This window comes from Lissotriton helveticus, chromosome 3_1, assembly GCF_964261635.1.
Source record: "Lissotriton helveticus chromosome 3_1, aLisHel1.1, whole genome shotgun sequence".
Classification (NCBI taxonomy): Eukaryota; Metazoa; Chordata; class Amphibia; order Caudata; family Salamandridae; genus Lissotriton; species Lissotriton helveticus.
In genome coordinates, this window is record NC_136061.1 from 1,608,653,570 (window position 1) to 1,608,725,658 (window position 72,089).

The following is a 72,089-nucleotide window of genomic DNA, read 5'->3' on the forward strand; positions in this document are numbered from 1 at the left end:
TATATCTTACAAACATAAGATAAAATATATACTTTAAAATATTTGCCCCAAATTGTAAACATACTACCAAAAAATAGAATTATTATTAATCATACATTAAAAAAATTAATAAGATTCATTAAAATTACAACCACAAGATATTAAAAATTAAGAACATATACAATACAGCAATAAAACAAACATGAATTAGTAAAATTCTTACTACCAATGTAAATAAAAAATAATCTACATTAAATTAAATTTGAAATCAAAACAACATATTTGACCATGTTATGATGTTGGACATTCCGCCACCGACGGCATATCGGTGGAAGTCCGTCCGACACCTGGTGCCTTGGTCCAACCACCACATTATGATGTGTGGTGGTCGAAGGCAGCGGGGAGAGGGAACAACCGAAGTTTCTGACGGTCTCAAGTAGCGTGTCTGGCCATCGGTTGGAACGTAATACCCTACAATGAGGCGGTGTCCGCTCCAAGCACCTCAGTAGGGATTACGATGGCCTATTCCAACTGCTTTCTTATGGCGATCTGACCGCCATGAAAAGGCAGCCAGAATGCGACTTAGGAGGCCCCTAGCAGATGCCTATGTCCCCCTAACATCCATGCCCTGTGTCCTGGCACTACAAAGTGTTTGGCACACAAGCATGGATGTCTGTAAACATCCGTTTTTCCATTGTGGCTTAAAACTGGTGAACTAATTATTAAAAAAATTATAAAAATAAAATATTTAATTAACAACTTAAAAAAAATTCACTTAACAAATCCAAAAATAGAAAAAAATTATAATCCAATAAAAAACTATTTAAAAACGTTCCAACCTATTTCCCTACAACCCAAACAACCTGCCCCTCAAAAATTGAAACAGTAAAATATATAACCAAATAAAAAAAGCTAAATTACACACAAAAAATTACATATACCTAACTTAAAAATAATAACAATGTATAACACAATCTAATACAATTAAAGTAGATCATTGAAAAACAATATTATGTGCAACTATTTTTTTAAAAAAATATAAAAGACTATAAACATGATATTCATACTTTCTATATTATGTCCCATGATATTGTTGATATCATATTCATTTTTTACACGATATTTGTGTCTCACGAAATTTTTGAAACAATATTTTATCAGAATATCCAGGGATCATCACAGGTTGCATGGTTGAGCAGGGATCTACTTCACCTGACCACCAGGTATCTAACACTGGGGAAGGAGGCGGCTGGCATGACCTCTTGTTTCCCCTGACACATGCGACCCACAAAGTCTTTCAGCACCCCTTAAGATGGCATATATGGTAGTTTACTTCACTTTGCTCACCACAGGGGAGCATAAGTCACACTGGATATCAGACACAATTTTTGTAAAAAATAATAGTGTTGGCCCAATGTGTCAATGGTCTGCACCCTCTAACCCCCAGGCCATTACAGTCTTTCTACCCTCCTAGGGACAGATTGGGGGTTACTCCAACATCTGCTCACATAAGGGGACAGAAATCCTTTTAGACTCTAGGGATTATGTAGGTAAACAGCAGTGGTGTTGGGAGGCATGGGTCAGACCACAAACCCCACCTCCAGCGATTAGACATTCCTTTTGGCCCCCCTAGGGGCTATTTTGGGGATTTTGCACAATCTGCCTTTCACAGGGGGCCGAAAGCCTGCTTGACACTATGGATTATATAGGTAACAATAATGGACAGTGATCCTCCCTCATGGCCTAAGGACATACTCACCCATGGGCCTAGCAATATCGTTCTGCTTATAGAAAGAATCCCCTGCCCCAAGACTATCTTCCTTCCTTATCCAGAAGGGATAATTTCACATCCCTTGATAAATATACAATAAGCAAAATTCAGTAGTTATACACCTCTTTATTGCAAAATATATTTGTGGAATTACAAAAGGTGAATGCATGTCTACCTGCTCTCATAAGGCTGGTAAGTGAATCTCCGGAGGCTAAAAAAGTGGAAGAGATGATATTCACGAGTGAAGATAAAATATTACAAGCCAACACAGCCCAAGAGGCAATCCATGATACCATTGGAGAAAAGAAAGTCTCTGTATATATCTTTTTAGAGCCTATGCTGATTAGACGAAGATAGCAAAATCTTTTGACTTATATTAGAAGGCTACTGTGGAAAAACGCATAGATTTATAGCAAAGGAAGAGAAGAAGTCTAAAGGAAAAATTGCTATTCAGACAGCCAATTTTATTTCTCTTGTGACAGCTACTACAGTGTGCAAAATGTGAACTTTTTGTGGCTATTAGTGTAACTAGGCTCAGTAATAAATTCACAAAGTGGTCAGCCAGTAGGTACACTGAGGCATCATTGAGGGCTGATAAGTAGCCAAGTATGTTTTAACCAAGTGGAGATCCCTTCTTATAGTTATTTAGGAAATGTGAGCTTTTTTGGGTCAAGTTATGATAATATGACTAGGGAGACCATAAGGGTAGTGGTCACCAATTGACATAAACCCCAGGGTTGGTCAAGCTCCAAAATGTAAGCAATTATTTCTCTCCCCATAGCAAATGTGTTGACACTATTCCCTGAATCAGCAATGTAGTTTCCTCCCCAGCTGGGGTATATGCAAAGGATTACATTACACATGGAGCTCGGTATTAGATGTCTTTACTCCTCAGCATGTATCCGTTAACTGAACATTCTACATAATGAATTCTGTGACCCACACCAACCACTTACGGCACTGTTCTACAGAGTCTGTCAAGAATCAAAAGGGTCCGTCATCTCTAACACACAAGACACTACATCCCCCGTTGTTAAATAAAAAGTACAAATAATACATACAAATGTCAGAACTCTTCAATAAGTAGTTTAGGTCCACAAATCAATCATCCAGATCTGATTATGTGATGTTGCAGAGATACCGGAAAAGTGTTCATGACTGGCACTGGTGACAGTGACATTGGTACAGTCGTTGGGCTCCTTGGATTCCCAGGGGGATCAGCCTCACTTCTGACATCTGGAGGCAGGTGCTTGAAATGCAAAGAATCTTGCATATTGGACTCTCCAAATGGTGAGCAGTCACCATGTGTCCTTTACTAGTCACAACCCTGAATGTGTCAGCATCAAAAGCAGCATCCGACTTGTGTTTTCATTTCTGTCTGCCAAAAACTTCATCTCATCTTTTGAACACACTGTCCTGAGCACAGCAGCGTCTGTCGGCACAGGCTTCATTTTGCATTCGTGATGTCACTCAGTCGTGCAAAGTTTACAACTGGCAGGAGATCACTCAGTGGTCTATCATGTGAATTTGGTTCCTATAACTCTTCCAAACATTAAGGAGGCGGGCTTTTACCCATGGTAGAATGGAGAGTTGGCATCTATGCACGAAGCATAGACTGAAGAACTGATTTGCATTCCACATTTTCTAGTGCAGCGTGCTGAGCGACCTTCTTGAGAGTGGTCATAAATCTTTTGAAAACACCATTCGCCTGTAGCCAGAGAGGTGTACTATTCTGATGCTTGATTATTTATGATGGGTATTGGTGCCCACCTAATCGCGCACTGTTCAACTGGTGCTCCGCACCTTTAGTATTTAAAATATATATCAACCCTTTAAATGAACTCTTAAACTTCGTTATCACATTTGCATTTAATCATATTATATCTTCAAATCATTTCATCTTGTTATTCAAAATGTTCATAACAATATACATTTATGTGCTTTATATCACAAAAAGAATTATTTGCTTTTAGTACATTTTAGTACATTTCAACATTATACAATTTTCATGTGAAGCCCAATGCATTTCGGCACCGTTTAGTGCCTTCATCAGGGGCAATTCTGCAAAAATAAGAAAAGAAACATCATGTAAGTGTTGTGCTTTGTCCTGCATGGGGGTTCTAGAGAAAATAATTATCAGTGTGCCTACCTGTTGACACCTATTGTATGATGGTGTGTCGTTGTAAATATCCTCCCTGCTCACGAGTTTACTGTTTAAATGAAAATGAATGCTCTATTATAACGGGCTGTTTAAACATGTATGATCCATATTATTGGATCATAATCAAATGACGTACCTCGTGATCTGTGTGACGATAATCTGAAACAACAAACGTGCGCTTTTTTGATTACGTGTGTCTTTCACAACAATCACAACTGAAGTGCTCTGAAGTATGTGCACGCCATACCTTAGCTTCACTGTAATTCTTGCTCTGAAAAATAAGTATGCCGCGAGGTTACTATCAAGTGTATAAATCTTTACACTTGCCAAAGATAGTTTAAGTTACGCCCATACCTGCTCTTTCTTTGTTTGCTCCTTCGACCAGATAACCGCAGCCCTGTGCTCGCTACTGTGTTTGCTACGTTAGAAGTTCGAGAATTACATATGCTCCGCATCCTCCCAGTGTTTCCGTGGTTGTGGGAATAAAAAACGGACTGGTCTTAAACTGAAACACTAAGACTGAAGTTAACTCGGCGCCATCTTAGTGTGGTGAAGATTGCTTATACATTATTGCTTTAGGTTGTGATGCCTGCTGCTCGGGTAGCGAATGTACTTGAGTTTTCTAGAAATCTAAGCGAACCTTGTCAAAAACTACCATCATAATGTTCCACGTGCTATGCAAAATAACTACACTAATATAAACCGTATCTCTGTGATACCTGAAAATCTGTCGCATGAAGCAATAGTTCAATTTCCGGACTGACATTTTTCGCAATGCTGAATTTGCGTGCATTATAATAAGTGGACATGTTGTATATGTGTTTAATGATGTGTAAGTGTATTCAAGTGAGACTTATTAATTTTGACCTCCTGGAAATACATACTACAAAACAACTACAACTTTTAGTGCATCCAAATATCGATTGCATTTCAAAATTAAATGAGCATTATTAAATTAGTTGCCCACATTACAATACAATGTCATGATCTTAAGCATTCACTACATATGCACTTCAAAGTATCAATAGCATTAATAGCAGAATACATTGTCTAAACAACTACTACTTTTTGTACATCCAAATGTCGATTGCATTTCAAAATTAAATGAACATTATTAGTTCGGTTGCCCACATTGTTATACAATGTCATGATGTTAAGCATTTACTACATATGAACTGCAAAGTGTCAATAGCATCAATAGCATCAATAGCATATCTGGTATGTTAAATTATCTCATTAGTGTTTTGCTAATAAATTGTGCTTCCAAAAACTGATTTCAACAATTACCCAAATTATATTATCCATTCTTATAGGTAGCAAGCTAAATCGTATTTATCATTGAGACCTGTGGGTACCATTGTATTGAGATATTTGATCCAAAACAGTTCTCGCTGCATCAATTTCCGATGATTGTCTATTCCCAGTTTGATTTGTACCTGTCACTAGTGTGTCTTAGCTGTATTGGTTTGCCTGTGCTCGGTTGAGGGCATGTGTTTCCTGCATGTAAGGGAAGTTCTTTGAATAATCCATTAAAATCTCGTTCCGTAGATAGTAATTCCCATCTTTTGTTGATAATGTTTTTAATTTTGTACGATTGAACATTATCAACAAAAGATGGGAATTACTATCTACGGAACGAGATTTTAATGGATTATTCAAAGAACTTCCCTTACATGCATATACTAGAGGGTCAAATCTCAGAGAGAGACTGAAACATAGATCACAACAAGTACAAACATCAACGAATAAGGGAACAATCCGATGTCTCAATTGCATAAATTGCAATAATGTAATAACAGGAAACACATGCCCTCATCCGAGCACAGGCAAACCAATACAGCTAAGACACACTAGTGATTGCAACACGCAGAATGTTGTATATGGGATTAAATGCCCTTGTGGCAAAATGTATATCGGTAAAACCGAACGAATAATAAAAATACGAATTACTGAACATAAAAGCCGGATCCGTAATGAGAATTTGACATCACCATTGGTGCAACATTGGAAACAAGAAAGACACAGCATTTCCCAACTGGGATTTTTAGTCATTGAACAGGTACAAATCAAACTGGGAATAGACAATCATCGGCAATTGATGCAGCGAGAACTGTTTTGGATCAAATATCTCAATACAATGGTACCCACAGGTCTCAATGATAAATACGATTTAGCTTGCTACCTATAAGAATGGATAATATAATTTGGGTAATTGTTGAAATCAGTTTTTGGAAGCACAATTTATTAGCAAAGCACTAATGAGATAATTTAACATACCAGATATGCTATTGATGCTATTGATGCTATTGACACTTTGCAGTTCATATGTAGTAAATGCTTAACATCATGACATTGTATAGCAATGTGGGCAACCGAACTAATAATGTTCATTTAATTTTGAAATGCAATCGACATTTGGATGTACAAAAAGTAGTAGTTGTTTAGACAATGTATTCTGCTATTAATGCTATTGATACTTTGAAGTGCATATGTAGTGAATGCTTAAGATCATGACATTGTATTGTAATGTGGGCAACTAATTTAATAATGCTCATTTAATTTTGAAATGCAATCGATATTTGGATGCACTAAAAGTTGTAGTTGTTTTGTAGTATGTATTTCCAGGAGGTCAAAATTAATAAGTCTCACTTGAATACACTTACACATCATTAAACACATATACAACATGTCCACTTATTATAATGCACGCAAATTCAGCATTGCGAAAAATGTCAGTCCGGAAATTGAACTATTGCTTCATGCGACAGATTTTCAGGTATCACAGAGATACGGTTTATATTAGTGTAGTTATTTTGCATAGCACGTGGAACATTATGATGGTAGTTTTTGACAAGGTTCGCTTAGATTTCTAGAAAACTCAAGTACATTCGCTACCCGAGCAGCAGGCATCACAACCTAAAGCAATAATGTATAAGCAATCTTCACCACACTAAGATGGCGCCGAGTTAACTTCAGTCTTAGTGTTTCAGTTTAAGACCAGTCCGTTTTTTATTCCCACAACCACGGAAACACTGGAAGGATGCGGAGCATATGTAATTCTCGAACTTCTAACGTAGCAAACACAGTAGCGAGCACAGGGCTGCGGTTATCTGGTCGAAGGAGCAAACAAAGAAAGAGCAGGTACGGGCGTAACTTAAACTATCTTTGGCAAGTGTAAAGATTTATACACTTGATAGTAACCTCGCGGCATACTTATTTTTCAGAGCAAGAATTACAGTGAAGCTAAGGTATGGCGTGCACATACTTCAGAGCACTTCAGTTGTGATTGTTGTGAAAGACACACGTAATCAAAAAAGTGCACTTTTGTTGTTTCAGATTATCGTCACACAGATCACGAGGTACGTCATTTGATTATGATCCAATAATATGGATCATACATGTTTAAACAGCCCGTTATAATAGAGCATTCATTTTCATTTAAACAGTAAACTCGTGAGCAGGGAGGATATTTACAACGACACACCATCATACAATAGGTGTCAACAGGTAGGCACACTGATAATTATTTTCTCTAGAACCCCCATGCAGGACAAAGCACAACACACTTACATGATGTTTCTTTTCTTATTTTTGCAGAATTGCCCCTGATGAAGGCACTAAACGGTGCCGAAATGCATTGGGCTTCACATGAAAATTGTATAATGTTGAAAGGTACTAAAATGTACTAAAAGCAAATAATTCTTTTTGTGATATAAAGCACATAAATGTATATTGTTATGAACATTTTGAATAACAAGATGAAATGATTTGAAGATATAATATGATTAAATGCAAATGTGATAACGAAGTTTAAGAGTTCATTTAAAGGGTTGATATATATTTTAAATACTAAAGGTGCGGAACACCAGGTGAACAGTGCGCGATTAGGTGGGCACCAATACCCATCATAAATAATCATTGATCTAAGGACTGACAACCCTTCACAATCGCGGCACCAATAGATTATTGAACAAACATTTGATTACAGTGGAGTGCTTCTTACGAACCCAATTTATTCAAGCTATTCTGATGCTTGACATTTAAATGAGTGAGAAAATCTTTAAATTCCCAACTATTAAAAGGCGGTCCATTGTCATATTTCAAACTCCCCATGTTGCAAATATACTATGTATTCTCTCATTGACTCTGTCATGAGTAGCTGATGAAAGATTCCACAAGGGGAAAATATGATAATTCTTCAACATTTACTAGTAGGTGATGTAAATTGTCAAGGTGTCCAAAGAACTTAATTGCAGCCTTCTCTCATGCCTGCTTTGGAAGATCATACATGTTTAATGGAAGCGAGATTGTTTTGGATGACATGCAGTTGCACAAATGACATGCCCTTAAATCTTTTTTAACTCTTTCCTCAAGTGGAGAGAACCATATTCTGCCCTGTAGAGATCGTTTAGTAGCAACAACTCCATGATGCTCATCATAGGCTAGTTCAATAATTTGTTGTCTAGGACTCTTTGGTATGACCCTCATAAGATGATACCTTCTAGGGTAACTGAAAGTTCTTCCTGTTCATTTTTGAATTTCTGGTATTCAAGGTCTGCATGAAGAGGTTGAGTATGTTTTCGCCATAACTGATATGAAATAATATCTTTGAGTATTAGCAAATCTTGGATCAATGCTCAAGGCTGCAAAGATTTTCTCAATGGATATGGCAGCAGGGGTCCTGGATTTCACGAAGAAGTTAACCTAAGCATCAGCCACTTTAGGAGCAGTGCCATGACACTCTATTAATAAACCTGAGAAGTAGTCAGCAGGGTTTTGAAATGATCCTGGACGATACACAATTGCATAATCATACTACTGCAATCGCAACTACCACCTCTCAATGTGAGGGGGCATCTTGTCAAAAATGGTGAGCAATGTTTGGTGGTCAGCACCAACTGTGAAATTCTTCCCATAAAGGAACGCACGAAAATGCATGCAAGCCCACACAACAGCAAGGCTCTCTTTTTCAGGTTGTGAATAGGCACATTCCGTCAATGACAAACTTTGGCAAACATAAACCACAATGTGTCTTGGGGCATTAGGATGTCCAGTGTACTGGGCAAAGGGTGAACCTAAGAGGAGCTGCTGAAAGGAAGGACCTGGTAGCCTTTTGGAGCATAATTAATAACCCCTGTTTCAAAGAGACCAATAGTCCCGAAATTGGTTCTAACATCTTACCAGAGCAATGGGCAGAACACTTCTCTGGCCTCTACAATAGGAACTATAAGGGGTACCAAAATAGGGGTGAAGGTGAGGGCCTTTGGAATGTAGTGTTGGAGTTTTCACTGGAGGAGGTCAATGCGGGTATCCGGGGTCTCACAAAAAACAAGGCACCAGGCCCAGACGGGATACCGCCGGATTTATTTTTAAGTAAAGTAGAGTTGTGGGTCCCAATTTTAACTAGAATATTGAATGCCGCAATAGCCACAGGGCTACCCCGGTCATGGTCGTCGGCCGCAATTGTGCCAATTTTTAAAAAGGACAATAAAGATAATCCCCAATGCTATCGTCCGATTTCCCTTAAAGATGTTGCGGCAAAAATTCTGGGTCGAGTAGTCCTTAACCGCCTGATGATCTGGGCAGAAGACCACCACATCATCTCTGACGTACAGTATGGATTCAGAGCTAATAGATCCACTTCAGACCAGTGCCTGAATCTCTTTTTATTGGTGTCTAAGTACACAATTGCAGGCACAGAAACGGTCTACCTGGCTTTCATGGACCTCACGGCAGCGTTCGACTGCGTGAACAGAGATAAGTTGTAGGACCTTCTAGACAGTTTAGGTGCAGGCAAGAATCTTGTAACCATCTTAAAAGCCCTGCACTGGAGATCTGTTGCCAATGTAAGGTATATTATGGAGGGGGGATGCACGGAGTCCTTTGCTTGCAGAAGTGGTGTGCGGCAAGGATGTATATTGGCACCTTTTCTCTTCTCGGTATATATACATGGATTGGAGAAAGCGCTGTTAGAACTACAGGTGGATTCCCCAAGAATAGGTAAAAGAGCAATCCCGGTGTTACTTTACGCGGATGACGCGGTTCTGTTGGCCCGTACTCCGCGGGGCCTTCAAACCCTGATCGATGGCTTTGTGACTTTCATGGGTAACCTAGACTTGTTAGCTAACTTATCCAAGTCTTATGTCATGGAAGTGGGGAAAAAACATAGGGCAAGTTTTATTTACAGCATAGGAGAATCAAGAATTAAGAAGGTGCAATCCTTTTCTTACTTGGGAATATTGCTTGATGGGCGTTTAAATTGTAAAGTCTTAGTAGAGGAGCGTTGCACTAAGTTGTTGTCAAGTACAGGGGCAATAATGAACTTTGGCCGCAGACTGGGTCGGTGGTCACCAGAACAAATGATGACGTTTTACAACTCGATCTGCATCTCTAAAGTGGCATATGGAGCGGAGCTCTGGGGGTTCTCCGACATGGAAAAGTTGCAGGTTGAGGAGAATAAGTTTATGAGAATGCTCCTGCGGGTCCCCAAGGGCGTTCCTGCTAAGTATGGGTGAAATTTGCGAATTTGTGTTCCGCGAATTCACGCAAAATCAAATTCGCAATCCGCAAAATCCGCGAATTCGTGCGAATTTGCGAATTTTTGGTTTTTTGCATGTTCGCGGCGTTTTTTGCATGTTCACGGGTTTTTTTGCGTGTTTGCGGGGCTTTTTGCGTGTTCGCGGGCCCCTTGCATGGCGAAGTTACCCATGCGGTCGTGTATGGGCACAGCACCCTCTGGTTCACCACTGCCACCCTCTGGTTCATCACTGCCACCCTCTGGTTCACCACTGCCACCCTCTGGTTCACCCCTGCCACCCTCTGGTTCACCCCTGCCACCCTCTGGTTCACCACTGCCACCCTCTGGTTCAGCACTTCCACTCTCTGGTTCACCTCTGCCACCCTCTTGTTTAGCACTGTCAACCTCTGGTTCACCACTGCCACCCTCTAGTTCACGATTGCCACCCTCTGGTTCATCACAGCATCTCTGGTTCACCACTGCCACCCTCTGGTTGACTACTGTCACCCTCTGGTTCAGCACTGCCACCCTCTGGTTCACCACTGCCATCCTCTGGTTCACCCCTGCCACCCTCTGGTTCACCACTGCCACCCTCTGGTTCATCACAGCACCCTCTGGTTCACCCCTGCCACCCTCTGGTTCAGCACTGTCACCCTTTGGTTCACCACTGCCACCCTCTGGTTCACGACTGCCACCCTCTGGTTCATCACAGCACCTCTGGTTCACCACTGCCACCCTCTGGTTAACCACTGTCACCTTCTGGTTCAGCACTGCCACCCTCTGGTTCATCACTGCCACTCTCTGGTTCACCACTGCCACCCTCTGGTTCACCCATGCCACCCTCTGGTTTACCACTGCCACCCTCTGGTTCTCCCCTGCCACCATCAGGTTTATCACTGCCACCCTCTGGTTCACCCCTGCCACCCTCTGGTTCACACCTGCCACCATCTGGTTCAGCACTGCCACCCTCTGGTTCAGCACTGTCACCCTCTGGTTCACCCCTGCCACCCTCTGGTTCATCACTGTCACCCTCTGGTTCATCACTGCCACCCTCTGGTTCACCACTACCACCCTCTACCGAGACCTTTTGTGATGCAGCGGCAGCACAAAAGATGCGCCATGGTGCTGGGTATTAACAACGTGACGCATCTGAGAGATGCGTCACGTTGTAAAGCCCTGCGCCATGAGGAGGCGTTCCGGTGCAGGGGAGGGCGTTCCTGCGCAGGAACGCCTCCTAAAAGTGGCTTTTCACTCAGTCACTTTTAGGCCAAAGCTGCGTCAAAACCCTGCGCCTTCTTGAAGAAGGCGCAAGGCTTGATGCAGCATTGGGGAGATAGGGCCCCCAGAGCATTGCTGGAGCTGCGTCGCAAGCGCGACGCAGCTCCAGCAATGCGCTGCTTTTACGGCACAGATGCGTGACGCATCTGTGCCGTTTTTGCCACATGGTGCGCCGCATTGTAAATATGGCTCACTATGGGTGGCGGAGCTGCGTCACACAATAACTGGCGCATCCCTGGGGATGCGCCAGCTATTGTAAATCTGCCCCTATACATTTAGCCAACGAGGGAGCACTTACTGATTAGACAGTAGAAAGTACTCCAGTTGAGTAGAGGTATTGCACAAAAAGGTGGCATCTTCGTGGACAAACACGCAGGGCGGGATTCTTTCTGCCCCCTGTTAGACTCATTTTTTGTGCCCTTCTGCCCTCTGTTAGACTCGTTTTTCCATTGTTTTTCTGACCTTCTGTCCTCTGTTAGACTCGTTTTTCCCTTGTTTTTCTGCCCTTCTGCCCCCTGTTAGGCTCGTTTTTTGTGCCCTTGTGCCCTCTGTTAGACTCATTTTTCCCTTGTTTTTCTGCCCTTCTGCCCTCTGTTAGACTCGTTTTTTGTGCCCTTCTGCCCTCTGTTAGACTCATTTTTGTGCCTTTCTGCCCTGTTAGACTCGTTTTTTGTGCCCTTCTGCCCTCTGTTAGACTCGATTTTCCCTTGTTTTTCTGCCCTTCTGCCCTTTGTTAGACAGCTTTTTGTGCCTTTCTGCCCTCTGCATCACCACATCATCACTCAGCGCTACCCCAGCATCACTCAGTACCACCACATTATCACTCAGCACCACCACAGCACCACTCAGCACCACCACAGCATCACTCAGCACCACCACAGCATCACTCAGCACGACCACAGCACCACTTAGCACCACCACAGCACCACTCAGTGCCACCACAGCATCACTCAGCACCACCACAGCATCACTCAGCACCACCACATTATTACTCAGCACCACCACAGCACCACCATAGCATCACTCAGCACCACCACAGCATCACTCAGCACCATCACAGCACCACTCAGCACCACCCCAGCATCACTCAGCACCACCACAGCACCACTCAGCACCACCACAGCACCACTCAGCGCCACCACTGCATCACTCAGTGTCACCACAGCATCACTCAGCGCCACCACATTATCACTCAGCACCACCACAGCACCACTCAGCACCACCACAGCACCACTCAGCACCACCACAGCATCACTCAGCACCACCACAGCTTCACTCAGCACCACCACAGCACCAATCAGCACCACCACAGCACCACTCAGCACCACCACAGCATCACTCAGCACCACCACAGCACCACTCAGCACCACCACAGCACCACTCAGCGCCACCACAGCATCACTCAGCGCCACCACAGCATCACTCAGCGCCACCACATTATCACTCAGCACCACCACAGCACCACTCAGCACCAACACAGCATCACTCAGCACCACCACAGCACCAATCAGCACCACCACAGCACCACTCAGCACCACCACAGCATCACTCAGCACCACCACAGCATCACTCAGCACCACCACAGCACCACTCAGCACCACCCCAGCATCACTCAGCACCATCCCAGTATCACTCAGCACCATCACAGCACCACTCAGCATCACCAAAGCACCACCACAACACCACCACAGCACCACTCAGCGCCACCCCTGCATCAATCTGCGCAACCATTCAACAACAACTGGTTCAAATATGTTCTCTCAATGTTTCAAACTTTATTACAAATGTCACAAAAAGATGTTAATATTTCACTTCTGTTCTTGGATTTTCGTCACAATAAAATACACTGAACATAATCTTCACAAAATGTATTTACAAAAGTTTAAGCTATTGCCATTATAAATTAAAATCACGTTTATTTAAGTATTAATTATTTAAAAAAATTAAAAGCCATTCTAATTTGTAATATCAATACAGCTAAGTCACGTAAATACAAAACATGTTGCATTACAAATGCTATAGGTGTCACATTTGCGAAAGTTATCACTATTGGCATTGTAAATGACAAAGCTATTAATTTAGCTATTTTCAAAACCAACACATAAATAAAAAAAAAATCATTTACAAGACCAATAGCTCAAACTTTCCTAATGCGAGTCCTATTGCATTGCAAATGCTTGTTATTGTATCTGTCAGTGCTTCCTGTTGAGGTTTAATTTTCGTGACAGGCGCCTCATTGCCTACTTGTAACTATTCTCTGACCCTGCTTCAAGAGTCAGAGCAGGGTCAGAGAATAGTTGCAAGTAGGCAACGAGGCGCCAGAAGGCACTTACAGGCTTACAGCAGCAGGTGCCCAAGTTGAAGTTAATTTCTTTGTAACCCTTCTGTAAAAGGTTACAAAAAATTAGCTTCAACTTTTGCACCTGCTGCTGTAACCCTGTAAGTGCTTGGGTGAAAATTCGTCCCCGCTGATTCGCGGATTTTACCACGAATTCGCGAGATTCGCGAAATCGTGGAAAATCCGCAAATTCCGCGAGCGGAACGAATTTTCAGCCCATGCTTAGTTCCTACCTATAATGTTGATGAAGAGCTGGGGGCCCCCTTTCTGGAAGATAGGATACAAGTTAGACCACTGATAGCATGGCTTAAGATTTGGGAAAATCCGGAGGCTGATCTGACCAGGCAAATCATAGTGGATTGTCTTGGGAGGGATAAGGGACTGGATATACCCTGGTTCAAGTCGATCAAGGCAGCCTTCGAGAAAATTGACTGTAAGGACCTCTTCCCAAACCCGGCGAGGGGATTAGTCCGGGATAAGGCTAGCGTGAAGAAGAAGTTCCTTAATTACAAGATAGCCATTAGAGAGGATACGGAATGGGGGAAACAGTCAGTGAGAGCCTATAGTTTGGTCAGGTCTTGCGAAGAAATGGAACCATACTTAGTACTCACACATAACGCTCAGGATAGGTTTTTAATAACACGTTTTAGACTCAACATTTTACATTATTTATTAGCTGAGCCAGCAGCTTTTATAAATTCTGTAGAGTCAAAGGGGCCCTGCGGCTGCGATCAGCGATCTCCGCAGGACACCCTTCATTTTGTATTACTTTGTCCTTATTATCAATTGCCAAGGCGTTATAAAAAAAAAATTGGTTAAAGAAAATGAAATTTAGACACGCTAGGGTTGCCCTTCTATATTTACAATTAGCGCAGGACCCTCTTACCCTGCTTGCCATCACTAGTTTTTTTGGGTTAGCACTGAAATTAAGAGAGACGAGACGCTCATAGGATTACTGAGGGGGGAAGTAAACTGGACTACCCCATTTTAAATGAAATGAACATTGTCGTTGTTGTGTTTTAAGTCATTGAATGCAACTTTTACTGACTCTGCACTGAATTGTCAAAGTGTTTCCTTGTTAAATATATATGTACTTTTTATGGTGTTGTGAATTATGCCAAATAAAGGAATTACTTACATACTTACTTACTTACTGGGCAAAGTTGACATCCCACCGATACCAATGAAAGATCGCAGAGTAGTTACATTTTGTGGGGGGAAGGGATGAAAAGGCTTGTACTTAATTTTGATCCAGAGTCATTCCCCCATCAGAAAAGATATGACCAAATTACTTGAGTTTGATTTTATAGAACACACACTTTATCACATTTAAAGTGAGACCTGCATCAGAAAGTATGCAACACAATTGTGTAACAGCTTTATTATGTTCCTTTCATGTGGCCCCAAAAACTAGCATTTTATCACTGTAATTGAAAGCATTTACGACTGGCTGCATTATGCGACGAATGGCATCCTGAAAGAGTACTGCAGTTGACAGTCCAAAACTTAGCCTCTTATATTTAAATAAACCAACATGAGTCTAAACAGTAGTAATGTCCCTGCAATTTTCTTCCAGTTCATGTTGGTGATACCCTTTGTTCAAATCAAGGCCGGAAAATACTTTATCTACATTCAGCTACATAACCATGTCAGCAAAGTGTAGACTAGGATATCATTCAATCGCCTTGTTTTCTTGGCACATATCCATGCAGATGCCCACAGCTCCCCCTCTATCCTTCTTCGGCACTACCAATATGGGTGATACCCATGGTGTCAAACCAGTGGCTCCCTCAATGATGTCATGCTTTGACAATGTTTCAAGTTATTTCTGAACCGCCTCTTGTAAATGGAATGCAATTCAAGAATGTCGTTGATCAACTTATGTGAAGTTGCACTTTCATGTTTTTAAGTCTTTCTAGTCCATGAAACAAGAATGGAAACTGATTCACTATCTCGCTGCGCTGTGTTGTAGCGTGAGACTCTGCTTGGGGGACATCGATGGGGGCTGCCCTGCAAACCAAACCGGAGGATTTTCGAAGGGGTTGGAAGCGCGAAAGGATGCCAGCTGATCATGCACCCCCCCTCCCATTGCAACAAGTTGGTGGTCAGGCGAACTACGACTCCCAGCATCCACAGGGAACGCCTGAGGGGAGCACCTGACGCCCGTTAGCCCACACGCCTTATTAGATCTTGCCGCACCCGCTTCCGCGGGTGCCGCTGCGCTGTGTTGAAGCGCGAGACTCTGCTTGGGGGACATCGCTGGGGGCTGCCCTGCAAACCAAACCGGAGGATTTTCGAAGGGGTTGGAAGCGCGAGAGGACGCCAGCTGATCCCGCGCCCCCACTCCCATTGCAACAAGTCCGTGCTCAGGCGGACTACGACCCCCAGCATCCACAGGGAACGCCTGAAGGGAGCACCTGACGCCTGTTAGACTCCTCCTCTCACCACTATATCAACGCCCTGAGCTCACGCACCTCGGGACGCACGCGGGTGGGCGCCGGGCGCAGCCCGGGCCAAGGGTGGGGCCATCTGTGGCCGTCCGGGACCGGACGATGCTGGGCTGGGCCAGCACTCTGACATTTTCGTTTGGACTGGGACTAAAGCAGAGATAAGTGCATTGCACGGTTAGCCTATAATTGCTTGATGCCGTAATACTCACTTGTTCTTGATTTATTATACAGGTTTTGTTTGTGGTTTTTTTCCTTATTTTTTCTTCTATCAACATGAGTAAAACTAGCCGCAAAGGGGGGTTAGGGGTTGGGGGAGTGTGGACTCTTGAAGCCTATCTCCGACAGGCAGAAACAACAGTGGCCAAGGAGATTGAGGTTGTTGAAGTGATGCTTTCAATTGATCCCCTCTGCTCGATTTTAAATCCAGCACTGAATCCTGAAATGGGAGGCAGTTGTCTATCTCAAGGTTCCCCGCAGGCCCTAATTCCATCCTCTGATGATGACTTAGTGCCAGTTATCAACTCGACAAATATTATTTGTCCATCCACTATGAGCTTTTCATCCTCCCATCCCACTACCCGCACTAGACAGCAAAGGGCTCTGACAGGTGCCAAAAGTAGAGATCCTCCAGGGAAAAGAAAGGCTACCAGCGCCCCCAAAGGTATTAGACACAATGCTAAATTGGCTAAAAAAAAGAATTCCACATCTGGGTTGGGCAACCATAATGTGACACTAATTAGTCAAGAACCTCCTCCCGCAACTCAAGGAGGGAATGAATTTATCATTCCAGTACAAGATGCCACTAGGGGGGATCTCTCTTCTGAGCTCTTTAGACACTTGGAGGATAGGTTGAAAGCACTAATTCTTCCCGTTATGGAAAAGTTGGATTCAATTGAGTGTAGACTCGGTGCTCTTGAAAAGTCTATACCTAAGGACCCACTTCCTCCTAAAGGAACTAAAACTCCCAATGAACGACCAAATCAAGCCTCCATACCCTCAGGTTTAGGCCGGAGTGAGGCACCTACAGTCTCAGCTATTCGAGCAATCAATACTCTGGTACCAGCTACAGTCAATCAAGCAGGAGCGAAGCCCGGCCCTAGGGGACCAGTTGGGAGATTAGATCTCTCGACTAATGGTTACCCCAAAGAAATATTTCTTCACCTCCCACCCGAGGCATGCCCTTACACCGTTATTCTGGCAAATGTTCCAAAAATCCCTAATGGTGGGGAAGAACACTGGACGGCACTTAAAAACAAAGCTCTCCATTTTCTGAACACCAAAACAGTTCTGGGGGATCATCTTTTTAGGAACTTTAAGATGGTGAGAAGGTTGGCTTGGGTGGGAAAGACCAGGAAAAGTATGGAGGGGGATTGTGTTGTTGTGAGTTATTCTTCCCCTACTTTGAGACAGGCAGGTTCATTTGGGATCCATAATGACTCCATCAACATTTTACCCTTAGGTTTCTTCTATCCTTCAACCGCTGCAGTTGATTTACATAGGAGAGAGATTAATTCTCAGGTAGTCCCCCCCAGCAATTTGGTTCCATTGAGTAATAGATTTGAGGTCTTTAGCTCGCTCGATGCTAATGATTGACTTCAAGGTGCTGAAATACGGGAACAGCGGGTAGGACACACAGCAAATATGCACAATACGGGACTCCCTATAGTTATTGAGTCACAAGGAGCTATTACTTCTGCCCTGGGAGCCAGTGCAATACTCAGCAGCTCTATCAATGTTAATGCTGTTAGTATACTGCAGGAGGATATAGAAAGCGGTTTAAATAGTCCTGGAAGGTTGGTGGAAGGAGTGATCTCCAGTCCACAACTATTGGACGTTGAATCCAATGTGTAATCATCGGTTTCTTGGAATGTGGCTGGGCTCAGAAGTAAAGTAGCATCATTGGACTGGCTGTCCTTTATAGACAGTCAGGATTTAATCCTTTTACAGGAAACCTGGTTGAATGTTCCTGAGTTTAGACCCGGTTATCTTTCCTTTTATGTCCCTGCTGTCCCCAGTTCTCGAGGTCGATCAAAGGGGGGGCCTCTTGACATGGGTCAAACAAGATAGCCGATTCATTATCAACCAGGTTGATACAAATAGCAGCGATATTTTATTAATACGAATCCAGTGCCTCTGATCCAAACTGTTATTCATTTTTAATGTTTATTCTAGGGGCATGCCAGGGGGTAAACCCTCGCATACTATTGAAGAGCTAGACATACTCCTAGATCTATATAGAGAAAAAGGTAACATTATAGTCGCAGGCGACTTAAATTGCTGCTTCGAACCCTTAGACACCAATGACATAGATCTTACTTTGGAAGAAGATGGCCCATGGAATACCCCCCAATTGACACTCCTACCTAATAAAAAGTGGACAGATGCAGCTTTGCAGCTCAAAGTCCTTTGTGTTGGACACGGGCCTCGTGCCCTAAATGGCAGAACTGCTTCTGATAAATGTGGGGCATTTACTTTTAATAATGGCAGTCGTAAGTGTCGTATCGACTACATACTTACTAACAAAGAAAACTGGCTTAATATTGAGGACATGAAGGTAGTCGAAAGGACCGAAAGTGATCACGACCCACTTCTCCTGTCACTTAAGATACCAATTTCCAGCCCACCCGAAATTCTGCCTGAGGGGATGGAGATTGTTGTATCTAATGATACTAGACGCGTCAAATGGGCTAATTGTTTGGTGGATGAGGCCAAGATTGCGGCAATGAGGGCTATGACAATTGAGGCTACAGACGAACTTCAAAAACGCATTACTCAGGGAGAGGTAGTGGCTCATGTTAGCTCAATCCGCACCAACCTTTTTATCCAACTAAAGGGCTTTTTTATTAAAAAGGTTTCTATTAGACAAACTAGGCACCCAAAAAAAGAAGAACAATGGTATGGCAAGTCGTGTAGGGCTGCATATAAAGCCCTCGCTCAGGCAGTTAAATCTAAGGATAGAGAATTAGTAAAGTGCGCCCGTTCTCTGCACGATGCCAAATGTGCATTGGATGAGTATTATTGGAGAGACCTATACCTAGCCAGTAGGGAACGATCAATGTGTAACCCCTCGTGGACAGAGAGTTATCTCTCTGATTGCGAGCTTATGTGCTCTAATCAGCAGCATATGACCCAACCTGTTGCTGGATAATGCATATCCTTATAGAAGACCCCTCACTCACCAACCTAGTTGGTGACATGCTTCATCATCGGGGTCCCACCCCATAGGCCGAGTGCCTATAGGGTGTGCTGCGACACCTGACTACAGTGGAGCTGGTTAGTTTTCTTTTATGTGTTCAAATCTATCAACAAATGTAATTTTAAAAGGGGCCAACACTACTCACTGCAAGTAATTTATTCTTGAGTGCTTGAACCCTTGTTAAAATCAAGTGTGGCACCTGTGCCTAATTAGGTAGGCTTTGGTGTCAAAAAATAGTGTTAGAAGATATATAAAAATAGCAAAAGTGTGCTATGTGAATGTGAATCTTACAAAACTATAGGTTAAAAAGGTCTACATGTTTCAACCCATATATTTACTCAAGGGTTTTCGTCAGGACCGTGGTGTTTCGAACTGGGTGGTCCGCTCTCGCTAAGGAGCGTCCTGCCCTAGTCCAAATAGGAAACCGCAAATTGCGATTTCGTGAAAAAAGTGCGTTATTCCTTTTATTTGGAAAAAACCTGCAAGAAACAGGAAGACAAAGAACAGGGTGGGGTCACATACAGGGGCAGACAAACGAATGTACCACATTTAACACATAGGTTTATGATCGTTGCCCCGATCGTATGATCCAGGTGTGGGGTCATGTCGGCATTTAAATATCAAATGTAGGTTTTGTCTATTGCGGTCATGCAACAGTACTACAGTGATAATTGCCGGATTGTGCCTATTCGATCAAAGGACCGGCGCCAAAATGGGTGGTGTCGAAATGATTTTGGCGTCAGAAAATATCGTGTGTGAAAAACACAAGGGGCCGATATATAGGAGAGTGATCTATATCGTGCTGCGACGTGGACGGCTGCCGAGGGTTGTTTGTGAGCAGTTGTGTCAATGCCGCCGTAATTCATGTAGGCGACTTGTATTGTTTAATGCTTACGCTCAAATGCGGAACTACCGCTTCATGGGCACCAGCGTTACCAAGGCGACAAGAGTCCGTCCCCTGTAAAGTAAAGTAAACATATGCCAAGTGTCAGCTGTGCGTTGGCTGACTTGCGGCATTCGAATGCAGCCTCTGGGAGACTGCGCTCAATCGTTTTCCGCGATCACATCGGCCAATTTTTACTTACTTGCAACTTCTGTTCGTCAGACCGAAAACCTACTTGGTTCCTGCTTGACGTGCCCCGTGGAATGACTCGGGTGCCGATGCGCTGTCGGTAAAGTAAACCTGCTCGCATTTCCTGGTTGGGCGTGGCCGGGTCACGAGGTCATGTGACACGTGGTCTCGTGGTAGCCAATCAGGATGCTCTCAGCAGATAGGGAAGAAGGACTACTCTGTTGGCAGCAATCGTTGTTTATGTTGCTATGGTGATGGTATTTAAATTAAAATTCGACAATGTTGGGAGCATAGAGGGCAGACAAATAAAGGGGAAAAAAATATTAATAAATAGAACTTGACAGTCAGAACAGATATCACGGGTTGATCTTTCCGCTATTTTGCCGATGTATCCGGGCAAGGTAGCTAGTCAGTATGTAGATCTTATGGAGTGAAGATCAGGATGATGATGACCCTCCTCAAGTCATTACGTTATTCCACGGTATATTGTCGTTCAAACCGGTTTTATGAGTGGAAAGTCTGTAAACCCACCTCTGTTCTTTTTCGAAAAGGCGTCTGGTTAGGTCTGTACCTGGTTTGACTTGTTCAATGATTGTCCATTGAAGGTCATCTGGAGTGTGACCTGCGGACAAGAAATGTTCAGTGAGCTTTGTATTGGTCTTTTTGCATCTAATGGTGCTTCTGTGCTCTCCGATACGGAGCTTGATCTTCCTGCTCGTCATTCCTACGTAATGTAGGTTACAGGGACATGTCAGTCTATAGATGACGTTCTCGCTATTGCAGTTGGTCTGCCCTCTAATTGTCCAGATTTTGTTCGGTTCCAGAAGTAAGGTTTTTGTATTCACGGTGAGTGGGCAAACGCTGCAGCTTCCACATTTGTAGTGGCCAGTCACCTTAGGTAAACCCCATAAGTTGGTTTGTGTTGCTTTTTCTGGAAGCACCATAAGGGGTCTTGTATTGACAACTGCATCTTTTATGCTTCGTGCCCTTTTAAATGAAAAAAGTGGTTTTTCCCATCTCAGATTGCCTGTGTTCAGGATGTTCCAATGTTTTTTTATTATTCTTGACACATCATTGGATATTGTGTTATATGTCGTAACACAGGTTATGGGGATTTCCTCCGAAGTTTTGGTTTTTGGTTCCAATAGAGCTGCACGTGGTTGGTTCCTTGCTCGCTTTTGGCTTTTTTTGAGAATTTTGTTAGGGTAACCTCGATTTTGAAGTTTTTGAGAGAGATCTTGTGCTTGTTTTTTATAATCCTCCAATTCACTGCAATTCCTACGGATTCTGAGGTATTGCCCATACGGTAAATTTTCATGTAGGGGTCTTGGGTGGAAGCTTTCAAATCGCAGTAGGTTATTCTTTGAAGTTGGCTTATAATGGTTAATAGTGGTCAACTTGCCCTCTTTTTTTGTAATTGTTACGTCTAGGAAGACCAAGGTATCAATGTTTTTTTCATAATTGAACCTCAAGTGATTGTCACGGGTATTTATCCAGTTAAAGAACGAGGTCAGGGATTCCTCCGTACCTTTCCATATGGTTAGCACATCATCGATGTATCTACGCCATAGTAGGATGTTGGAACTGTAGGGGTTAGTATCATTGAGAATATATTTTTCTTCAAAGTCATATACATATAATCCCGCTATGCTTGGAGCAAAAGAACTGCCCATGGACGTCCCTCCCGTCTGGAGAAATATTTGGCCTTCAAACTCAAAGTAGTTTCTTTTGAGTGCCAATCTTGCACATTCCAGAACAAATTTTTTTGGTGTTCTTGAGGTCCACGTCTCTTTTTCTAGAGCTCGTTCTAGTACCTCCAGTGTGGCATCCTGGGGGATGCTGGTGTACAGACTCTCAATGTCGAAACTCACTAAGATGGTATCATTATCCACGGTGAGTTGGTCTAGAATCTGTAATAGGCTTTTAGTGTCTTGGAGGTATGTGCTAGTTTTTTGCACCATAGATTTGAAAAACACGTCGCAGAATTGCGAGAGTGGTTCCAGGACTGACCCAAGGCCCGAAACAATTGGTCTGCCTGGGGGCGGTGTCCTGTTTTTGTGGATTTTTGGGAGTGTATAAAAGTAGGGGATTTTTCCTTCACTTTTACAAAGGAAATTTGCCTCCTGCTTTGATATGAAACCCTCAGTTTCACCATATTCCACTAGTGATGTTATCTCACTCTTCAGGTCTTCTGTTGGGTCCATTGGTAATCTGCGATAGCTGTTATGATCTGCTAGAAGTCGGAGACACTCATTTTGGTAGGCTGTGCGATCTTGCACGACAATGCCTCCGCCTTTGTCTGCAGGCTTAATGACAATGGTTTCGCAATTATGCAAAACATCAAGGGCGGTCCTTTCACGGTTGGTCAAGTTCATGAACGGTTTCTTTGGTTTTGTATTCTCAACTTCATTGAACACAGCTTGCTCGAACGTGGACATTTCCACGGGAATCAGATGAGGTGGTGGGATGAAAGTGGCTTTGTTCCTCAGTCCCGTTTCATTAGGGTCTGGGTTTTCCTCAATGTTAGGTCTTTTTTCAAAAAAGGCTTTTAGTCTTAGTTTCCTGAAGAACGATGACAGTTCGCAGTGAAGTCTAAATTTATCTAGGTTTGCTGTAGGTACAAATCCTAGGCCCTTATTTAGGACTGATTCTTCATCTGCGCTCAGCGGTCTGGTGGCCAGGTTAGTTATCAGGTTCTCCGGTTGCTCGGCCCTGCTTGTTGAGGTTTTGGCTTGTTCTGGTTCACACTCGGATCTTCCGGTGCCCAGTGTACTTTTCCTCCCTGATTCTGTTTTTTTCTCCTTCCCCTTCCCCTTCCGCCCCGATATAAAAAAGGCGGTGTGTAGGGGTTCGGTTGAAAAAATGGTTGCTGGAAGGGTGGTTGCCAACCATACATTGGCATATTTTGTGGGTGGTAGTAAGGGTCAGGTGGGCCTTGCATTGGCACTGGAGCGAAATGAGGCCAATTTCCTTGTCCTCTACCACGTCCTCTACCCCTCTGTTTGGTATTACCTCCACTAGAATTCACACTAGAATTAGATGTGTTGCTTGATGTGTTGCTCGAAGCATCTGAGTTGTCTTCTCCTTTCGACGGTGGGGCGAACTCTGGATCGGAGTATGGGTATGCCTTAGTATAGGAGAATTTCTTTAGGTCTTTCTGGAACTTCTGCACTTTCTGCTGTGTCAGATTATCTTTGTAGTCTGTCATTTCTTTATTCAGCTCGTCAAGCTTCTTTTTGAAACCTGTAATGGTGGCTTTCATATTGCCCTCTGTCACCTGGATCTCAACTTGGATATTTTCTGAGAGTCTTAGGGCTGTTTTGAGGATCAGCACTATCCAATCGTGCGTGCAGTGCCACGCTATAGCTGCCCAGTCTTTTCGAAATACTTCGTCTTCAAGGAAGATGCGAGGTGCATTTGAGACTAGTAGCCCTTTAAGGTGCCATGCTGTTGCTCAAGTATTCTTTTAGAATCGTCCCGTGTAGGATGGTTCTGATTCTGTTCCTCTTTAGTTCTGTTAGATTTTCCCAGTCTTTCGTTGTCGAAATGCTCTGTGCTATGTTCGCATCCGCAAACACAGATAAATCACTCATTATCTCCTCTATCTCAGCAGAGGTATAGGAGAGGCCCTGATTTTCGGCCATGTTTGCAATGGATTTGGCCAGTGTTGTGTAGTATCTAATGTGTTTTCTACTCTCGCAGCTGTGCGCTGCCTAAATCTTAATAACAAAAGAGAGAGTGAGGGAAAAATATTTTTCAACACTATGTGAAGTGGGAACTCCTGGTCCCCCAAGCGAATTACAAACAACAATGGAGGAGTAACCCCTCGTGGACAGAGAGTTATCTCTCTGATTGCGAGCTTATGTGCTCTAATCAGCAGCATATGACCCAACCTGTTGCTGGATAATGCATATCCTTATAGAAGACCCCTCACTCACCAACCTAGTTGGTGACATTGCTTCATCATCGGGGTCCCACCCCATAGACCGAGTGCCTATAGGGTGTGCTGCGACACCTGACTACAGTGGAGCTGGTTAGTTTTCTTTTAGGTGTTCAAATCTATCAACACATGTAATTTTAAAAGGGGCCAACACTACTCACTGCAAGTAATTTATTCTTGAGTGCTTGAACCCTTGTTAAAATCAAGTGTGGCACCTGTGCCTAATTAGGTAGGCTTTGGTGTCAAAAAATAGTGTTAGAAGATATATAAAAATAGCAAAAGTGTGCTATGTGAATGTGAATCTTACAAAACTATAGGTTAAAAAGGTCTACATGTTTCAACCCATATATTTACTCAAGGGTTTTCGTCAGGACCGTGGTGTTTCGAACTGGGTGGTCCGCTCTCGCTAAGGAGCGTCCTGCCCTAGTCCAAATAGGAAACCGCAAATTGCGATTTCGTGAAAAAAGTGCGTTATTCCTTTTATTTGGAAAAAACCTGCAAGAAACAGGAAGACAAAGAACAGGGTGGGGTCACATACAGGGGCAGACAAACGAATGTACCACATTTAACACATAGGTTTATGATCGTTGCCCCGATCTTATGATCCAGGTGTGGGGTCATGTCGGCATTTAAATATCAAATGTAGGTTTTGTCTATTGCGGTCATGCAACAGTACTACAGTGATAATTGCCGGATTGTGCCTATTCGATCAAAGGACCGGTGCCAAAATGGGTGGTGTCGAAATGATTTTGGCATCAGAAAATATCGTTTGTGAAAAACACAAGGGGCCGATATATAGGAGAGTGATCTATATCGTGCTGCGACGTGGACGGCTGCCGAGGGTTGTTTGTGAGCAGTCATGTCAATGCCGCCGTAATTCATGTAGGCGACTTGTATTGTTTAATGCTTACGCTCAAATGCGGAACTACCGCTTCATGGGCACCAGCGTTACCAAGGCGACAAGAGTCCGTCCCCTGTAAAGTAAAGTAAACATATGCCAAGTGTCAGCTGTGCGTTGGCTGACTTGCGGCATTCGAATGCAGCCTCTGGGAGACTGCGCTCAATCGTTTTCCGCGATCACATCGGCCAATTTTTACTTACTTGCAACTTCTGTTCGTCAGACCGAAAACCTACTTGGTTCCTGCTTGACGTGCCCCGTGGAATGACTCGGGTGCCGATGCGATGTCGGTAAAGTAAACCTGCTCGCATTTCCTGGTTGGGCGTGGCCGGGTCACGAGGTCATGTGATACGTGGTCTCGTGGTAGCCAATCAGGATGCTCTCAGCAGACAGGGAAGAAGGACTACTCTGTTGGCAGCAATCGTTGTTTATGTTGCTATGGTGATGGTATTTAAATTAAAATTCGACAATGTTGGGAGCATAGAGGGCAGACAAATAAAGGGGAAAAAAATATTAATAAATAGAACTTGACAGTCAGAACAGATATCACGGGTTGATCTTCCCGCTATTTTGCCGATGTATCCGGGCAAGGTAGCTAGTCAGTATGTAGATCTTATGGAGTGAAGATCAGGATGATGATGACCCTCCTCAAGTCATTACGTTATTCCACGGTATATTGTCGTTCAAACTGGTTTTATGAGTGGAAAGTCTGTAAACCCACCTCTGTTCTTTTTCAAAAAGGCGTCTGGTTAGGTCTGTACCTGGTTTGACTTGTTCAATGATTGTCCATTGAAGGTCATCTGGAGTGTGACCTGCGGACAAGAAATGTTCAGTGAGCTTTGTATTGGTCTTTTTGCATCTAATGGTGCTTCTGTGCTCTCCGATACGGAGCTTGATCTTCCTGCTCGTCATTCCTACGTAATGTAGGTTACAGGGACATGTCAGTCTATAGATGACGTTCTCGCTATTGCAGTTGGTCTGCCCTCTAATTGTCCAGATTTTGTTCGGTTCCAGAAGTAAGGTTTTTGTATTCACGGTGAGTGGGCAAACGCTGCAGCTTCCACATTTGTAGTGGCCAGTCACCTTAGGTAAACCCCATAAGTTGGTTTGTGTTGCTTTTTCTGGAAGCACCATAAGGGGTCTTGTATTGACAACTGCATCTTTTATGCTTCGTGCCCTTTTAAATGAAAAAAGTGTTTTTTCCCATCTCAGATTGCCTGTGTTCAGGATGTTCCAATGTTTTTTTATTATTCTTGACACATCATTGGATATTGTGTTATATGTCGTAACACAGGTTAAGGGGATTTCCTCCGAAGTTTTGGGTTTTGGTTCCAATAGAGCTGCACGTGGTTGGTTCCTTGCTCGCTTTTGGCTTTTTTTGAGAATTTTGTTAGGGTAACCTCAATTTTGAAGTTTTTGAGAGAGATCTTGTGCTTGTTTTTTATAATCCTCCAATTCACTGCAATTCCTACGGATTCTGAGGTATTGCCCATACGGTAAATTTTCACGTAGGGGTCTGGGGTGGAAGCTTTCAAATCGCAGTAGGTTATTCTTTGAAGTTGGCTTATAATGGGTAATAGTGGTCAATTTGCCCTCTTTTTTTGTAATTGTTACGTCTAGGAAGACCAAGGTATCAATGTTTTTTTCATAAGTGAACCTCAAGTGATTGTCACGGGTATTTATCCAGTTAAAGAACGAGGTCAGGGATTCCTCCGTACCTTTCCATATGGTTAGCACATCATCGATGTATCTACGCCATAGTAGGATGTTGGAACTGTAGGGGTTAGTATCATTGAGAATATATTTTTCTTCAAAGTCATATACATATAATCCCGCTATGCTTGGAGCAAAAGAACTGCCCATGGACGTCCCTCCCGTCTGGAGAAATATTTGGCCTTCAAACTCAAAGTAGTTTCTTTTGAGTGCCAATCTTGCACATTCCAGAACAAATTTTTTTGGTGTTCTTGAGGTCCACGTCTCTTTTTCTAGAGCTCGTTCTAGTACCTCCAGTGTGGCATCCTGGGGGATGCTGGTGCACAGACTCTCAATGTCGAAACTCACTAAGATGGTATCATTATCCACGGTGAGTTGGTCTAGAATCTGTAATAGACTTTTAGTGTCTTGGAGGTATGTGCTAGTTTTTTGCACCATAGATTTGAAAAACACGTCGCAGAATTGCGAGAGTGGTTCCAGGACTGACCCAAGGCCCGAAAAAATTGGTCTGCCTGGGGGCGGTGTCCTGTTTTTGTGGATTTTTGGGAGTGTATAAAAGTAGGGGATTTTTCCTTCACTTTTACAAAGGAAATTTGCCTCCTGCTTTGATATGAAACCCTCAGTTTCACCATATTCCACTAGTGATGTTATCTCACTCTTCAGGTCTTCTGTTGGGTCCATTGGTAATCTGCGATAGCTGTTATGATCTGCTAGAAGTCGGAGACACTCATTTTGGTAGGCTGTGCGATCTTGCACGACAATGCCTCAAGAACACCAAAAAAATTTGTTCTGGAATGTGCAAGATTGGCACTCAAAAGAAACTACTTTGAGTTTGAAGGCCAAATATTTCTCCAGACGGGAGGGACGTCCATGGGCAGTTCTTTTGCTCCAAGCATAGCGGGATTATATGTATATGACTTTGAAGAAAAATATATTCTCAATGATACTAACCCCTACAGTTCCAACATCCTACTATGGCGTAGATACATCGATGATGTGCTAACCATATGGAAAGGTACGGAGGAATCCCTGACCTCGTTCTTTAACCGGATAAATACCCGTGACAATCACTTGAGGTTCACTTATGAAAAAAACATTGATACCTTGGTCTTCCTAGACGTAACAATTACAAAAAAAGAGGGCAAATTGACCACTATTACCCATTATAAGCCAACTTCAAAGAATAACCTACTGCGATTTGAAAGCTTCCACCCCAGACCTCTACGTGAAAATTTACCGTATGGGCAATACCTCAGAATCCGTAGGAATTGCAGTGAATTGGAGGATTATAAAAAACAAGCACAAGATCTCTCTCAAAAACTTCAAAATCGAGGTTACCCTAACAAAATTCTCAAAAAAAGCCAAAATCGAGCAAGGAACCAACCACGTGCAGCTCTATTGGAACCAAAAACCAAAACTTCGGAGGAAATCCCCTTAACCTGTGTTACGACATATAACACAATATCCAATGATGTGTCAAGAATAATAAAAAAAACATTGGAACATCCTGAACACAGGCAATCTGAGATGGGAAAAACCACTTTTTTCATTTAAAAGGGCACGAAGCATAAAAGATGCAGTTGTCAATACAAGACCCCTTATGGTGCTTCCAGAAAAAGCAACACAAACCAACTTATGGGGTTTACCTAAGGTGACTGGCCACTACAAATGTGGAAGCTGCAGCGTTTGCCCACTCACCGTGAATACAAAAACCTTACTTCTGGAACCGAACAAAATCTGGACAATTAGAGGGCAGACCAACTGCAATAGCGAGAACGTCATCTATAGACTGACATGTCCCTGTAACCTACATTACGTAGGAATGACGAGCAGGAAGATCAAGCTCCGTATCGGAGAGCACAGAAGCACCATTAGATGCAAAAAGACCAATACAAAGCTCACTGAACATTTCTTGTCCGCAGGTCACACTCCAGATGACCTTCAATGGACAATCATTGAACAAGTCAAACCAGGTACAGACCTAACCAGACGCCTTTTCAAAAAAGAACAGAGGTGGGTTTACAGACTTTCCACTCATAAAACCGGTTTGAACGACAATATACCGTGGAATAACGTAATGACTTGAGGAGGGTCATCATCATCCTGATCTTCACTCCATAAGATCTACATACTGACTAGCTACCTTGCCCGGATACATCGGCAAAATAGCGGAAAGATCAACCCGTGATATCTGTTCTGACTGTCAAGTTCTATTTATTAATATTTTTTCCCCTTTATTTGTCTGCCCTCTATGCTCCCAACATTGTCGAATTTTAATTTAAATACCATCACCATAGCAACATAAACAACGATTGCTGCCAACAGAGTAGTCCTTCTTCCCTGTCTGCTGAGAGCATCCTGATTGGCTACCACGAGACCACGTGTCACATGACCTCGTGACCCGGCCACGCCCAACCAGGAAATGCGAGCAGGTTTACTTTACCGACAGCGCATCGGCACCCGAGTCATTCCACGGGGCACGTCAAGCAGGAACCAAGTAGGTTTTCGGTCTGACGAACAGAAGTTGCAAGTAAGTAAAAATTGGCCGATGTGATCGCGGAAAACGATTGAGCGCAGTCTCCCAGAGGCTGCATTCGAATGCCGCAAGTCAGCCAACGCACAGCTGACACTTGGCATATGTTTACTTTACTTTACAGGGGACGGACTCTTGTCGCCTTGGTAACACTGGTGCCCATGAAGCGGTAGTTCCGCATTTGAGCGTAAGCATTAAACAATACAAGTCGCCTACATGAATTACGGCGGCATTGACACGACTGCTCACAAACAACCCTCGGCAGCCGTCCACGTCGCAGCACGATATAGATCACTCTCCTATATATCGGCCCCTTGTGTTTTTCACACACGATATTTTCTGATGCCAAAATCATTTCGACACCACCCATTTTGGCACCGGTCCTTTGATCGAATAGGCACAATCCGGCAATTATCACTGTAGTACTGTTGCATGACCGCAATAGACAAAACCTACATTTGATATTTAAAAGGCCGACATGACCCCACACCTGGATCATACGATCGGGGCAACGATCATAAACCTATGTGTTAAATGTGGTACATTCGTTTGTCTGCCCCTGTATGTGACCCCACCCTGTTCTTTGTCTTCCTGTTTCTTGCAGGTTTTTTCCAAATAAAAGGAATAACGCACTTTTTTCACGAAATCACAATTTGCGGTTTCCTATTTGGACTAGGGCAGGACGCTCCTTAGCGAGAGCGGACCACCCAGTTCGAAACACCACGGTCCTGACGAAAACCCTTGAGTAAATATATGGGTTGAAACATGTAGACCTTTTTAACCTATAGTTTTGTAAGATTCACATTCACATAGCACACTTTTGCTATTTTTATATATCTTCTAACACTATTTTTTGACACCAAAGCCTACCTAATTAGGCACAGGTGCCACACTTGATTTTAACAAGGGTTCAAGCACTCAAGAATAAATTACTTGCAGTGAGTAGTGTTGGCCCCTTTTAAAATTACATTTGTTGATAGATTTGAACACATAAAAGAAAACTAACCAGCTCCACTGTAGTCAGGTGTCGCAGCACACCCTATAGGCACTCGGCCTATGGGGTGGGACCCCGATGATGAAGCATGTCACCAACTAGGTTGGTGAGTGAGGGGTCTTCTATAAGGATATGCATTATCCAGCAACAGGTTGGGTCATATGCTGCTGATTAGAGCACATAAGCTCGCAATCAGAGAGATAACTCTCTGTCCACGAGGGGTTACTCCTCCATTGTTTTTTGTAATTCGCTTGGGAGACCAGGAGTTCCCACTTCACATAGTGTCGAAAAATATTTTTCCCTCACTCTCTCTTTTGTTATTAAAAAAAAAACGATCAATGTGTACCTTTTGGGATATGGTCAACTGGGGCAGGGGTATACAGAGGGGAGAACCCACAAACTATGTTTCCCCCGACCTCTGGGTCACTCACTATGCGTCCCAATTTGTGTCGGTTGACACAATTAGAGAGACCAACGAGGATCATATTCCCTCTAATCAGGACCTAAGTCCCCTGCATTTTGAGAGGATAGAGGTTGACAAGGTACTGAATACTATCCCCAAGGGTAGGGCACCAGGATTAGATCTAGTCCCAGCTGACTTGTTTGCACATGAGCAGGAGGTCTGGGTTCGTACATTCATTCCTTGATAAACGGTATTGCCTTGGGATCACCAATACCGGATACCTGGAAGGGCGCAGTGATCATCCCGTTCTACAAAAAGGGGGAGCGCGCGGATCCAGGGAATTACCGGCCTATAAGTCTCATAGACTGTATCTAAAAGGTGGTAGCAAGACTTGTACTGCAGAGAATCCAAGGGTGGATCGAGGAGGAAGATGTGTTATCACCATTGCAAGGAGGATTCCGCAGTCACACAAGTACTGTAGACCAGGTCTTCAGGTTTGCTTTAATATTTTGGCGGGTGGTTGTGTTAGGGGGGGTACGATTTATGCGGCATTCATCGATCTTAAGTCAGCGTTCGACTTGGTGCCGCGTGCTAAAATGTGGGATGTTTTTGAAGAGCAGGGCATGCCATCTAACATTCTGTCCTTTTTAAAAATATTACATGAGGACAATTTTGCCCAAGTCAGATGGAACCAACAGGGTGGTGTTACCGATAAGTTTCAAGTTACTAGAGGTGTTCGCCAAGGGTGTGTACTTTCCCCGACCCTCTTTTCATTATACATCAACAGGGTGATCTCCTACTATGAGCATCAACCCACCGACGCTCCCAAACTGGATGGAAGGCTGATCCACCTGCTGATGTTTGCAGACGATACCCTGCTGATCTCGAAAACACAGAGTGGGTTACAAAAAGCAATAGATGTGTTTGAGGTCTTCTGCAATGATCATAGACTTGTTATAAATGTAAATAAGACCAAGTTTATGGTCCTTCACAAGTCCAAACATGTAAGAGGGAAAGTGGTCATGAATGGGGCGCAACTCGAACAGACCCAGATTTTTTCATAGTTGGGCATCACCCTAGCCTCAAACTTGGATTGGAAACCCCACACCTCCCAGCTGGTTACAAAGCATGCACAGCTAGCTGGAGTTTTGGCTAAGGAGCTACTCCTCTCCCACACCAGACCAATTACCCCTGCATTGAAAATGTACGACGCCAAGATTGGAGACGCAGTTTTATATGGGGCAGAACTATGGGGATTCAGTAACCTTGTACCCCTATCTAAGGCCCAGAATACATTTTTACGAGGTATCACAGGTCTCCCCATTTCTACGCCCCTCACCCCTCTTTTATATGACTTAGGTTCTCGGCGTTTGGAGGACATGGCCCGTTACAGATCAGTAGCGTACTGGAGGAGATTGTGGGTTACGCCTGATCTCTCCCAGTATGCACGGGCATTCCTCGAGGTTAGAAATGCCGATAAAGCACATTGAATTCCCTGGATGAAGGAGGCAAAGGCAATTTATACAGCAATGGGTCTATCCACTTTGTGGGAAGATCCAACAGCCCATACCTTCCCACCCAGGAATACATTTAGAGCACGCTATTGGAGTATGGTATCCCTAAAAAGATTTGGCAGTTGTGTTGGACCGTCCCTGACCGCGGACTTTTTGGAACTTAAAAATTCTGCAGCACTAGAGGAATACTGGGATTGTATTACTGTTCCTGAGGACAGAAAGAGATACCACCTGTTCAGGGTGGGTACTTTACCCATTAATTCCTTCACAGCCAAATGGAAAAGTGGCAATGATACTAGTTGCCCCTTTTGTCAGACCCAACGAGAAAGTATCGGGCATATTCTATTAATTTGTCCTGAATACAAAGCTCCCAGGCACAAGTGGTTAAAACCCATCTGCTTACAGCTGGGACTTACCACAGGGGCTAAGGCCTTAAGGTTCCTAAAATCTAATAGTACTCAACCAGTGGTTATTGCTGTAGCCAAATTTATTCATTGGATGTGGATCATTCGAGCTCGTAAATTACGTTTTAAATGAGTAATTTTTACAATCTGCCACCATAAACCTGCATTAGGATATATATGTGTATTGTACATAGAATTTAGCATATTAACCCTTTGTAAAACTTGTTTTAAAATCTGATTTTAACTAATCCTATTATAGTGTAAATGGATGGTGTTGATTGGGTTGTATCATACTGCTTGAAGATTATATTGGTTCGGCGCCAGATTTTAAATTGTATATTATGTTACTTTGAGGGTTTCTTTTTGTGTAGGAAGAAAACCCCGGTATTGCCTTTTATTTTTAACTATTGTCTTTTGTGATTTTATTATCGAAATAAAGACTTTAAAAGTGAAAAGTGATTCACTATCTCATGATAGGCATTGACAATGTAGGTTACAGAAATCAGTCCCATATCAGCAGGACTACTGAAAATGAGTAAACATGCACTTGATGAAGTGCCTTGCAGAACAAGAATTGCTGCTTGCACTTTTGTATTTTTATGCTTCACAGTTGCTATGAATGAACCTTGACTTTGAAGTGGCATTGAAGCAGCCAACGTATACACTTTGGTTTTTGGCTGGGTTAAACAAGGCACTGGTTGTACCTTTCCACTGGCATAATGTTTATCAATGCACCTCTGTCTATGATAACAAATATGGAGCACCCATTCACTATCAGTGGAATTTTGTGACAGTGTCCAGATGAATTTTGCAAGTCCACTTGTCGGCCTAGCATTTTTCCTTGCAAGAAGCAAATCCTACTAGCGCACTTTGTTCAGCAGACAACAGTGACATCAAATACCCATCTTCCTCATTGTCAATTGACAATGACAAACTTTTAGACCAGTAATTTGACAACAATTATCATCATTAAGTTTCTCTTGGCTTCATCTGATGTGGCCGCCTGGCCTTGTGGGCACATGTAGAACATTGTGTCAGGAACGTTCTGGCATCATTTTGTTTTCTCAATGTCATGCACTTGGTCTTTCCTCCATTTTGTTTACTCAACATGATGCACTTGATTTTACCCTTACTTTACAAGCTGCTACAAAATGGTTATCTTTTCCACAGCCTTTGCATATCTGTTCAATGGCAAGACATTTACCTTGCAACACATCCTATGCACACACAAATGAGTAAATAGACAGTACAACACAGTTTCTGTTGTACACAAATGAAGACGATGATGTCCTTAGTTTGAAATGTTCGCTTTTAATAATGTTTTTTGTCAATGGGTTGTAAAACCCTAGACTTCTTCAGGGCTGTTGCAAGAGAAGTCGATGCTTTGACCTTTGAACAGGTGATAATTCCGACCCGGTACATCATGACTATTCAGTTGTGCCAGTGAGACTGTAATTCCTTATTACTCCTGTGCTGTGAGTCTCAGATCCAGATATCACTAGATGATCTAAGCCAAAACAATCCGTAATTGCCTTGTTTGGCACCTCTATCTTTCAATCCAATATAATGAATACGTCAACGTAAACCAAGAGATTATCTGTGGCGAGTATGCCAGACTTTCCTCGTGTTCTCGGGATCTCCTCTCATCCGGTTGATCTAGGCATTCCATCTATCCCCAATATTCTGGTATTAGATGGTGTCGAAGGGAAGTAGTGGTTTTAGGAATGAGGAAGTATCATAACCTGTGGAACTTTCTGCTGTCAGGAGCGGAGCTCAGGCCTCAGTGTCTGCTACCCACTTGGACCGGCACCTTCAACAATCACTAGCAGTGTGTTAACATTTGGGTCATTAAGCCCGATCACTAGTTGAGGTGTGTTGTATTCTTTGGAGGTGAGTAGTGGCTCTGTTTCTTGCATGGGTTCTTCACCTTTCTCACCTCTTTGCATTGTATCTGGTTTTTACTGCCTTTAGCATTTCTTTGCATCAGAAATGCTTCTGCCTTTAGTGCTTTTTTGCATTTGGCTATCACTGCCTTTAGCACTGCTCTGTACCTGTTTGTCGCTGCCTTTAGCGTTGTCATACTGTACGAATGATGACTCTGTTTTATGTTGTGGTGTAGTACCTCTTGTCTCGACTTTACTAGCAAATTTCTAGCCGACGACAAACACACTTTCTGTAAGGACTTTACTACCTTCAAAGCCGTTGCACTGGCTGGAGTGGTACTTTGATTCCACATAAGCCAACCAACGATTTTCACCTCGACTGACTCGTACATGACACACACTAGCAGTTTGCTTGACCATGACAAGCCCTCTGGGAGGGAACTCTCGGTTCTTTGTTTTGGGGGGCTTATGTAACCCCCTATCTCGTCACCAGTTGTAGCATCCTCCCCAGCCTGGTTACATGCAAAATATCACATCAGATGTGGATCTTGGTTTTACATGTCTTTATTACTCAGCATGTAACCTTTAGCTGCATTTTCTACTTCATGAATTCTGCCACCCACACCCTACCCACTTGTGTCACTATTCTACAGAGTCCATCGGGAATTAAAACGGTCCCATTATCTCTAACACAGAAGACACTACATGACAGGGTCCTCGTGCATGGGATAGTGGATTCTCAAGGAGCATAAAATTCTACATTTGCAATATACATGGTCATGAACAGTGTTAAAGGTCAAGTAAATTACAACATCTTTTATAAGGCTTCCAGATTTTCCTTCTGCAAGAGACTTGGCTCCAAGAGCAATGTAAAGAGATGGGTGTCAATAGGTATAGCAGGACATGCAAGGGCAGATGTTGTGGGGGTCTTTTAACATTAGTCTCCACTAGAATTGTAAGTATGTGGGCACACATTTCAGTTGTTGAAATCTTGACAGAACAAAAACAATAGGGAATTTTAATTTTAGTAAATGTTTAAGTGTATAAGGAGATTCGGGCCTGTTTGTCTGATTATTTTGGAAAGTCCAGAATCAAAGTTGTTATTGATCCCCTAACACTTTAGTAAGAGTGTTGTGGTCAGAGCAGGTGATTTAAATGCCAAAATAAATTATAATAGAATATATGAATTAGTCAATGATATTTTGGAGATATATAATATCCCTAAGGGGCACTACCATCAGGGACAATCTGGTGTGGCTCAAATGTTATTGTGGATTGGCTGAGCAAGAGCAGCCTAATACATTTGAATGGTCACTCTACTTTGGCAACCCAACAGGTTCTACTTTCAGGTTTGGCTCAAAACTATATCCAACTGATTATATTTGTGTCCCCCTGTGATAAGTTTAGGTTGTTTGAGTATTTTAAGATATTACATTATGAAGGGAGTGACCACTGGCTTGTTTAGGGGGTATTAGCATTAAGGAAAGCAGTTTAACTGGAAAAAGTAATACCTCCAGCCATGGACTTTCCCCATAGATTATTTACCTGACTGGGCCCAAAACAGTTGAACGAACTCAGTGAGTTCCAAATTATGTTTTCACCTGGTACCAATTTTAACATTTTCTCTAATAAAATAAAGTGGTTGGTATCTTTAATGGACCACATGCTTAGATGCTTCCATATCGTTCTAATGTTAGAGGGTAACATAAGGAACAATTTTGTAACCAGATATACAGGAGGATGGTTTGATGATGAGTGTAAAAAGCTAAGGAAATTACAGTCTCTTTACAGGACATGCCTATCGGAGGAGGGGTTTGGTGAACAATTTAGCAGACACACACTTTTGTGTCCTTCACTTTTATGATTGCTGAAGAAGACTGGGTAACAAATGTTAATAACATATATGGCCCACCCTCTGCAAATAATCTGAGATATATCTATATAGACAAACCAGAGACTTTAGAGTTATTTTCTAAAGCAGATCAAAAATACGATAGCCAGATTAAAATGAAGTAGAGCTGCAAGACCGGATAATAGTCTTTTAAAAACAAATATTGATTGGTGGGCAGAGAATCTTATGTACCTGTATCAATGGATAGCTGAAACGTGACTTATCCCGGAGTCCTGGAGGGTCTCTGTGGTAAAACCTGTACTGGAGAAAGTTGATGGCGGAATAACAGCACATTACATACTAATCAGTCTTTTGTGACAGCGAAAATATTTTTCAACATATTGCTTGCAAGGTTTGAAGAATGGGTCTTAGAAAAAAAACGCCTACCTTTAGATAAAATGTGGCTTTCATTCAGGGCATTTGACCACAGCTCATTGTTCTGCATTATAGGCCTTAATAACAAATCTCTAGAAATAAATCAGAGATTGTGCGTTTGTACTGTGGACTTCTGCATGGCCTTTGATATGGTGGACAATGGAAAATGATGGGATAAGCTCCACTCTTGGAAGGACCCAAGGGACCTTTTGTCACTGATTCAGGCATTGCACAATTCAAAATGGACACAGGTGGAGATGGATGGGTCGGTAGACTAATTTAACAAAATCAACAAAGGATTTCAAAAAGACTGTGTGTTAACCTGATCCTTTTTTGTCTTTTACAGCCAATCTCCTCATATATCTGAGTGAAGCAAACTCTTTCTCTCCAAAAATGGGAGCAATTCATAGTCCCGCTTTTATGTACTTGGATGACCTTGTCATTATAGATAAAACAAGAGAAATCTGAGGAAATACCTGAATGCACTGACAGAATATTGTTCAAGCAAGCAATTGAAAATTAATTTGGATAAGCAAAGGTCCTATTTTTTGGGGGGAAAAGTACCCAATTTCACTTGGTATATTAACAATATGAAAATAGAAGAAGTCACATCTTATAAATATTTGAGGTTGTCCTTTAAAGCCAAGCTGAATTAAAATAAACATTTGCAGGACATAAGATCGAGAATATTGTTACAGGTGGGCTCCCTGGTGACAGTTAAGAGCATGTATGGGGGAATCTGTCATTTCCACCTCTTTTAAAGTCATTTTTGCACAATATTTCTCCTTTAGCTTTGTACGGTTTAAAATACTATGTTTAGATCAATGGGAAATTTTAGAACCTTTGCAATATACATGTATAAAATTAGTTTTAACTCTCTCAAAGGTGTCTATGATACAGAGTCTTAGATGTGAAGTAAAGTTGATCTCTTCAGCATTTGTATATCAAAAATAAATTTTTGCATTTTTTCAAAAATAACCTAATACTTGGCTGGATAGTCCACAAAGAATGGCACAGGTATGCTGGATTGATGTCCAATGGAGTGAGCTAAAATGGGTTCTCAAGAGAAATGTACAAAAACTTAAAGATCATATCTTAACTACAGATGTTTTTGCCAGTTGGAAACCCTTCTCAGGTAAGAAGTTATTTTAGGAATCTGCTTGGATTCTGTTTTATCAGAAAGATAAGGAGAACCAATCTCAGAAATCTTTAGTCCAAATGACACTGTCTTCAATGGGAAACCTGGATATATACCCATATCTCTGTCACTTACAGGATCTCCTAATTTGTATAGACCTTGGAAAAATTAGAATAGGGCTTAATTCTTTCATGGCTATTCCCTTTCTGGCTGAAAAAATAAGACTAAACAAGGGATAATGTATATGCACTTTACAGAGGAAATGCACTAATATTCATGTTTTAATTGTGAATATATTTAAAGGCCCCACACATGCCTGGTCCACCGGTTAACAACCTTGTTAGAGTCTTTGTATACAAATTTGGAAGAAAACTTGCCATTCATGTGAAGGTAGAACCAGAAACACTTTCTATTAATTCAAGGCAACTTTGAAGTCATTCTTTTATTACAGACAACGTGTGATTTGTGACGATAACTCAAGATCAATCTGTGAAGTTGGAATAATACATGTTAAAAGGCATCATTCTTTCTACAAATAAAAAAAATAAAGCAATTTACTGTGAAACATTTCTGATGGAATACATTCATTTCTAATTATGCTTTGGGAACATTGCAATTCTTGTTGCAAGTGAGTCATTCAAAAGATATTTTGATTTTGGAGGATTCACTCATTTTGGTTGACTCTATTCATGTAATAATTGACTGTCCTCTTATTTCATCGTGATGGAATTTTATAAGACCATTATTTTTCAAATACAGTGCACTGTCTTGCCCTCTTGCAATTTATGGTTTAATGAGTATCTGCTTCCTTGATGTATTTGTTCGCATGTAGTGCTTTTTGCGTACTTGGGAAAATGTGATTTTATGCAATTAAAACTTTAATATGTGTTTTACGTCTTTGATTTGTGGGTTTAGAAAGTTTTATGTTTTATGGCATCTATGGATTAATTTACACAAATGTTATAAATATATAGGAATGAGCATTTAAAAAACCTTTGAAATTCACAAAAAAAAATTTGTTTCAGGGATGTTATAGTTGGTCGGACATTTGACTCATATAAAACCAGGGAAATTCGCCCGTTATAGTTAGTTGAGCTAACTGTAACTTGCGCGCCCGCAATGCACTGCTGATGACGTCACATATTACATCACTCATGACATGGTCAGTGACATCACTGATGACATCTCAAATGTCGTAGGAAAAGGTATTGGTGAACGGTCGATAAAGGGGGAAAATCTTAGAGCAGGAAATGTCCGGAGTTCACCGTTGACAACAATCACATCATGTTCGGCGGCGGGTTCCAGTTAAGATTTGAATCTTTCGACTAAGGCCCCGATTCACAAACATTTAGTGCAGGGTTAGCATTACCTTTTTAAGGTTAACCCAATGTTAAACCGTTTTAGAGATTAACAAAACCAACGCTAATTGACATTAGCTTTGATTTGAATGGGAAAGTAATGCAAAGCAGTGTGTAACACTGCTTTGTGTTACTTTACGTTGAGAGGTGGTGCCTGAGCATTCCCATGCAACCACACATGCTTTTTGATGCTAAACCCTATCTACTAACATGAGTAGACAGGGTTCAGCGCCAAACATTATACAGCTGGAAAGCAAGTGTTAAAAGGAGACATATTTTAATTTCTCTTTTTTCCGACTTTGCATGCATGCTGCATTGTGCAGAACACATACAAAGTGGAAACAGCTTTAAGTTGAGTCTATCCATTGTATTTTGGGCAGGAATGATCCCCTTTCTGTACAAAACCTATGTTAGACTCCGGCACGCTCCCTAGCACTAAGGCGCTAAGGTGTGGGCCTGGCACACAGCAGCTTAAATCAGCACCAGCAGTAAGAAGGGGGGGCATATCTTTGTGAATGTGGCACTCTCCTGTTCTTTCCTTGTCATGTAAAGCAGTGCAGCCCTTTTGGCTACTGCACTGCGTTCCATGACACCTTTGAAGCTCAGATTCCTTCAGTGGTACATGGCTGCAGGCTGTAGTCAGAGAGGGTTTAACATTGTTGGATGCGGGTCAGCGTGAAGCCAGCTGAATTGGATATGCTGCTGTGAAGAAGAATGTATCAGTCATTGTGGTGAAGTCCGGCCACTTGACAATGCACCCTCCGAAGATTGGCTTGGCAGGTTGGGCCCAGGCTTCTGTCGGTTCCCATGGCAAATATCCTCGAAAAAACGAAGTCCCAGTTTTTAGATTTAGGAAGGATTACACTGTGACACTTGTCTAAGGGCCCCAGAACGTTAGGATACCAGTTAGAGATCAGGACTCAATGTAGTAGAAGCCACCAACAGTGTTGAAGGCATGTCTAGATGGAACTGGTCAGCTGGCCGCTTCAGGAAAGTGGGATTCTTGTAGCTTTTGTGTCCCTGAATCTTAACAGGAGGTCAGACACATGACCCTTGGAGGCCACCGCTTAGTCCTGGATTCAAGTAGGAGCAGTTCAAGCCCTTAGGGTTCTTCTCGCAGGTCCCAACAGCAGGTTTAGTCCTTCTTCTGACTTCCACAGGTCCAGAGGTGTCTGAAGAGGACACTGGTGATGCCACTATAATGCTCAGTGTCAGCCTTTGGGTGGGAGAACTCCTAGCCACGCACTACCCCAGAGGTCTTTAATCTGTGGGGTGCAACCCCCACGGAGGCCGTGGAGTCATGGGAAGGGGGTCCCGCATTTCTGGACCTCACTTCTGCCTGGACTCTGGAAAACTAAAACATTCCCAGACAGTTCAATATGAAAGTAAAATACTAAAAGCTGCAATGCCATTCAAGGAGTGTTCTCTTCTGATGTGAAACTGGAGCTGATCAGACAGCTAAACAAGGTTTCCTTCCAGGATGCCAGCTTGCCTGAAAGGAATGGAAATATGCAGTACAAGTTAAAGTGAAAATGTAAAGGGCAATTTGCAGCTGTAAAGAATGCTTGGGAGCCGGTACTGGCTTTCATTGATCAAATCACTGAAAGCTTTGTGTTGAGCTTTGAAGTGCGCGCTTCAAATTGTAAATATATTTGCATAGCGAATACTATCCCGGAGGAGGTGTTGAAGGCCAGTAAGAAGCAAGAAAAACAAGCATTTGCCATGGAATAGGTCTTGCAATTACGCAAGTTTGAGCTATTGGCATTGTAAATGACAATGCCTTTTATTTATGTTTTGGTTTTTAAAGCTTAAATGAAAGGCATTGTCGTTAACAATCCAACAGCTTAAACTCACATGAATGCAAGACCCATTGCATTGCAAATCTATTGTAAATCATTGTGGCCAGGTTATTCTCAAACACATTTCTGTCAAGGAATTTTCCTCGAGTATATTAATTACCAACTGTAGCAGCTCTTTGAATTTGAAATACCACATAATTAAAATAAATAAAATTACTCTCACTATTTCTGAAATCTGGGTGGGCGGTCAAAGCTTTGGGTGGTTTGAAGTTTTTTGTCTAGGCTTAAGAAAGAGATGCTTGGTGTCATGCATGTGCTCCAGTGCGTCACCCATCTGTTCTGCTCAACATGGAGCATAGTTTGTGTCAGACGTCATAAATGGGGCGGATCACTACCATATGTGTCACTAGCAGGGATGCCTGGCAGTGAAGTAGTGCTTAGAGCTCGTGTAACACGAAGGCCAGGGCCACTGGAATTATGTGATTATGCGGCCGCAGTGATTTTAATTTAATTATACATTTGCCACATAATCCATCATCATCTGCATAAAATGCAGATTTTAACACAAAATAGTTTTGAGCTCAAATAGTTCAAAAGTTATTAAAAACAAAGCAACAGGTGTTGCTGCGTAGTGGAAGATCCTTTTTAAAGGTTGACTGGTCATAATGCTCTAATTTATGGCTGTTAAAGTGGTACTAATGAGTCGCAACTGATGCCCGGACAGTGTTAACAGTTTAGTAATGCCAAAAGGTGGCCATATAACAATGGTGTTTTCAAAAGCCCTTGTTAGGGAAAAATGAGCACTCAAACGGGAAAATGTAATTTTTTGTAGGGCTCGTCTCCGCTCTTGGTAAGGCAGCTTTTATAGTCTGTATATTTTATAAATATGAGGCCTGCTGCCTAAAATATGAGGCAGATTAAGGGACCATGCACTACTGCTACAACACTTTCAAAATACTAGTTCGTAAACACCTGCAACCCCAGTGAGCAATGCACAGTGCACAGGCACAGACGAACATCGTATGCACACAGTAAACCTGGGTCTCTCCGAGCTGCCTACAAATTAACAACCTCCTGCACGATGAAAACCAAAGCCCAAATGACTTAAACCACAAAACTGCACTGCTGATGGTGTTAATAGGACGTCTGAAACCACAAGGGCTCAGCATGTCCTGCTGGCAACCTGCCAGGGAGGGAAGCTGAGGTTCAAATACCCAAGTCACTGTTCTCTACTGCACCAACCAAGATTTAATTTTGTGGCTTTCTAGTTACGTACAGACCATTTATTAAGGTGGATTAACTGCTAGAGGTTTAACCCCTTGCATGCTGATGACGGCCGGGATACGTCATGGCACACAGTGCTCGTGTGTTGATGACGGCTCCCAGCCTTCATGACCGCACCCGCGATTGGAATGTGCCACACAGGCGCAGGATCGCGGCAGCATGCAAGGGGTTAATAAAGTACTATATTGAATTGCCTACTGAGTAGCACTTTTTTATTTATTTTTAATGTAAGCTCACCCTTAATTTATATGTAGCTACCTGATGGTGAAGGAACTGAAAAGCGTACAAAATATTTAGTTTTTAGCCAAACCTTTGACACATCGAAGTGCTCACACTCTCAAGGCCCTCCAGCCGCCCCCCAAACATGACTGAAATCAACAACAGCAGCAAACTAATATAACCAGGAGTCAGTTTTTGGTAAAATAGAGGTCTCTGTTTTCATGATGTTAAAAATAAAACCTTTTTAGAAAAACAGTGTGAAAGAGCTTAAGGGACCACTTCCTCCCCCAGGACCTAAAGAAAGCATCCTACCTGGACCTTACAGTTCATCATTAATTACTGTAAAGGGTATGTTTCTAACAAGATGAATGATATTCAGCTACCTCCAGTTCCATGCCAATAGCATCCCATGAAATATAGTATGGTTCTCCTTGGATGCCTTGCACTAAGGTTGCAGCCCATGCATTACAGCCATTATAACCAGGGGCACTGGGATTAAGCGATTTTGCAACTGCATCAATTTTCACATAATTATAGATTTGCCACATAGTCAATCATCTGCCACATAAACTGCTGATTCTAACAAAAAAATGTGTTTATTGCTCAACCGGTTCACTAGTTACTAAAGATCAGCAACACGTTTTGCTGCGCACTAAGGGCTCTTTCCAAAACGCGACTGGTAGCCGTTTTGTTGCTTATTGCTATATTTGGGTGTTAAACTGCTATTTATAAGGTGAAATCACAGATTGACGGTCTCTCTGGAGAAAAACAAGCACACTCTTCACTTTAGTTCAGAAAGGTGTTATCATCCAAATAAGTTTTGCCAAAATGTGTTTTATTTGTGAAAAAGTACCATTGTGAATATTTGGGTAATTCTTTTTGTACTGTGTAATAAGCCTCTGATACCAATCCACAGTCACCCACAAACTTTTGGTTTGCTAAACACTGTTTAATATTGTTTCCCCAACATAAAAATGATTTGCTGTGGGAATTGGGGACGTTTATGGTTGTCGAGGATGAGGAATGCCAGGTTACAGAATTTTTTGTCAGGATGGGGTCCTTACGCCTAGAAAAGTTTTACAAGGGGTTCTTGGCATCAAAATGTTTGAAGACCTCTGCACTACCCAATGATGTCAAAGTTTCTAGGGGTTACCCTCCCCACTTTTGAAGCAATACAAAACACAGGATGTTTTGTATTGCAAGCCCAACCCAAAGTGCCCCTCTCTACCTACAACCAACGTGGCAGAACCTTTCTTCCCCTGCGCAGAATTCCCTGTGCCCACCAGGAGGTGTGGCTATGATAATGAGCAAACCCTCCATTGTGGTCACTCCAAACCAGTTCTGGGGTAGCTTTCTCTCCCACTAGTATTGGAGACAAGCTGGTTATGAAGACACAAGGGGGCAGGCCTAGGAGTGAGCTACAGCTGCCAGTGATGGTCTAGGCTTCCTTTGAGGCACAGGAAGGGACTGGACACATCCCCCAGGTTATCATGTTCAGGGCAGACATGAACAGTCAGGTGACACTGAACCCTGGCAGAAAGACACATTAGGTTTAGGCAGGCAAATGACAAATTTGTAAAAGTGTCATTTTCACAATAATAACAATAAATTTGACTTGACACTTCAGTTGCATTTAAACATACTGATAAAATGAGATTGTTCTAGCTCCTCCCAAACTGCGGTTTATCATTATAAGGTGTTATAAAGTAAACCAGTGCCTTCCCAAGAAAGAGCCATCCTTGCTACAATAAAAAAAAAATATATATATATATAAGATATACATATCCTACTTTTAATTAAAATGCACTCTGCTATATGTGCATTTAAGGACTACTTTAGGGGTAACTTATAAATCACAGAAAGGAAGGTTTAGGCCTGGTAAAAAGGTTTAATAGGCCAGGTTGATTGGGCAGTGTTAAAACTGTGCAGACAGGCTGCAGGGGCAGGCATGGAGACATGCTTTACATAATCACTTTAGTTGGGGCACAGTATGTGCTGCAACCCAGTTTGATATTTATCTTACATGGCCTGGGTAGGTGTTGTCCCATATACTAGGGACTAAAATGCAAATCAGGTGTATAACTAATTTTGTCATGCTTCAGGGGTCAGAGTACATACACCGGGACCTGGTAAGCAGTGCCCAAGTGCACATAGTCAATAACTAGCAGCACACATTAAAAGAAGCGTGGCTGATTATGCCAAAAGGGGTATTTTCTCACATATAGATGTAGATATAAATATAAAGATATAGACATAGATATAGAGAGCGAAATGTTGCTTGACCTCCCTTCACCTGAAAAAAGACTCACAAGACTACAGCGGGAAACTTTCATGGATAATTGTCTAATTGACTATGTGGTTTAGGCCCCTATATGTACTTGTGGAATACAGAAACACCAATAAAGGTGAGAATTTTAAAACACTAGTGTATGATTTATAAGGTTGATCCCCAATCCTGATGGCACTCTTTTTGTTGAAAAGGATGACAGCAAAGTTTCAGGTTGAAGATGGTTGATCTGTATAAATAAATGATGAAGGAAAGAGGTCGAGAAAATAATTCCGACTGAGACGAATAGGGGCATGCATAATTTTGGGGTTACAGACTAAAATGGGGGAGTTGAATATTGAAAATGGACTCAATAGTGTTCTACAACAGAATTTGTATAGAGTCACTGGTATTTGGTTATTTTACAGTTATTAACACACTTTCAGCCAGACTGATATTTAAAGAAAAGATCTTCTACTATATATAGATATACCCAATATGACCAGACTTAGGGGCCCATTACGATGGTGGGTGGACAAAGTCCTCCTGCCACCGTACTGGTAAACGGTACTGACCGCCAGAGGTGCGATGGTCCTACTGTGCCCATTAGGATTTGACAACCACCCTGGCGGTCACATCCTGCATATTCAACATTGTGGCGGGCAGTGCTGTAAGCAGCACCGCCCACAATGTTGAATATGTATGTAATGCATTGGCATGCACAATGTGACAGGCACTGCGCGGTGCCTTCCACCTTGTGTATGCCAAAGTAGCGGGGTACCATAGGTATCCCCCAAGTGCAGCCCCCCACCCCCCAGGGGCCCACAACGGACCCTCAAAGTGAACTCTGCATGCCTTTCCATGGCAGAGTCTCTGCCATGGAAAGTCATTCTACTGCACACCTCATAATATGGCGCCACCATATTATGGGCCTTTTCCATCCGGTGGCGATTCGACCGTGATCATAATGGCACTCTTAATTTGGATCTGTAAGATTAGAGGTATCGAGGTTGCATACACTACATATGGATGGAATTATTCCAGGAAATATATAATCTGGGAAGATTGTTAATACTACTGGAGTATTTAAATGTTTTCACAGGTGTCGGTACTTGGTTTTACATTAATTGCCCATAAGGGGTTAAATGGCATTGTCCTTTCCCTTTGACCCGGCTGAAACATGTCAGGCACCACCTACATTATTTCTTGTACTTGCAATTCAACATGGTTATAGTGATGTATAAAATAAATAAGTAAGCTTTACCATATCATGCAGTTGTGCTTGATCCATGAAGGAGACCTTTGTCAGCAGCCATCTTTTATCCTAGTATGCTGGGTTGCTGCTGGGATGTTGCGCATCATATTTAAGAGTGACTTGTTTGTAATAATATTAGCTTTGTAATTATTGCCATCTTTACACTTGATAGTGCTACTCAGAAGGGAAGATTTTATAAAAAATGTTAACAACAATTTTGTATTTATTTTCCAAAGTACCAAATGGGTGGAGCCCTGCAAAGATAGTACAAATAGTGAGCGTGGCACACAATAGCAAGGTACATCATACAAAAACCATATGACTTGCAGAACAGCAGACTAGAAATACAGCAAACAACACCGAACACACCCAGAGAGTATTACATGCACATTATAATCCGATACTTGACCACAGAAAGTCAAAATCATCAGACTAAACAGGTGAGTTTCTAACCACCAATTGTTCAATGGGATCGTGGGAGGAGGACCTCAGTAGTGGGGGCAAATCGATACCTCTGTATGTGGCCCACCAGGCCCAAATCTACCTGTGTTTCTGTGGGCACCCTCTCGCCTGAATAAACCACAATTTATGTAGTCATACATCTGTCCATTGCCTTTTCCCATCCAGCAACGCTAGGTGGGCATGAAGATTTCCAATGCCGGGCAATATCCCTCTTGGATAGGGTAAGACCTAAGAATAGGAGTTGCTGCTTGAAGTGGTTCCCCTCTATTGTGACCAGTCAAAATATAAGTTTTTTTATATCGACCTACACTAATATCGAGTTTTTAATATCATAGGGACAGAATACTGATGTCAAGAATATCATTGACCAGAATATCGACCTTAAGGTAAGCACTATCATTTAATATTAATAATATTGATATTTATATTAGTGTTATGTATTTTAGTATGTATTTTATATGTATGTTTAAAAAATGTTGTAATGTATTTTTATAAGTTTTAAATATATGTATTAAATGTTTATAAATTAGTAATTTTTTAAAGTACATTTTGCATTTTAGTATCAGAGCGGGTTGTGGGTTTATAGGGGAATAGGGTGGGAAGTAATGTAATTATTATTAATTAATTAATATGTTTTTATTTATTGGTATTTATTATTAATGTATTGATAATTAATCAATGATTAGTAATTAATTGTTAATAATTGATTAATGTATCATTATATTAATTATAATTAATGTATTATTTTATTTATTTTCGTTATTGTTAATTAATGTATTGTTAATTAATTATTAATTGGTGATTCATTTTTATTAATCGATTAATTGATCATTAAATTATGTTAATTTTTATGTGTAGCGGGTTGTGGGTTTATTGGGGAATAGCGTGGGAAGTAATTTAATTATAATTAATTGTTTTCAAAAATATATTCATTGGCATTGTTAATACATTTATTGGTAATTAATTATTAATTGGTAATTAATTTGGATTAATTGCTGAATTTATAATTACATTAATTATAACTAATGTATTATTCTTAGTTTTTATTTATTGTTATTGTTAATGAATTCATTGTTGATTTATTATTAATTGGTAATTATTTTTTTATTATTAATCAATTGACAATTACATTATTTGTGTTTTGTTTATGTGTACCTGGTTGTGTGTTTACGGGGAATAGGGTGGGAAGTAATTTAATGTTATTTAAGAAAATATTAATTTAATTTAATTGGTATTTATTATTAATTTTTTAGTTAATTCATTTTTAATACGTCATTTATTTTATAAAAATTATTTAATGAATAAGTATGTTAATGTAACCCCTATGCTATCCTATATTTTGCACACTGTTACATTCACTGGAGTTGGAATTTGAAGTTTATCCCCTACACTATCCAACACTTGCCCTACTGTTGCACCCTGAAGTGGGAATAGTAATTTTTACCCCTACGCAATCCAACACTTTCCCTACTGTTGCACTCACTGGAGTGGGAAGAGTAATTTTTACCCCTACTCTATCCAACATTTTCCCTACTGTTGCACTCACTGGAGTGGGAATAGTAATGTTTACCCCTACGTTATCCAACACTTTCCTTACTGTTGCACTCACTGGGGTGGGAATATTAATTTTTACCCCTATGCTATCCAACATTTTCCCTACTGTTGCACTTTATGGAGTTGGAATAGTAATTGTATTACCTCCCTATCTAATATTTTTTGTATTATTTTAGTTAATGTAGTATACAATTAACATTAAAAAGTTTAAAAAGAATTTACATTTTTTTTAATTTATATTTATTTAATTTTTATTTATATTATTTTTTATGTGTATAGATGTATTTATAATTTATATGACATTTCTTTAAAAAGTATAGGATATTAAAATAATTATTAGTGAGTATATATATATTATATTTTATATATATAATTTTTACATTTTAAAATATTTTCAACTAGGTTTATTTTAATTATATGTATTATTTACTTTATGTTATATAGTTTTTTAACTTAAATAAAAAACAATATTTTTGGCACTGGTATTTTTGGCATCAATATTTTTGTTCGATATTGTTGTGCTTACCATAATGGAGACCGGATATCGATATTCTTGACTTCGATATTCTTGCTTTGATATTTTTGTAGGTCGGTATTCTGACCTTCGATATTTTATCAGTGATTTCCCCCTATGTCATCTGTGCTAAGTATGAGCAACAATCTGGGGTCGAGCAGGATGGTCGATGCCAGAACCTGACCCAGGCAGCACGTCACTCGAGTCCAGAATGGCTGAAGCCCCGTACAGCTCCACACAGTATGGAGAAAGGAACAGTCATCGCCGCTGCAGCAGAGACACATAGGAGACTAAATAACACCCATTTTCCACAACCTAAAACAAGTGTAATATATCCGGTGGAGGTACTCAAACTGGATGAGTCGGTGCCGCTGCATACTGGGGACTAGCCAGGGCTTCGGTCCACTCATCGTCTGCGAGGGGCGGCTGATCTGCCTCCCACGCCGCTCTAGTTTTGTGTATGGTGCTTTTAGTGTGGGTGTTAAGCGGCTGATAGATTTTTCTGATTTTGTGACCCCTCTATATCCCCCATCAGTAGGCAGCCTTCTAGGGGCTGGAATTCTGGTAGGGTCTCCAAATGACAAATCTGGGGGTCTAGGGCATGTCGAAGTTGCAAATAGTGATGAAACTGATATTTATGTAAATCGTAGTTGGATTGCAACCGCTGAAAAGACTTAAGGATAGTGCCCTGCAGGATATCTTCCAGTGTAAGATGCCAATTAGGTCACATTGACGGATCCCGCTCAGAGCGGAAACGGGCCATAGGTACGTGCCCTGCCAGAGTGGAGTGGAGCCTGTTAATCTACACCACCATCCCATGGATTTAACTGTGCGTCTCCAGATTTGTATGACTGCTCGAAATGCTGGAGGGAGGGCTTCTAGGGATGTGTTGTTGTACAGGAGATGCAGCAAGGGGGTGCCAGCAATTTGAATGCGTAAGCTGGATCCTACCGGGACCCATACCACCATTAGTTTATCACCAAAAGGAGAGAAGTGGAAAAATATGCCTGGATGTCGGCTGCTGCAATGCCGCTGCAATAAGTAGTTGGTGCACATGTGCCAAATGCAACCCGAATCACACCTCCGTGCCATAGGAATCTATTCAAGATCGCATTGAGTTGCGTAAACCATGTAGGAGGGATAGGATACGGAATATTCTGAAATTGATATAAAAGGCGCAGCAAGGACAACATCTTAAAGATAGCGGATCGGCCATATAAAGATAGATACAGCAGGGACAAAACCGTTGTCTTCTTGCGGGCAGCCGGGAGTAGCGGGGCGATGATGTGCGCCCACGAGACCGTAAGGCATGGCGATGTAAAGACCACTAAGTACTTAAATCCCGTAGGAGCTATGGAAAATTTGGAAGCCCATGCCTGACTCCTCTACCCCCCACATATAGGAAATAGTGTGGATTTGGATGGGTTGGTGCTCAACCCAGTGGTTTCTCCAAAATCCGAAGAATCTGGAGGACACGGGCCCAGTGAACCACGGGTCTGACATAAAGAAAAGAGCATCATCAGTATATAGCGCAATTCTGTCTGAATAGTCCTGTGGCCAATCTGTCCCCCGGATCAGTGGGTCCTGACGGACCCACACCGCTAGAGGCTCTATGGTAAGAGCAAAGATTTTATATTTTCAACATAGTTTTGCATACTATGGGTACATAATAGAAGTCTTGGCATGTATGTGAGCCGTATTTAAAGATATTGTCCTAATTTTAAAAGACCATCTCATCAAATTATGGACATTTGCCATTATTTGGGGGCTAAGGCACCATTTGAGACTAAGATGTTTATATACGTGATTCAATTTCTATTATTGAAGTCCGCAAAAGCCACATTGAACAGTTGTTAAAAACCAGCCTTCCATTTTATATTATGATTTGCAAAAACATCTGGTAATGATCAGTACTTCTGCAGCCTTGCATCTTTTTCCATATGTGCCCAGCCACTGTGCCCACATGACGCACTTCACTTGGCATCTGCCATTAGATCCCACTGTACATGAACATTGCCACATGCAGTGGGTTCTCAGCACTGGGTGTAGTAAGTGACTGGTCATAAGGTCCCCAAATGTCCCCAAAACACATTCAATGTGTCCTTCAGCATCTGTGCAGGATACCACGTGAGGACTATTCTCACACCCAGGCCCTAGCTCCAGATTATGCTGCACGTGGCCTATCTGCAGACTCTTTGCACACTGAGTGCTTCCTGCGTATCTCATATGCGGCCTTCACGTGAAGTTTGATGGCTATAGGTCATTGCAGTCACCAAGAGCAGAAAATATAATGCATAGACATCAGCATGCCAATGCGTTTGAGATAATGTGGGCATTTGGCACCCCAATAAATGCCAGCGAAGTTACACCACAAACCAATAGACAAAAGTAACTGTTGTCCTCTTAGAAAGATGATCAGCTTCCCAAGTCCAAGACAATCGGCTTTGCCAGAGTGTGTTTAATTTGGGCATTGAAACAGAACATTACTAAACTAAGAGCACAGTATGAGTGTTCACCGCTCATAAAAGGACACATAATAGTAAAACAAGTAATACTGAATCATATACATTTTAAACACAAGTATTAGAATTAACAATGAATATTTCAATAAGAGAACAATTGTAGGCCACAATGCACGCGCACAGTTGAAATGCCGAAGATGCACCTACATTCATATTTGTATTTTTTCAATAAAAGTAGTGTATTCTCTAAAAAGAGTTTCACCAATTTTCATAAGCAGGGGATACCCAACCCTTAGGCATGCAGTGAACACAGTCAGTTTAGCTGCTTTATGGATGCATCGTTGTATTCTTTTCAGCATGGGTTCTTTTGCACGAGATGAATTTACTGTTGAGTCACAGAATTATGGCACCCATGTGCACCAAGGGCCTCAGCGTGATAGCGTTTTCCACACTGCGCCGGTGCAGAAGTGGTCTTTGCGTTTCATTTTTTACATTTTTACTCACACATTAACTCGAAAAACCACCGAATTAGCACAGGTGATGCTGACAGCAAACTTCAGAAATATAGACCTGTAACTGCATCTTTATGCTTGGGAGCTCTGCTGTCAGCAAAATAGGCGCTAGATTTTTCGAGGTAATTAATGCTCTGAAGGCATGAAACTGGAATGCACAGACCCCATCTGCACCAGTGCAGCTCAAGCAAGCATTTGCAATGCAATGGGTCTTGCATTTGTCAGAGTTAGAGCTATTGGCATTGTAAATGACAATTTATTTTATCTATGTGTTTTTTGTTTTGGAGTATAGTAGATGCATGAACAGAGACACAGCTGCCGTACTGCCTAAAGGGGAAACAACCTTAACCACGAAGTTTTAATTACGAGTTACCTGAATCACGAAGTCCGAACCACGAACAATCCTTAACAACGACTTTCCACAACCACGACTATTCTAAACAACGAACGATCTAAGACTGCCAAGGCCTGACATTCCACATTCCCAAAACTCCTTGCTCCAGAGAAACACTCTGCATGGTACGTCACTACCCTTGCACCCCCTGACCTGACAAGCTCATTGACCGCTGGCATGATTAACTCAGCACTGCAGCCGTCAGGCAGGTGGGCCCTGAGGAGCACAGGGTCATGCAGTCAGCTTTCATCCTGCCAGCTTTGTAGCAAGGTCTGGAGGCACAGCGTTAATAGAAATCATCGAGTCTCAGCCAAAAAGGGAAGATGGGGGGTGTGGGGGGGTCTCCCCCCCATATACAATGTTTAAACTAATCTATTCTTAGAATTCTAATAAAAAAATGTCAAACATTATGATTTAAAAGAAATATATGGTGTCAATGTGTAATGAGCAATGTAAATATTTTTTGGTGGTTTAGGAACTCGTCATAAAAAAAATAGTGGTTTGGGATTGATCGTTGTTTAGCCATCGTGGCTAAGGGATTCGTGGTTTAGGGAGTAGTGGTTAAATCATACATCCGCCTAAAGGGCTTAGAATAAGGAATTGCCACAGGAACCAGAGAAGCAGCTGTAGCACTGTCTAGAGGACTAGGAATAAAGATTTACCACTGGAAAACAAACATACAGCTGCAGCACTGCCTAGAGGACTAAGCATGGAGGAGTTACCAACTGGACAAGAGAGGCAACTAGCAGCACTCTTTGGAAGACTTAGACTGGGGGAATTACCGATGAGACCAGAGAAGGAGCACTGTCTGGAGGACTTAGAATGATAAATTTCTGCTAGGAACAGAGACACCGCTGCAACACTGCCTAGAGGAATTAGAATAGAGGAGTTACTAATGGGACCAGAGAAGCAGCTAGCAACACTGTCTAGATGACTGAGAATGATGAATTACCACTAAGACCAGAGAAGCAGCTGCAGCTCTATTTAGAGGATTTAGAATGAGGAACTACCACTGGGACCAGAGAAGCAGCTGCAGCACTGTCTAGAGTACTAGGAATTAGGAATTACCACTGGGAACAGAGACACAGCTAGCAGCACCCGCTAGAGGACTTAGAATGAGGAATAACCACCATGCCCAGAGACACAGCTGCAGCACTGCCTAGAGGACGAAGAATGAGGAATTACCACTGAGACCAGAGAAGCAGTTAGCAGCACTGCCTAGAGGACAACGAATGAGGAATTACCGGCAGGACCAGAGAAGCAGCTATCAGCACTCCAGCAACAGAGTCTACTCTATGCTGATTTTCCATCACCGGGATCCGGGTCAATAAGCAGTTTTTGTCGAGGTATTTGTAACGCTTAGACCTTCAGAATGTTGGCAATTGTCAAGGCATGCTTGTGAGACCGTAGGAGATTTTAAAATCACTCCTTGGTCTTCCTCCAGAGGTACTCAGGGGTGATCATGTTTCCCCAGCTTCTCCATTCCTAATTGTCCATGTCTTGTTCAATATCATCATACTTCCTGTAAATTGCAAATGAAAAGTACGGTTAGTAAACTTTGGGCTATTATGCAGGATCCCTACCAGAACTTTGAAGCATAGTTTAAGACCCATGCTTTCCGATTCTCTTTGCTATTTCTATCACTCACTCTATTGCTTAAAAAAAGAGTACAGGGCATTGTTGCCGTATGCCTAGCTAGCACTTTACAAGCATCCCAAATGAGAAAAGTCTAAAATACGAGTTCATATTAAAAAAAATGAAAATAAACAAACATATATAAACTAATGCAACTTAAAGAAGTACTGTTCGGTTTTACATACAAAGCCTTACCGAGCAGGCCATGCACTTTAAACTATCTAATTTCTATTTTAAATTCAATATTAAAAGGTATAAAAAGGGTACTATCCAGTCAAACTGTCTGCTCAGGATCAAGTGGGAAAGAGACCTAATTGTGAAAAAACACTTCATCTAAAACATAAAATGACATACAAACGTTAAAAAGCAGAATTATTTCTATACCAATGCATTTGTGTAAAGAAACTACTATGCAGATACATCAAATGCATACCCACTGCCTTCTAAATGTTTGCCCCCAGAGTTAGCAAGGTATGTGAAGCTCAAACTCTCCATGGAAACAGTTGAATGTCTCACAATTTACACACCATGCAGAAACTTTGAAAGTTGACTCATGTAGGCTCCTATGACCTCACACCGCCTTTAGACTGAGACAATATTTTGAGCATTTGCTAGGAACGTGTGAAGCTACAAAGGAGGCATGCTCCTCGACTTTGTGCGGACCAATGCTTATTTTGTGTGTCTCAACTGTGTAGTGAAAACACCTCTGAAAATGAACAACGTAATGAGACGGAGCCTTGTCACATGACAAGAGACAGTTGTTTGACATCCTACTCATACGTGCAGTTTTACCACAGTCCATATATGTAATAATGCACTCTCCAGCCGTGTTCTGTGTTGCACGGTCAGAGCGACGTAACGCTTTTATCAGGACGATAAAATCACTTTGTGATCTCAGTGCTAAATGCTTACTAATGCCACGAGTTGGTCGTGAATCACTGGGAAATGGAGCACCAAAGAAGTGCTCAGCCCCGTGCAGTGAGCCCCACTGTGAATGTCGGCTGAACATAAACATAAAATTCACAAAGCCGTGCTTATTTTTGTTAAGAGTATTGTGTAAGTTTTTTAAATACCGTGCACATGGAGCACATGTTATTAACACAATTCACTGTTTCAATAAGCTTTATTCGGTTTTTGAGTTTAAAACCATAAAAGCAACAGAAAGAAATACATACATGCATAAATAACTCAACAATTCATTTCAAGATTAAAAGAAAACCGACAATTTAAAACAAAAAAAAAACAAAAAAAGTTTAGCAAATCAACTAATCAAAATAATCAAAATGATTGCCCACGATGTACAGAGGCTCCTTTTCACCAGGTATTATAATTCGGTGCTCGGGGTCCAGGATAAAAGTCATGCAGGTCCCAGAAACAGATGGGACCATCTCCAACTTTGGGCTGAGAAGATCGTAAATAAGGGGCAATATTGCTGTGTTTAAATTTAATTAGTATCAAGTCCCCTGGAATATCTTTGGGCAACATCCCTAGCCACCCCACCCTCCTAACGCTCAGGATCCCGCCATCTAGATCAGGTGGTAGCGGTCTGTTGTTTTTGAGCCAAAAAATGGCTTTATTCAGCAAGTCCTGATGTAATTCACGTTTGCCCTGACTGAGTGGAGGGACCCCAGAAAGAACGGTGACGTATGGGGCGGCTACAGGGGGTAGATTGATTCGATGCCTTCTTTCTTGAACTATGTTGGGGACATGAGCGGGATTAAAACTAGCATTGCTGCCACTTGGATTGGGTGTAGTAAAAGGGGAATCAAAAGATTGATCTTTCATAGGAGCAATGGTCTTAGGTTTTTCATGGTTGGTAGTGAGAGTAGAGCCTATGGGTATAGCAGAATTTTCAGTCAATGGATAAATCCTATTTACAGTGTTTTCAATACAGGTCAACCTGTCCCCCAAATCATTGATTTTCGCAACCAGAGGTGACAATGCGGAATTTAACAATCGCTCTATTTGCGCCAGTAGGGTCAATTGGAGGGGCGATGCAGAGTCATTTGTTCGAGTCCCAGCCTTATCCGACATTGATAATGTTGGTTTGGGAGGGGATAAAGAGGGGCTACAGCACAATTGGTCGGTGGAGGGGATAGTTTTGGGGGGTGAAGGTACATCCTGGGGAGTGCAGATTATTTGGACAGTGTCTCTGCCCACTATGGGGGGAGTTGATACATCCGGGCCATAGTTTGTGCCACACAGGGCATTCAGCTCCTCCCAGATGGACATAGTAGTTGGGAGACAGAACTCCAATAACAACAGTAGGCAGTCCAAAACGGTAAAGATAAGAAGGAATAAACGTCTCTGTACCTCCTCCTTTGTTGCAGCCAAGTGGGGTGGCCCGTCCCGTCCTTCTCGGGTCTGCTGAGGGCCACAGAGGACCCGCCCTTTGCCCGGGCTTAGCCCCGGGCACCGACCTGCGCGCGTACCCGTGACGCGGGGGCTCGCGCTGTATTTCTGCGCACCTCCGGGGGCGGGACAGGACGTGCGCGCCTTCCTCTGCGCAAGGGGTGCCGGGGGATATAGTCCCTGGTCTCCTGTGGTCTCCTGTGGTCAAGGGAACCCGGTGTGGGCGGCGGTAGAGCAGCGCTGGTGCTGCGGCAGACCTGTGCTCGGGAGAGAGCCCCCAGGTCAGTTTTCCCCGTGGCCAAACTGTCCCCCCGCTCCCCCGGGGCTCGCGCTGTATTTCTGCGCACCTCCGGGGGCGGGACAGGACGTGCGCGCCTTCCTCTGCACAAGGGGTGCCGGGGGATGTAGTCCCTGGTCTCCTGTGGTCTCCTGTGGTCAAGGGAACCCGGTGTGGGCGGCGGTAGAGCAGCGCTGGTGCTGCGGCGGACCTGTGCTCGGGAGAGAGCCCCCAGGTCAGTTTTCCCCGTGGCCAAACTCTCCCCCAAAGCCTGACCGAGCAGGCCATGCACTTTAAACTATCTAATTTCTATTTTAAATTCAATATTAAAAGGTATAAAAAGGGTACTATCCAGTCAAACTGTCTGCTCAGGATCAAGTGAGAAAGAGACCTAATTGTGAAAAAACACTTCATGTAAAACATAAAATGACATACAAACGTTAAAAAGCAGAATTATTTCTATACCAATGCATTTGTGTAAAGAAACTACTATGCAGATACATCAAATGCATACCCACTGCCTTCTAAATGTTTGCCCCCAGAGTTAGCAAGGTATGTGAAGCTCAAACTCTCCATGGAAACAATTGAATGTCTCACAATTTACACACCATGCAGAAACTTTGAAAGTTGACTCATGTAGGCTCCTATGACCTCACACCGCCTTTAGACTGAGACAATATTTTGAGCATTTGCTAGGAACGTGTGAAGCTACAAAGGAGGCATGCTCCTCGACTTTGTGCGGACCAATGCTTATTTTGTGTGTCTCAACTGTGTAGTGAAAACACCTCTGAAAATGAACAACGTAATGAGACGGAGCCTTGTCACATGACAAGAGACAGTTGTTTGACATCCTACTCATACGTGCAGTTTTACCACAGTCCATATATGTAATAATGCACTCTCCAGCCGTGTTCTGTGTTGCACGGTCAGAGCGACGTAGCGTTTTTATCAGGACGATAAAATCACTTTGTGATCTCAGTGCTAAATGCTTACTAATGCCACGAGTTGGTCGTGAATCACTGGGAAATGGAGCACCAAAGAAGTGCTCAGCCCCGTGCAGTGAGCCCCACTGTGAATGTCGGCTGAACATAAACATAAAATTCACAAAGCAGTGCTTATTTTTGTTAAGAGTATTATGTAAGTTTTTTAAATACCGTGCACATAGAGCACATGTTTCTAACACAATTCATACTATTAAAGTTCAGAAAGTCAGGCTGTTACTGTATATATTTCCTGCTCTGAAGAACAAATAACACATTCATGCGAAGTGCGCGTTGAAGTTATAGTGCTCAGTGGCACGCTGCACTGTGCATAGTAGACCTTGCTACATTTCACGACACTACCATCATAGAAATGCATCTACGGAGGTTGTTCTTGGCGCTGAGCACAGCCCACAGATGAGTAACAGTGCAACGAATCCATCTAAAGGTGCAGGCCTTATCGTATCATAATGTATTTTCACATGATGCTGCACACGCAGAACACATACAAAACCCTCCTGGGGCTTACTAATGAGCCCTTGCGTCACTTTTACGTCGCTGGTGCGTCACATTTTTAGTGATGCCCCGGCGGCTTAAAAAATGCACCATGTTGGGCCCTACTACAAAGTGAAGCATCTAGGCAGATGCATTACTTTGTAAACCCCTGCGCCACATTATACCTGTGCCAGGTATAATGTATGCAGAGTGGGCGTTCCCCCACAAAAACCCTCCTAGAAGTGACGCATTGAAATCTATAAGATTTCAGGGCGCTACTCCTAGGATGCCATTGCATCAATTTCTTACGCCTGCCTCACAGCAGGCGTAAGACTGACGCAGGCCCTTTCACAAGGTGAAAGGACACATTGCTGGATTTTCGTCAGTTTTCAGACACATCCCAGCAATGCGTTAGGTTTGCACTAACAGAAACGTCAGTAATGCTGACGTATCTGTCATTCCTTGCAACATGATGCTTCATACAGATGCATCGATCATGCCACAAGGAGGGTGCAGTGAAAACTGTTGCGTAGCTGTTTTCTGGCAGCAATGCAACAGTTTTTATAAATAAGCTGCTCCTGTATTTTAATTACAAAGAGGGTGTGCTCAACAGTGTCCAGACTGCATCAGCGAGCAAAGAGGGACAGACATTGAATCGCAGAAACAGTAAAACATTGTTTATCAATAAAAAGTTGTGGAAAAATCTCTATATTACAAATCGTTTTTACTGGACTTTAAAATTGCAGGCACTATGCCAAAAGTGTAGTATATGCTAAGGGCTTAACACAGACCCTGGCAGCCCAATGGGTGCAGGGACTCTTAGGTCCAGCTCCTAAGAGCCCCACTAAACCATCAAGGGGTCCCCATTCAGCCGATGACCATTTAATTTCTATGAGCTATGGGAAATTCCGGGTCTCTCTTCACATTGTATGGGCAAGCCATTCATTTTCTGTTACACCACATTTAGTAGACTGCGGACACCGGGGCGGAGACGCCCTGCCCAACCCCACCCTGCGCCCATGAACCAGGGAAGGAATCACAAGCACAGAGGTCAAGCTAATCACGAGCTAACGCCATCTTGTAAATCAGGAAAGGAGTACGGGCACTGATCAGTGTCACCTCTGACCCCCTCACCGTCACCTTGCAGGACACCGCGAGAGCAGGACGAGCGACAATGTGTGAATGTAAAAAAAGAAGCAGCCCAGAAGGAGGAAGGGGGTCGCATCGCAGGCAGGAGGCGTCTGCAGACAGCATCTTCTCACCCCAGATCCCCGGTGGCCGAGCTGACCTGTAAATACAGCAAGCTCTCCAAGAGCTGTATATCGGATAGCACCGCAGCGAACCCGAAGCCGCAACACAGGATCCGTTTACCGCAGTCAGACCTCGGCCGCCGAAGGCTGCAGTCTGCAGTCACTGCAGCGTCTGCACGGCAAACACACAGGGCCTCAGAGCTCCCGCTTGAACGAGGACAGAGGGGCCTGCCTGTCTGCACACTCTGGAAAACGGCACAGGGAACTTTTCGAGACACGGCAGAGGGAGTGATCATTTCATGTATTCCTTCGCCGTACTCCAGTCGTGGTAAAACGCCATGTATCTCTTGTACCTCGGTAATGCCCTCACACCCCCACATCTTGACCATTAGTGTTAGGTCAGCCTTGCACTTACCGCTTTTCTGCTGCTAGCTGCTGCTGTAATTTACTTTTAAAAACGTCCCGTTTTTGTCCTTTATTTTAATTTGAGTTACTCCGTTTTACCCTGTTTTTAAATTAGGGCCACTCGCACACCCGCATTGCTGCCACCTTACTCTCACCTAAATTTGGTCAAAGCACCGCGTTTTAGCGGGTCCCTGCCCACTGTCTCGTGTTGGTGGCCATCTTGGGAGGGGGGACATTGCAGGCGGCGCAGGTAGCGCTCTAGTGTCCCGCGCTCGGCGAGCATAAAGCCAGGCAACCTCAGGTGAGCACCCTTAACATCTTGACCATTAGTGTTAGGTCAGCCTTGCACTTACCGCTTTTCTGCTGCTAGCTGCTGCTGTAATTTACTTTTAAAAACGTCCCGTTTTTGTCCTTTATTTTAATTTGAGTTACTCCGTTTTACCCTGTTTTTAAATTAGGGCCACTCGCACACCCGCATTGCTGCCACCTTACTCTCACCTAAATTTGGTCAAAGCACCGCGTTTTAGCGGGTCCCTGCCCACTGTCTCGTGTTGGTGGCCATCTTGGGAGGGGGGACATTGCAGGCGGCGCAGGTAGCGCTCTAGTGTCCCGCGCTCGGCGAACATAAAGCCAGCCATGCTGACGCGCAGCGTCATCACGCAGCGTCATCGCCGGACTGTCGCCGGAGTTTCGCCAGAGTCAAGCCCGTCTGTGCCCGTCCGGGCCCAGACGGGCCCTGGGCATACCACTCTGCTAAACTCCTCTTGCCCTCAGATTCCCTGTTATAGGTACTCACGGGACACATTGCTTGCTATACGCCCGCCTAGACACTCCAGCTGCAGCAATAATTGGGCTGAGGGCTCCGTTTTTAAACATTGTCTTGATTGTCGCCCGTACAATACTCGCAAGAACCCTAACTCACTTACTATGGCACTGCTTAATTGCAGATCATTGCCCTGTCATACCACCGAGGTTCATTCCCTCCTTTTGGACCATAGTCTGGATGTTTTATTCCTGACGGAAACGTGGCTGACTGCAGGTTCCGACCCTGACATTGTCAACGCTCTCCCCTCGGGATACCTCATGTTCCATCTTGATAGGCCGGATGGGAGAGGGGGTGGAGTGGCTATTGTTTACAGAGACATATTTGTATGCAAAGCAGTAGACTGTGGCATCAACAACGCTGAAAGTTGTCAGTTCACCCTTTGCATCTCCTCCACTGTCTCTGTCTCTGGCCTCCTTGTGTATCGGCCTCCTGCTACTCTAGGGAATTTCGTGGACTCCTTCATGGAGGCTGTAATCCCACTGGCTGCTGCCTCGTCCAATTTTTTCACCCTTGGGGACTTCAATTTTCATTTTGACGACCCCAATGACGTAGTGGCAAGGGAGCTTTTAAGCTCGCTTGGTGCATTGGACCTACATCTTGTTAATATGGGAGCTACCCATAACAGAGGTCATCAGCTTGATGCAGTTTTTGCTAACTCAGTGAACCTGCAGGCTCTCCAGATGTTGGCTCTCCCCTGGACTGATCACCACCTTGTTCCGTTTAGCTGGCTGCGGGGGAACCACAGAGACCCCGCTCCTAGACAACATACTGTGGAACGACTCTGGTCGAAGCTCCCGGTGGACAGTTGGGCGGAACAGCTATCTAGAACCTGTCCTCACCTCACAGATGACCCTAACACTGCTGACCAGCTCTTGGGCGAATGGCTCACCAACTCTCTGGACTCACTGATCCCAAATAAAAGGAGGCTTGTCAGGGAGAGAAGAACTGGCTCTGCCCCCTGGTATACCCCCGAACTTGGGTGTATCAGAACCTCTTGTAAAAGGCTTGAACGTGCCTGGAGGAGAGAGCGGACGGAAGAAAGCCGGGCCAATTATAAAAGGGAGCTAAGGAAATATAAAAGCGCACTGAAGGACGCTAAAAAGATTTTCTATAGCGATCGGATCGAGAGAGCTAGCAATTCTTCAGGAGAATCTTTTAAAATCTTCAAGGAACTTCTGAAAGCCCCGGTCCCTCCAGTGTTGCATGATAATCCCAAAGAAAAATGTGAGGAACTGGCCAGCTTCTTCCACTCTAAAATAGAGAAAATATTATCCTCCTTACCTACTATCCCTCAAATCGATGAACCGGTTACTAGCCCTACAAGTCGACTGATTGAGCTAGCATCCTTTGGCCCTTTCTCGGAAGAGGAGGTCATAAAAGTCCTGTTAGAGATGAAGAGTGGCTCCCCGAGTGACCCAGTCCCCATAAAACATCTCAAACTCGTGGCTAACACCTTGTCAACTCCTCTGACTGACCTCCTGAACCTTTCACTCACGCAGGGTATAGTGCCCCAGAGATGGAAAAAGGCTGTGGTGAAGGCCTTATTAAAAAAGCCAGGAATGGACTCATCCAACTTGTCCAACTTTAGGCCAATTTCACTTCTGCCTGGATTTTCGAAAATTGCAGAGAAGCTGGTTAACCGTCAGCTCTCCTACCATCTTGAGTCTAACCACCTGCTAGGAGACTCCCAGACCGGTTTCCGTCCCGGCCATGGAACAGACACTGCCTTGCTGGCAGTAGTGGAGGAGGCAAGGAGCACTCTGGATACAGGAGGGTGAGTGACAGTGATCCTCCTGGACTTGAGTGCTGCCTTTGACACTGTGAGTCATCAAGTGCTCCTCCAACGTCTGTCAGAGGTAGGTGTCTCAGGGACGGCCCTGAAATGGTTGGGATCCTTTCTCTCTGACCGTTTCTACCAAGTCTGGGAAGGGTCAGAGCAATCTGCCCTAATCCCTCTGCAATGTGGAGTCCCGCAGGGCTCATCGTTGAGCCCTACTCTATTTAATATATACATGACTCCACTTGAAAGAGTGGTCGCCCCCTCGGGGGTGAAGATCATCAGTTACGCTGATGATACTCAGCTGGTGGTTGGCCTCACTCAGCTGGCGGAACAACCCGAGGTTTTACACGATTGCCTCGCCAATGTTTATCGTTGGATGTCTATCTCTGCCTTAAAGCTCAATGGAGGTAAAACCGAGCTGATGCTCCTGGGCAATCCCAGTCCCTCCATCATTGCAACCTGTTGGCCTCGGTCTCTTGGCGACCCACCATCCCCCAAGAAGGAGATCAAGTCCTTGGGAGTATGGTTGGAAGAAGATCTGTCCTTTAGGACTCATGCCAGGAAGACCGCAGGAGTTTGCTTTGGCTTACTGAAATCAGCCCGAAAGGTGCTACCTTTGCTTCCTGATCCAGCAAGGAAGCTGTTGATACGTGGCCTAATTCTATCGAGGCTCGATTATGGGAATGCGCTGTTTCTTGGTGCCCCCGAAGCGACCTTCAAAACCCTCCAACAGGTGCAAAACGCAGCTGCGAGAATCCTTATGGATGTTCCCAGACGGCAGTCTGCTGCTCCTGCCCTCAGAGCGCTTCACTGGCTCCCCGTGAAGGAGCGGGTGAAATTTAAGGCGCTATGTACAGCCCATAAGATTCTACATGGCAAAGGCCCCCCTATCCTTGCTAATATGGCCCGTCCCTATAAACCTCCACGTCTGCTGCGCTCGGACCAAAAACACCTTTTGCAGTCAGCGAGAGTAAGAAAAGCTCGTTCTGGGGGCAGGCGTTTCCCGGTACAGGTGGCGTCTCTTTGGAACTCTCTGCCCCTCAGGATTCGCTCAGAGCCCAAGATCCTACCATTTAGGAAACTCCTTAAGACCCACTTGTTTCCACAGTAGTGATTAGCTGAGTTTCCCCTTCTGGTCTGTTGCGCCGGGACGCCCCTGGGTAAGCTGAGCGCATTATAAATTTCATATTATTATTATTATTATTAGTACCGACAGTAGGTAGTTGCAGTGCAGCTCTGCAAACACAGGTCATCTCAACATTGAAACACTGCACACTTAGCTAAATAAACCGTACTCTGCCACTGCTCACGGCAGTGCAACAAACAGCAGATAAAGGAAAATGCCATGTCTGAGAGTGCGCTTGAGAAATCAGCACCGATGTTTGTAAACACAGCGCTCAAATGACACGTGGAAGCAATTGGGGCACTAATAGAATGGAGTGAGGTCATCAAGATTCTTGACATGAGTTTACAACTAGGCGTGGCTCACACAATGGCTGAGCACAAGGCTCTTTCCTGCAAAGGAGAATAACCATTGCGAAAGGCGATCATCTAAATTGCGGGGAATATTATCAAGTAAGGGCGTTACATTATCGCCGCTTTTATCGGCAGGAAACTGTCGATAAAGCGGCGATAATGGGCTTGATAATATGCTCTATGAATTCCAATCGAAGCCCATGTTATATGTCTTCACATATAACATGGGCTTCGATAATGTAACACCCTTACTTGACACTATGCCCCTGCATTGTGTTGTGTTGTTTTAGTTCTATTTTGTAAAGTGCTCAAATATTGCATGTGGTTTCCAGGTGCTAAAAGAGCAACAACCAAAACAGACATTGGGTTTGTGACACAGCTATAAAAAGGATGTGTATTGCACACCACTTATAATGATGAAAACCTTGTCAAAATGTACTCTCCCCGGAACTGAAGCAATCTGGCTGCTGTCCTGGACCCCACAGCTATCAGTGAGCAGCGGGAGAAAGTGAAACCAGACTGCACATCGGAACTGTGGGGCATATTATCAAGGACCGGTGTTAAAATTATAGCCGTTTTATCGGCAGGAAACTGCAGATAAAACGGTGATAATGGGCTTGATAATACGCCCTTGTTAATTCCCATAGAAGCCCATGTTAACACAAGAACATGGGTTTCTATGGGAATTAACAAGGGCGTATTATCAAGCCCATTATTGCCGTTTTATCGGCAGTTTCCTGCCGATAAAACGGTGATAATTTTAACACCGGTCCTTGATAATATGCACCCCCGGTGCATGCCACTGCTCCGTCCTGCAGCAATACTCCTTTGCAGCGACCTTCTCTGAAAAGGTGCAACATGCCCTTTGCAGGCTGTGATTTTTAAATGAAACAAACAGAAGCCAATCCAACAAATGGGAGGAGTCAGACCCCGCAAAGTACAGACAACACATAGCAAGTGCTGTATAGGCTGGATCTAAAAACGTGATCATGACACTGCCGCAGCTCAACATAGCAAGCATTTCTAAATGCATTAGGTTTCTCCTATGAGATTAATAATAGGCTGGTTTTTGTTGTGAGTTGCAGCTTGGTGAATAATTGTGCAATATAAGTTACTGAAACCTTAAAACAGTTTGACAATGTTTACTACATTGCCAGTTGTTTGTAATTTTGAATTTTTTTAATCTTCTGTGCATATATGATTACCCCTTTAAAATTAAGAATTGTAGAGGAGGGTGAGTGAGTGAAATGATACAGAGAATAATATTGAGAGATTAGCATATTCTTCGCTAACCCTATAATTCCCAGCACACATTTCCTACACACCTCAGGTCTCCACCACACAAAAAAGTATAAACCCAGTTGTCTGTAGAATATAAAAAAGAAAAACTATTAATTAAAGAAAGCAACAGGTGTGTAAAGTTAAGTGTTCTGAAGGCAGTTTCAGATACGACAAACTTGATCGGAAGGTATTGGAGTTCTTTACATGAACACCAGTTACATTACGTAAGGACACATTCAATTTAGGTTCATTTTTAAGGGGAACTTCAGTGATGTGCCCAAAATCACAGAATGTTGAGCCTATGCCGAAACTCGAACCTGGTTCTCTAGTTTGAAAGTCTGCAGCTGTAGGCACTGTATGCGAAAGCTAAAACCAAGTGCCGTGTATGAATCAGTGATGTGAACAGCCTAAACGATAATGTAGGGTCTATAAATGTGCTTAACCAGAAATAAACCTAATTTAGTAAATGCAATGTAAATGCACATTTGGCACAGCACTGCTGATCACTCCTCCATGTATACTCAAAAATTCCACATGGCAAAGTTGGATCTCATCATATTTAAAACACTAGCACCTACTTCTTACCTTCACTCTTTTTGGACTAGCCATACAGTCAATAAATTAGGGGCATATTGTCAAGAACGGCGTTAAAATTATTGCTGTTTTAGCGGTAGGAAACTGCTGCTAAAGAGGTGATAATGGGCTTGATAATATGCCCTTGAGAATTCCAATAGAAGCCCATGTTCACACCAGAACATGGGCTTCTATTGGAATTCACAAGAGCATATTATCAAGTCCATTATTGCTACTTTAGCGGCAGTTTCCTGCCCCTAAAGCGGCGATAATTTTAACACTGTTTCTTGATAATATGCCCTTTAGATTAGAACACTCAGGGGATGGATGGCTTACTTATTAGCCCAATAATATATAACTTTTCAGACACAAAGCAAGATTTAAACGAGATGGCATCACAGCTTTATACTTCTAACTAGCCACCAAATATACAATATGGCGTTGGTGCAGACTGCTGTGTTCCATGATGGCACAATAAATAATTTGCTGAAAAGATACATTCCACACAGGATTTAACATGCCATAATGTTGATGAACTAAGCTCACGTCGTACACACATAGATGTTTGTTTAATCTTGTTCAGAATGTATGCATTACCAAGAGCCTCTTGAAGGTGAGTACAGCAACCACCATATGTCGACTGACTTACAACATACAGGGACTGCACCGATAGCAGTCATAACTGATCTGGGTCCGAGTGCAGCTGCTATTTCAAGTTAGCTGCAGGGTAAAGCAGAAGGTGTTGGTGGCTTTGATAATATGGGAGTTGGCTGCAGTGCAAATAGTCCAAGAATGCACACAAGCAAACTATTATAGGTTGTTGTGAAATATCGAACTAACATTAAAATCTACCGAGTTGGTGGTGTACATTTTCGGCTTCCCCGAATCTTCTAGAGCCATCTAAAAACGGAGACATAACCTGTAACAAGGCATCGTGCAAGATGAAAGGGTGTGGAAGGACCACCAGGAAATTAGTCAGAGTAAATATGACACTATTATCAACGGCAGGGACAAGGGCGACCAACACAGCCTTTGCCGCCCACTTAAGACCAACATTGCATCGCATGATTTGCCTTTAGCAAAGCGCATGAGGAACCATCCCCTTCCCCCAGAAAGCAGCGAATTCAATCACTCACATGGTGGTCTACCAACAGAAAATCCATCACATCGCTAACCAAAAGAAAATAAAAAACAGATGTGTCTCCCATCATAGCGAGGTGCCAGTGTCAAAGCCACATGGCGATTACAAATACAAGGTGCACACAAGGTACCTAAACTGTGCGCAGTGGAATCTCAGACAGCACCTGTTTTGCAGTGCCACATTGCGCAAACTTTGCATTAAAGCGGTGTACATAATCATCTTGTTACATCACAGGAGCACAAGTTGACAGCTTGCTTAGGAAACTTCCAGAACAATACATGCGTGGCAAAGGAGAAAATTGATAAATATGCCAAGTTTTGTCATTGGTTGAACGACCAAGGAGAGTACAGCAGTGTTTCTTACCTTTATAGCAAGGCATGATTGATGAAAACTCCGCCAAATAGTGAGAAACGCCTCAGGCACCTAAAGGAAGATGGGCAAATCCTTGCAACACAACCAAAATTCAAATGGACACACACAAAAAGCTATTTTATATCAAAACTAGCAGCCGGTCCCGACGTTGTCCGGGAGCAATTAGGCTTCAGGGCCCCCACCCGGCCCGACGTTGTCCGTGGGTCCCCCGGAGCCTTCCTCCATATATTGCAGTATTATACCTCTATGTTTACTTTGTACGCTTTTTTAACCTGCACACGTCACTTTTTCCTCCTGTAATGCAGTATTATACCTCTGTTTACTTTGTACGCTTTTGTAACCTGCACACGTCACTTTTTCCTCCTGTAATGCAGTATTATACCTCTGTTTACTTTGTACGCTTTTGTTACCTGCACACGTCACTTTTTCCTCCTGTAATGCACCATTTGGCTCACTTTTGTAATGCACCATTTGCTTCCTCTTGTATTTTGTTGGCTCACGATTGTCATTTTTGCTTCATTTAATGTAACGTTTGCTTTTGTATTTTGCCGCCGCTCACCGCTCCTAAATAAATAAATAAATAACCTACCTCATCCGCCGCTCACCGCTCCTACCCGCCTTACCGCCGCTCCTCACCGCCTGTCCGCCACTCCTCACCGCCTGTCCGCCGCTCCTCACCACCTGTCCACCGCTCCTCACCGACTGTCCACCGCTCCTCACTGCCTGTCCACCGCTCCTCACTGCCTGTCCACCGCTCCTCACCGCTCCTTCCCGCCCGTGCGCCGCTCCTCCCTGCGCTCATGTGCACCGGTCCTCTTCGCGCTCCTGTACGCCGCTCCTCCCCGCGTTCCTAACATCAGCACGCACGTCGCGGCCGGCGCTTCTTCCAGGGGACTACTTTTTTTTGGGGGGTACATTTTTGAAATTACGCATATTTATTAAGTTTATATAGCCTATGTCCATCTACACACCCTGACGATTACAACGATGTATCGGGTGTGTGAATTGGCGCTGTGGTTCCCAAGTTTACCCGCCTCAAAGGTTCAAAGTTCTTCCTTTATAATAGTAGTATAGATGTAACTTCTACAGACTCACCGAGTTGCTCAGTAAACAAGTACTGAAGTGGATGCTTGCTTGTGTCCCTGGGGACGGTGGAGTGCATTCAATGATCAACGCACTCAAGTGTGTCCTTGTTTGTGCCCAGGGTGCACTAGGTCCTCTAGAGTGTTAAGAAGGAATTAAAGTCACATCAGGGCCTCTTCACTGAGATAATACCAGCTTGCTGAGCCCATGACACTCGTGCAGCCTGTAACTTTAAAGCAAGGGTGTAGCTCTTGTTCCGTTTTATTTTGTTTACCATTTGTTGCTTGAGCTACTTGAGACGTTTCACGACCTATGGCCAAATGATTAACGTTCGGCATATTGTTTACTCACGTACATTTCTGCTTGACCTACGACCACCCCTGTTACCCGACTGTTTCCTACACGATTTGACATTATCCCCCAAGACGGAGGTGGTGCACTGTGCACATTGCAACGAAGAGATAATAAATAACAAGGTCAAACAGCCAGCTAATATATATACTAAAGATACAGATATACCCATAGCCATGGCCCTTATTAATGCTCGCTCCCTCTGTAAACACAGACAAGAAGTAGCAGAACTCATAACCGATTACAAGTTAGACCTACTGTTTTTAACTGAAACATGGACTGATAATGCTTCTGACCCGGATTTAGTGGTTGCCACACCCAATGGCTATAAAATCTATAGACAGGACAGAACAGGGGGGAAAAGAGGAGGAGGATTAGCAATCATAGCCAGAGAAAGGTTTGGTATTACAATTTCACCCATTCCAGAAACATCATGCGAAGCCTTACAGTTTAGAATTAAGCTCAGTGCCCTATGTAATTTCAAAGGGATACTCCTCTATGGACCCCCAGGAGGCAGGGCAGCTTTCCTATCGGGCCTAAGCACTATACTGGAATCGCTGGCCATCGAGGACTCCTGTACGGTCCTAGGTGATCTGAACTTCCATCTGGAAGACAAGAGCCAGAGTGATACTCTTGCCTTGCTTTCGGACATAGATACATTGGGGCTTAGACAATTGGTGGCTTCATCCACACACGTGGCAGGACACACATTAGACGGTATATTCTCTAATGTTAAAGGCCTTCAGGTCTCCGATATTTTGCCAATGACTTGGACTGATCACTATGCCATCTTCATTAATATGAGAGTCTCAGCCGCGGAGTATAAAAAATGTAAAACTCATACCCATATCCCCTTTAAAGCCTGGAAGAATATTAATCAGTTAAAACTGATAAATCAGCTAGACAGAACGCGACCAGTGATTTCACTCGATCCAAACATGGCAATATCACAGTTTCATGACTGGGTTGGCCATGCTACCAGTCTTTTGGTTCCCACAAAGTCTATATCAAAAAACCGAGCCAGGCCTACAGCATTATGGTATACAGAAAATTTAAAAAAACAAAAACAACACAGCAGGAATTATGAAAGGCAGTGGAGAAAAACATATGATGCGGCAAGTAGAAAGCGATACAAAGATTCACTCGCCGTTTATAAAGGAATGATAGCAACTGCTAAAAAGTTCTATTATTCTGCCCAGATTGAGCAAGCTCAACATTCTAGTAAAAAACTATACGAAATAACTAAAACATTGTCAGGCAACCTCCCCGACCTCATCCCACCCCCATCTCAAACAATGTGCGATGAGCTTGCTAGCTTCTTTTTTTCCAAAGTAGATGACATTTATCAGACTTTTACGTCCAAGTCCACCATAACTAACCTCACGCTTTCCAATAAACATACCACCCTCTTTGACAGCTTCAATCCTTTAACTGACGATCATGTAAAAACCATTGTCACTTCAATTAAAACAGGATCTGCATTAGATCCCTGCCCTTTATCGGTGCTTCTTCCTGTAGTGGATGTCTTAATACCAATAATTACTCATGTATCCAACTCCATCTTAAGTTCAGGAACTTATCCCACTGTTTTAAAAAAGACACTCCTGAAACCCCTTTTAAAGAAACCTGGCCTCGACAAAAGTGAATTGAAGAATTACAGGCCCATAGCCAGCCTCCCCTTCATAGCAAAAGTTATCGAAAAGGCTATGAATTTACAACTGTCGGAGTACATCGAGAATCACAGACTGCTTGATGACACACAGTTCGGATTCCGGAAACATCATGGGACCGAAACCGCCTTAATTAAGGCGGCAGATGATGTGCGAGCAATTCGAGACCAGGGTGGGACAGCACTCCTGGTATTGCTGGATTTGTCCGCGGCCTTCGACACGGTCGATCATAAGATCCTGATCGACCGTGCCGGTAAAATGGGCATTGGGCAAACGGCAATAAAACTGCTCGCCTCATTCCTTAAGGACAGAACCCAGGCTGTTGCCTTGGGGACATACCAATCTGCTCAGTTGTCTCTGTCGTGTGGAGTTCCTCAAGGCTCATCCCTAAGTCCGACACTATTTAATATCTATGTGTCGGACCTTGCTAGTGTCATCAAAAGCCATGGGATGAGCCTAACTTCATATGCAGACGACACGCAATTGGTATTAGCCATTAAAGGTGATGGTCTGGAGGTGGCCAAACGCTTTCAAGATGGAATGCTGGCCATAGAAGAGTGGATGGCGATAAACAGCCTAAAACTCAACTTGGAAAAAACCGAGGTGGTCATTTTCGGACCACTCCAACCACCTTGGTCCCCAGTCTGGTGGCCGTCTACTCTCGGAGCACCCCCAACACCAGTAGCTAAGGTCAGACATTTAGGAGTCACTTTTGACGATGGTCTCATTTTTATGGACCATGCGAATAAAGTGGCATCAACAGCTCACTACAAACTACGCATTATCAGGAAAATAAGTCAGTTTCTACCAGCAGCTGCCACTAAAACTCTGGTTAGCTCCCTGGTCCTTTCGGCACTTGATTATTGCAATGGTTTATTTTTAAACACTCAGGTCAGGGTTCTAAAAAAGCTGCAGTCGATACAAAACGCTGCAGCACGTCTACTTTCGGGACTTCCAAAATTAACGGCCATATCAGGAACAATAAAAGAACTACATTGGTTGACCATCCAGAATAGGATTAAATTCAAATCCTTATGTTTAGTCTACAAGTCCTTAAACAATAAAGGTCCCCAATTTTTAAAGGACCAGTTGGCTCGACATCTCCCCCCTAGACAGCTTCGGTCCTCTAATCTCAACCAACTAACGATCCCTAGGTCCAAAACTGTATCTTGGGGCGACCGTCGTTTTTTGACAGCTGCACCCAAACTATGGAATACCTTGCTGCAAGATATTAGATTAAGCCCGTCCCTCATGCAGTTTCGCAAGAAACTAAAGACCTGCTTGTTTAACCAATAGTTGTTCCTCCAAATTACCTTGGACACCGTAAGCCGTACTGAATAACAATCATGCAAATATTCCAGCGCCAAGACGCCCACGGGTATACTTTGCGCTTTATAAATGCCAAACATAAACATAAACATAAAGGGGATGAACACAGTACTTTGCCAATGGGAAACTGATAAGGAAACACACATGGTAGAACAGGAAATAGAATGCCTACAACCAATAGAAATGAAGAAAAGTAAAGTGACAAGCAAAGGATCAATAAGAAGTGAAGGTGGAATGTAAGTCCCTTTTAAGATATATTTAATGCAATAGATTTCACAAGCAAAGC